Below are 72,089 nucleotides of genomic sequence, written 5' to 3'. Positions count from 1 at the left end.
TTCTTAAGTTTAACATTCCATGCAACAAAATTATTTAGTTCTTTACACTCATTGCATGGGGTATTACTGATGAAAATACCATTGTTTCAAAGAATCTATACCACGAACGGCATACTAGATCTTACACACTTAACTCTTTGATCGATTTCCATGATTTTTAGTTAAGTCAACTCTCCACTATAAAATTAAACATATAAACATGGGAACAAGTAGATAAAAAAAAGAAGTTAAAAACACTAAAAGCAAATGATCATGTAGAATTGCATATGCACAACAAATATTAATCGTTTTCATCAAGTCATCTCACAAACACCTATTCAAAATCGCAATCAATCGTAACATGCACGAATCTTCTCTAAGAAGAAAATACAGCATGACAAAAATGACTGAAAATGGTAAAAGAACCAGATGCGTCAATAAACTATACAAAAACAAAAAAAATCGTAAAATCTACTATTCATACAAAAACAACAATGAAGCAACCAAAGATAAAATTTCAAGATAAATACAAAGAAAATAAGATCATGAGAAAACTTACAAGTGCCCAATCAATGATCCAGTGATCCCAAACTCAGAATATGAAAGATGTCAATAAATGCCCCAAAAATCCTAGGGAGAGAAAATAAAAACTCGGAATGCTCTTCCATCAATGGCTGTCGATTTGTAAAATCCAAAGAAAAAAAAGTGTGAGAGGTTTTAAAAAATGAGAGTTGAGAGAAGAAGAAACAGCCATTGAGAGAAGAAGAAATGGCAAACCATTTAGCAGAGTGGCAAACCTGAGCAAGAAGAAGAAAGGCGTTGAGGGAAGAAGAAACAACAAACCTAGCAAGGAAAAAGAAACGACAATCACGAGGATGAGAATAATATTTTAATGTTTAGGGTAGCATTTTCATTCCCTAAATTTAGAGAGGTACTGTTCATAGAATCTAAATTTAGGGAACTAGTAGGGTATCAGATACAAGGGATTTTTTAAGGTAAAATGTAAATTTTAAGGTAAAATGTATATTTAGGGTATCTAATATGGATGCTCTAAGTTGGGGCTTTGGCACATTTGAAGGAGATAGGACCTTCTATGTCAAACTATAATCTTGCCAAAGTGATTAGTTATTGAAACTTAGATGGTAAATATAGGCATTTTTATTTACACTATAACTACCATCTTTGTGTGTTTTATCACATGTCATGATATCATATTTTACATTTATATTGTTATGAAAATGCTATATATCATGTCTGTAAGTACCCTGGGTTGATTTTGATACTGTCAACCAAGTCAAGTTAGGTCCTGTTTATATTTGATGTCATGTGTCTAATTATATAGGAACTTAGGAACACAAAAAGTTGAGCGGAAGACGTGGCTAGAGAGAATGATGACATAGAAAGCGAGTTGATAGGCTCGATACATCTGATAGATGAGAAGCTACGGAAGAGTAAATCGGTGAACGAGAATGACGTGCACAATGTTTAAGGGATGAGAAGCCAAGGAGGAAACCTGCTCGAGGAGAAGACTAGAATTGAGTTTGGGCGAGCTCAATTCTGGACGACCACAGCATCACCCACATGAAGAAAGTCAACTTTGAAGCTGACTGAAAAGCATCCAGAGGCATGATAGAGAACCTGCTGACTTCAGGATTCGAGGAGCCTCCAAAAGGATTGGAGGCGCCCTCGTGCTTTTCTGGTTGAGGCGCCCTCAAGGCAACTGGAGGCGCCCTCATGCCTTTCTGGTGAAGGACTGCATCCGAATGCTCCTCGTGCCTCAAACGTGTTGGTGCAATATCCCTCAGGTCAAGGTTGACCTGGTTGACCAAGCTTGAGTCTTGGTTTGGATTTTGATGTTTGACAATACAAGACTTCGATGATATGGACAAGTGCAGGTGCAGTTGTTCATGTGGGGAGATTGTTGGTGCAATTCTCCACTGATCAGGGCTTGATCAGTTTGGTTGTAGAAGAGTCAAGTAGGTCAAGGTTGACCGGATACTTGACTGGGAAAGTCCTAACTGGAATGTTAGGCAGAAGGAAAATCCTGGTGAGTGAAGCCAGGTGAAAGTTCTAGTGAGTGAAGCTAGGAAGAAGGAAGTCCTGGTGAGTGAAGCCAGGCAGATGGGAAGTCCTGGTGAGTGAACCTAGGCAGAAGGAAGTCCTGGTGAGTGAAGCCAGGCAGATGAGAAGTCCTAGTGAGTGAAGCTAGGTAGAAGGAAATCCTGGTGAGTGAAGCCAGGTGAAAGTCCTAGTGAGTGAAGCTATGTAGAAGGAAGTCCTGGTGAGTGAAGCTAGGCAGATGAGAAGTCCTAGTGAGTGAAGCTAGGCAGTTGGAAGTCCTGATGAGAAGGTTGACTAGACATCTGGTGAAAGTCCAAGTAGGTCAAGGGATTGACCGGATACTTGGCATGAGAAGAAAAGTCCAAGTGGGCCAAATGGATTGACCAGACACTTGGTGAGGGAGTCTTAGCAGGTCAAGGGTGACCGGATGCTAGGTATGATGAACCAACAGGTCATGGATTGACCGGATGTTGGTTTGGGGGCTTGGGACTTGGTTTTGGGCAAAAACCAATGTCTGGATCGATCAGCCGATCGATTGGCTGATGCCCAATCGATCGGCCGATCGATTGGGAAGGTCCCCGCGACAAGCCTCGAGTGGGCAAGTCGCAGAGCGCACAGAACATCTCTAGATCGATCGACCGATCGATCCAGAGACCCCAATCGATCAATGGATCGATTGGGGTGGCGTGTTTTCACGCGATAAAGGCTGGATCGATCAGCCGATCGATCCAAGCATTTACCGCAGAGCACAGAGGCACTCTGGATCGATTGAATGATCAATCCAAAGCCTCCCCGATCGATTGGGAGCAATCCAATCGATCGGGATCTGACCGTTGGCGTCGTATTTAGCTGCAGCGTTCAATTCCTGCGCAAGAGCTTCACCGATTCATCTCAGATCTTCACTGTGCTCCCAAAGCTTCTCCACAAAGTTCAGATTGTCAGTTCTTAAAGGTTCTTGGAGGTCTTCCAAGTCAAGAGGCGGATCTACAACTGAAGAAGAAAGCTAGGGTTAGGGTTTCCTTGTAAGCTTGTGCTGTATTTTGTTTCCCTTTCCTGTCTTCTTGTAGTGTGAACTTGTAGGGCTTCTCCGCCTTCGGTAGTTACCGAAAAGGAGTGTTTATTAGTGGAGGTGTGTGTGAGTGTGTGGATCCTTGGACTAGTCACCTCCTTTGGAGGTGGATACCAAGTAAATCTACTTGTTAGCGTTGTGTGTGTTGTTTCTTGTATATTTCCACTGCACATCTTTGAAGAAACAAGCAACGCCGACCACGAGCATGTGACGAGCTATTCACCCCCCCCCCCCCTTTAGCTACATTTTGGTCCCAACAAGTGGTATCAGAGCCATGTTGCTCTTCACCGGAATCATCGTCGGAAGGGGCAAACAAAACAAGCAAAGCTAGAGGGTGAAGAAGTTGGAGAAAATTCATCAAAGTCAAATAATTCAAGAAGCTCAACTTCAATATGCAATTCCGAGATGGACTTGGATTTGACACAAGGGTGGCTCCACCATACGCTTCAACAAGCTTCGATCTTTGGAAATCAAGGATCGAGAATTTCTTAATGGTGGAGATAGAGCAATAGTTTGCTCTCATGGAAGGTTTCGAAGCTCCAAAGAACTCCAAGGGAAAAGTCCTCAAGAAAAGCAAATGGAGCAAAGAGCAGATTCAAAGGAGCGAGGCAAATGATAAAGTGACCAAGCTTTTGGTCAACTTATTGCCTAGCCACATTTTGGCTCAAATTGGAGAATTCAAGGATGCCAAGGAGCTTTGGAGCAAGTTGGCAACTATTCATGAGATCCCCTCCACTATACCAATCCAAGAAGAATCCAAAGAGGGTGACTCATTGGAGCAAGACCAAGAGGAGGAGAATTCCAAAGTTGAGAGATGCTCAACTTCCATAGAAGAGGTCCAAGAATCCTCATCCTCAAAGGAGTGCAATCAAAAGAGCAAGGAAGGAGCATATTCCTTGTTTCATACACAAGAGGATGAAGAAGAAGGTGAATCCTCCACCTCTAGGATTGAGGGGGAGCGACCTTCGATGGCACCGGATCAAGAAGAATGAGAAGCTTCTACATCCGGGTCAAATGGAGAAGAACCTTCCACCTCCACAAGTCAAGCAAAATCAAATGGAGGAGTATCATCTTCGGATCAAGAGGAAGCCTCTACTTCCAAGTCAAATGGAGGAGCAAGTGTCACCCCTACACAAGAAGGTATAAATAGTTCATTTAAAAATAAAAATCATATCATATGCTTTGAATGTAGGGAACATGGGCATTACAAGAGAAAATGCCCTAAATTGGCCAAGAAGAAGGGCCAAGTGGAACAAAAGGGCAAGGAGAAGCCCAAGGAGACCATCCCCAATACAAAGAAGAGCAAGGAGCACATTGTGTGCTTCTCTTGCAATCAAAAGGGGCATTACCGAAGTCAATGCCCTAAGGAGAAGAAGGCGGTCAAGGCTCAAGGAGGAAGCTCAACTCAAGGGGGAGCCTCCAAGGTAAAAAGGAATGTATCATTCATTGAGCCTATCCCCTTAAATAATGGTAAAAAGCATGATAGTTCTAATTTATATCATTTCAATGCTATTTACCATGAAAATAGGAGGCATGATAAAGTTAAGGAAAATCATATAACTTTTCATGCTAAAACCTCTCAACCTAGGTTTAGAAAGGTAGATAGGAATTTAGGCAAGAACCCTAAGGATTCTAGGTATTTGCTTAAGAAAAAGAAAAGTCATGATTTTAGTGAAAAATCTATGGTTGAGAGATTATGGAAGGAAAATCAAGTCTTAAGGTCAAGACTTGATAAATTAGAGAAGACCCTTAGAAAAAACAAAAATGAAACACAAGGGTCTAAGGGTAAAAATCTAGGGCTAGGAGTATCAAAGACATCAAATGACCATAGAGGTTTGGGATACAAACAAAAGGTCAAGAAGGATGTAATTTCCTATCACAGGGTTCCATATAACTATGGAACTAACTCTAAGTCTAAGGGTCAAGTCAAGGATACAAGGGAAGTTATCCCTAGAAGTATCTTTGCAACAACAAATGTGACTAAGACTTCTAAGAAGTCCAAGAAAGTCACAAAGAAGGTCACAAGGGAAGCAATCCCTAGGGTTGACCTAGAAAATGTGACAAAGGCTTCTAAGAAGTCAAACAAAGTCACTAGGAAGGTATCTAGAGAGGTTATCCCTAGTGAGTACCTAGAGCATCCAAGGAGCACCAATAGGTTTTGGGTTCCTAGGAGCATCTTCTCTACTCCATAGATGGGTTAGAGAGTGTCAACTCTAAGTGGAAGGGTAGTTAACCCAATCATGATGAAATTGACACTCAAGGAGCATTTTCAAGGTTATTATTAACTTTTGAAAATGAAAAGGGTAAAGGGTTTACTCTTGGAAAGAGTAAAATGTGTCATATTTTGAGAAATTGGATGAAATTTTAAATGACACAATTTGAGAAAATCATAAGAACTACCAAGTTGGGATTTTGGTATTTTCTTAGTGTTACTCTTGTGGAAGAACAAAATATGCCAACATTTGAGGAATAAGCTTAATTTCAATTGGCATAAGTTAATCAAGAGAACTAGAAATGCTAATTTAGGTTTGGCATTTTCTTGGAGCGTTTAGAGGGTAATCTAGGTTTAATTTTTAACTTAGCTAAGGTTTACGGATACTTAGATAGGTAATCTAGGTATTTTATTCATATTAATTTACCATGCTTTGTTTGCCCATTATATGCCATGGCATCATGATTATTTTTGCATTCATACCTTATGATGAAAAATACCATGTCATGACATACATACATCATGTAGTTATAGAAAATTTTCTTTTGAAAATTATTTCTTTTTGATGTATGCCATAACATTATCATGCATTATGTTTATTTCCTTAAAATTAAGAACAAATGGCATTTATCAACAAGTATTAACAAGTGACATCCTAGGTGGATGTTCAATATCCTCAAAATGCCTAGGTAGATATGCATGATTCCTAGATTAGGGAAAAACCAAACTTTTCATCTCACAAAAGAACTATAAGGTGACTTGTAAGTGGTTTAGTACACATTAGATACAAGTGAGATGTTAGAATGATGAACAAAACTCAACATGCTGATTTAGTGCATTTCCTTGAGTTTTAAGTTTATCAAAACACATAGTTATGTGTTTTCCCATCATTGGGAAAGCTAATGTACAAGTCATGTGCATTAAGCCCAAGGAATATAGTGGGATATCGGTTTTTGAAAATTTTTTATAATGCTTTTGAAAAACCTTGATGAAGACTATCTTTTGATAGTAATCATCATTGAATATTTGAGCACAAACTTGGAAGAAAACACTAAACTTTTTACAAGTTTTCAAGTTTATGTCCATCTTTGAAAATATGATGTATTTTCTTAGAAAACTATTTTTCCATGATAATATATGCCCTAAATAATGTCTACAATGATTTTCATGATTTTTAAAATTTTGTAGAATTTTCTAGGGGTTTCTAAAGTTGACTGAAATGAAATTTCAGTAACTATCAGACTTCAATAGTTCACCCGATCGATTGAAGGGTCTCAATCGATAGAGCGATCGATTGAGAGCAGGCTTCTCGCGAACAGAAGCCTTCTGGATCGATCCACCGATCGATCCAGCCCTTCTGAATCGATCAGTGGATCGATTCAAGCTGTTTCAATCGATTGGAACCCAACTCCAATCGATCGAATATGCTGATTTTGGCTGGGAAAGATTATTTTCAGTATTTTGAACCTATTTTAGTCTAGGTAACCATTCCTAACCCCTCAAAATATATTTGTATACTTGAAAATGGTGTTTTCAGGTTGAAAACAAGGATGGATTGGTTAAGGGAGACTAGGTAGAAGTTTAGGTTGAGGTTTGGTTTTAATATTGAATTGTTGAATCTCAAAACTTCTAATTTTGGGTTTCCTAAAGGTTTAGGGATTCCAAGTCATTGTTGGTGCAATGACGAAAGTTACGTGCATGTCTTTAGGGGGAGTTACTCTTTAAGGACATGAAAACTAAATTTTCATACACCGTGGAAGGTGGTTAACCTTCCTTAGTGAAAGATGCTCAAGGTTGAGCATTGGTTTACATTGGAGAGTGGATATCTTCATTGTTTAAGTTATAAATGCTCAAGGTTGGGCATTTATCTACATTGAGGGAGAATGTAGGGTTAAGGATAAATGAAAGGTATGGGACTTTCATTATCGTGTTGATCACAACGAGTGAAGTTGTGAACAACGATGAGCAACTCTTCAGGGGGAGAGTCTCAAAGGGGAGAGTTGTCAACAAGTGAATTTGTTGATGTGTGCCAATAGGGGGAGAATATAGGGTTTAAGTTAGGCCTTCATTATCTAAGAGGGAGTTTGCCTTCTTAGTGGAAGAATGTAGGATTTAACTTACGCCTTCATTAACTAGTGGCATGAAGGAAGTTGAGGCTATGGGAATTAGCATAACTTAAATGAGGTATTGTCAAATATCAAAAAAGGGGAGATTGTTGGTGCAATATCCCTCAGGTCAAGGTTAACGTGGTTGACCAAGCTTGAGTCTTAGTTTGGATTTCGATGTTTGAAAATACAAGACTTCGATGATATGGACAAGTGCAGGTACAGTTGTTCATGTGGGGAGATTGTTGGTGCAATTCTCCACTGATCAGGGCTTGATCAGTTTGGTTGTAGAAGAGTCAAGTAGGTCAAGGTTGACCGGATACTTGACTAGGAAAGTCCTAATTAGAATGTTAGGCAGAAGGAAAATCCTGGTGAGTGAAGCCAGGTGAAAGTCCTAGTGAGTGAAGCTAGGCAGAAGGAAATCCTGGTGAGTGAAGCTAGGTGAAAGTCCTAGTGAGTGAAGCTAGGCAGAAGGAAGTCCTGGTGAGTGAAGCCAGGTGAAAGTCCTAGTGAGTGAAGCTAGGCAGAAGGAAGTCCTGGTGAGTGAAGCCAGGCAGATGGGAAGTCCTAGTGAGTGAAGCTAGGCAGAAGGAAGTCCTGGTGAGTGAAGTCAGGCAGATGAGAAGTCCTAGTGAGTGAAGCTAGGCAGAAGAAATCCTGGTGAGTGAAGCCAGGTGAAAATCCTAGTGAGTGAAGCTAGGCAGAAGGAAGTCCTGGTGAGTGAAGCCAGGCAGATGAGAAGTCCTAGTGAGTGAAGCTAGGCAGTTGGAAGTCCTGATGAGAAGGTTGACCAAACATCTGGTGAAAGTCCAAGTAGGTCAAGGGATTGACCGGATACTTGGCACGAGGAGAAAAGTCCAAGTGGGCCAAATGGATTGACCATACACTTGGTGAGGGAGTCCTAGCAGGTCAAGGGTGACCGGATGCTAGGTATGATGAACCAACAGGTCATGGATTGACCGGATGTTGGTTTGGGGGCTTGGGACTTGGTTTTGGGCAAAAACCAATGTCTGGATCGATCAGCCGATCAATCGGCCGATCGATTGGGAAGGTCCCCGCGACAAGCCTCGAGTGGGCAAGTCGCAGAGCGCACAGAACGTCTCTGGATCGATCGACCGATCGATCCAGAGACCCCAATCGATCAGTGGATCGATTGGGGTGGCGCGTTTTCACGCGATAAAGGTTGGATCGATCAGCCGATTGATCCAAGCATTTACCGCAGAGCACAGAGGCGCTCTAGATCGATCGATTGATCGATCCAAAGCCTCCCCGATCGATTGGGAGTAATCCAATCGATCGAGATCTGACCGTTGGCGTCGTATTTAGCTGCAGGCGTTCGATTCCTGCGCAAGAGCTTCATCGATTCATCTCAGATCTTCACTGTGCTCCCAGAGCTTCTCCACAAAGTTCAGATCGCCAGTTCTTGAAGGTTCTTAGAGGTCTTCCAAGTCAAGAGGCGGATCTACAGCTGAAGAAGAAAGCTAGGGTTAGGGTTTCCTTGTAAGCTTGTGCTGTATTTTGTTTCCCTTTCCTGTCTTCTTGTAGTGTAAACTTGTAGGGCTTCTCCGCCTTTGGTAGTTACCGAAAAGGAGTGTTTATTAGTGGAGGTGTGTGTGAGTGTGTGGATCCTTGGACTAGTCACCTCCTTTGGAGGTGGATACCAAGTAAATCTACTTGTTAGCGTTGTATGTGTTGTTTCTTGTATATTTCCGCTGCACATCTTTGAAGAAACAAGCAACGCCGACCACGAGCACGCGACGAGCTATTCCCCCCCCCCCCCCCCCTCTAGCTATATTTTGGTCCCAACAAAACGGAGAAGACCGTTGCCACTGTAATCCTTACGAAGAGGATAAAGTTTTATCCATTTAGAGGAGGCTTGGATCCCTTTGGAGGTGCCCTCAAGCAATGTAAACCAACGGTTACATCATCCCAGGAGGCTATAAAAAGCCCCCTGGTGCTAGAAATAAATCAAGAACCTTTGTATGCATTTTTTGTAGCTTTTTCTAAGCATTCAAAGTCTATAAGAGCCTATTTCGCCTACAAAAAGGAGATTTTTTTTGTAAAGTTTTCAACTATCTTGGATTAATAATCATTTAGATTGTAACTAGGTAAATCCTTTTGTCCTCTTACTTTATTTTTGTTATTACTTTTATGTTAATTATTTGTACTTAATTAATTTGACTATCCTTAATAAGAAAAAGCAAGAGATTTGATAACTTATTTTTCAAGGCTATTCACCCCCTCTTTAACTGGCCTACGCAAACCTACCATTGCATGCATGCATGCATCATTAAGCTATGATAGTTTTCTTTTAAAAAAAAATACCCATTTGATGTATGTTATATTCATTTACATGTATAAATTCCTAATTTCTTGAAATTAAGGACAATGACATAAATTGACATCCTAGGTAAGATGATCAAAGTTCAAGTGTCTAGATACAAATGCATGATCTCTTAGTTTAGGGAAAACAAATTTTTACATGTCACAAAGACCATAGAGTTGATTTATATGTGTATTGAGATACATTAAATACAAGTAAGATGTTAGGAGGATAAACAAAACTCAAGATATTGATTTAGTATATATATTTGAGCTTTGGTTTCATCAAAATACATAGATTATATGAAGTCCAATCATGAGGAAAGTCAATATGCAAGTTATGTGCATTTAGCCCATAGATCATGATTGAAAATTATCTTTGAAAATCATTTCAAAATTATTTTAGAAAACCTTGGTAAAGTCTATCTGTTGATAGAATCACCATAATTGACTAGTTACATATAAAGTTAGAGTGAAACATTAAAATTTTCAATGGTTTCTAATTTTATATCATTCTTTGAAAATGGAATATAGTTTTCACAAAAGACTATTTTTTTCCTAATTGTATATGACATAAGTAATGTCTACATGAAATTTCATAATTTTTTGAATATCATAGAATTATTAATGAGTTTCTGAAATTTGGTCTAAATTTGAATTCAAAATCAGAAACCTCAATCAATTAGTAATTGTTATCAATCGATTGGCACATACAGTATCTATTATAGCTTATGCCAATCAATTAGCACAAGTCAGAATTGATTGGTAACTGAAACCAATCTATTGACAGTGTTATGTTTGGCTAAAATGATTTGATTTTAGTTCAATAAATTCGTTTAGTCAATTTAACTATTTCTAACCTTATACAATGCTTTAATAAGTATTTAAGGATAATTTTCTTAACGAAAATGAGAAAAGAATTGTTAAATTGGACTAATTTAGAGTTAAGAAGGAGGTTTAGATTCTAGATTGAATTTTTAACCTCATGATTTTGGGATTTTCTAAAGGTTTAGGATCTTCAAATCATTGTTAGTTCAATAATAGAAGTTGTAACATGCCTTCAGGGGGAGTTTTAGCTTAAAGTCATGATTTGGATAAGAAAGGAGATCTATAGAAGGATGATAGATGTATGTTCAAGGATGACCATTGAAAATAATGGAAGGTTGGGAACCTCATTGTGATAAGAGGAATTTTGAGAAATGCTCAAGGTTGAGCATTTAGAAATAATGGAAGGTAGGAAACCTTCATTGTCATGGTTAGATGAATCTTAGGAGAAGAATTTTGATATATATCAAAGCGGGAGAATGCAGGTTTTAAGTTAGGAAACCCTCATTCATGTTTTGGCATAGGATGAAGTTGGGTTAATGAATTAGCCTAACTTAAACATATTGTCAAACATCAAAAAAAGGAAGATTATTGGTGCAATCGTCCTCAGATCAAGGTTGACCAAATTGACTAAACTTGAATTGACTCAATCTTGAGTTTTGATGTTTGGCAATATATGAGTAAAAAGTCAATTAAGTCAAGGGAGGACCGGATACTTGACTCGGAAAGTCCTAGCTGGAGGTGCAAGGGTGAGAAGTCTACCGAGTGACTAATCTTAACTAGAGGTTAGCTAAGGATGAGAAGTATACCGAGTGACTAGTCCTAACTGGAAGTTAGGTAAGGGAAGTTTAACGAGAAGGTTGACAAAAAAAATCTAAGTAGATTAAGGAGGACCAGATACTTTGTGAGAAAGTCCAAGTGGATCAAAGGTTGACCAGACACTTGGTGATTAGAAGTCCAACAGAAAATTGGTAAGGAAAGTCTAAGTGGTTCAAGGAGGATTGGACACTTAGTGAAGAAGCCCTGGTAGGTGAAGTATAACCAGATGCTAGGCAATGGAAAGTCATAACAGGTCATGAATGACTAAATGTTGGGCAGAGAAAGTCCTAGTAAGTTAAGGTCAATCCGATATCAAACAAGATGTAATTTCAGTTGTGGAAAGCTAAAATTAGTGTTAGCAATCGATTGGTGATTGATTAGAAAACTCCAAATCCGCACTTACGGGTTTGTTGCTTGAATCGATTCTTGCAATCGATTAAAGGTTTCTCACGAGCAAATAGAAGTTTGTTAAATTGATTGGGGCAATCGATTGGTTGTGTTTTCGTAAAGAGAATAAGATATTGCTGAATCGATTGACTTAATTGATTCAGCATCTTCAATCGATTGAAGTGTTTTTCGTGAGAACAAAAAGTTTCTGAATTGATTTGGTTAATCAATTAGAAGATATCAATCGATTGGTATAGCTTACCAATCGATTGGACGGGCAAAAAAGAGTCATTTTGCATGTTTTGAACAGTAGATCTAACGTAGTAATCGATTGAGAGGAAAGTCAAACGATTGGAAGGCATTTTCCAGCCCGAGAGAAATCCTAGAAAAGGGGGTTTTGTGAAAAGAACAATAAGCAAGTTCTTGTGAAGTTAGAAGCGAATTGTTGCTGCATTTTCAACCAATCAAGAGGTATTTGCAAGCAACAAGAAAGTGTTCAAAGCAAGATTCAGATAAAGTTGTTTGTATTCATTGTGTTTGCTTTTATTTCTTACTGTATTTTTGTGATCAAGTTTGTACGAGATTTTTTCGCCTCTGGAAAGGAGATTTTCATAATGGAGCTATGAGAGAGGAGTGGACCCTTGGATTAGTCACCTCAAGGAGGTGAAGACCAGGTAAAATCAAAGATGCTAGTGATTGATAGTTTTACTTCAAGTTTTTCGTTGTCATTCAAATTCAAATAAGCGAAGCAAAGCGAACTATTCATCCTAGCTCATCATATCCTAACATTAACTATAATTAAAATGAAATTATAATGGAAGTCATATATTTAAGAAAATATGTAAAGGTTAAATAAATTTATTTATTGAGTTAATCCTAAAATTTATGGGCTATTTTTTTTATTGAATGAAAAAATAAATTAAATTGCCAAGTATAGTTAAATTATTTTGTAGACACACTTTTGTTTTTTTTTGGTAACAAAAGAAAATACTAAGATTCTCCAATAAGTTAAAGTTATGAGTGAATTTCATAGTGCCATAAAGTTGAAATTTTAACAAAATAGTTTAATTAAAATTTATATTTTATAACTTGTTATGCAAATTTATTAAAAATGAGAACTTCATGACTATAGATTTTATTTTATAACTCACATTAATCAAAATCGAATCAAACATAAGAAAATTCTTACTAAAGAGTAAAATTATAACATTAACCGCTACTGACACTTGAAGCATAAGAAATGATTTTGGACCGATGGGTATGGTATGATGATAAGAGACCAGACTCATTCCCTTACAACCAAGGTTCAAATTTATATATATATAATCCAAAATGTACAAGTTGGTCATGGCAAGACATCTAAGGTGCATTTGGTTCAAGTTATCATGTATAATTTTGGTTATATGATTACCAGATAATCACATAACCAAGGTTATGGGGAATAAAACATAACCAAATGTTGTTTGGTTCAACGTAGGTAATACAATAAAAACTTGTTTGTTTGAAGGTTTAACTATACATAATATTATTATTATTATTATCATTTATTTTTTTATGTTTTTTTTACTTTTCTTTTTCTTGTATATTTTTTTTACTTTTTTATGTGTTTTTTTTTATTTTTTAATGTTTTTATATTTTTTATATTATTCATATTTATATTTTTTTTATTTTTTTTTACATTTTTTAAATTTAAATTTTTATTTATTTATTTTATTTTTAAATTTTAAATTTTTAAATATTTTATTTTTAAAATTTTTAAATTTTTATAAATTTTTTATTTTTTTTATTTTTAAAATTTTTTAAAATTTTTTTTAAAAATTTTAAATTTTTATTTTTTAAAATTTAATTTTTTTATTTTTAAAATTTATATATTTTTTAAAAAAATTATTTTAAAAATTATTTATTTTTAAAAATTTTAAAATTTTGTAAACATTTTTTTATTTTTTTTTTATTTTTTTTATATTTTTTAATATATTTTTTTACATTTTTTTTCTCTTTTTTCCATGTTTTTTCTTATCGGAGGGTATTTTTGGTATAAAAAATTCGTTAACCTCGGAATCAAGAAAAACCTTAGTTTTCTGAGATTTTTCGATTCCGGGCTGCATGACCCTTTTGCTGACGTGTCGGGCATGGAACATTATTCGGGAATTATCGAATACCTAAACCAAACAAGGTTTTTGTTGATAACCTTGGATGGATAACTAAGGTTATCAAGAATAATCCCGAACCAAACGCACCCCTAGTGTCATTAGTGATTCAAACTCTACGGCCGTTTGGAAATGCCCAATATAAAATTTGAACCATTTTTACTACACTTTTATTTAAGACATGCACTAAGTCATGAATGAGAGTTGCTAACGTTGCAGTTTTCTAAAAGGAATTCTAAGAGCAAAGGTGAGAACAAGGATTTAAATAGTTTTATATATAATTACATATTGTGGATAATATCAATCGAGCAAAACTAATCTAACGCTAGCTTAGGAAATAGCAATATGATCATTAAGTTATGGATGTCAAACAGTAGGTTGTGCTAATCATGACTCGTTCTAAGGCTTGGATCTGTTTTATTTGCAAGCTTTTGAGTCATGAGACAATAAGACAATGATGCCTAGCATGGTCGAGGTAGACCCTCCGAGAGAGGTTGGTAGAGATCTTAAAATTTTCTAATTTATTTAGCTTTTAATTATCTAAATTCATTCGTAATGTTATTGTTTCAATTACCAAATTATATATTCATATTATATTCTAGTTTTTGTTTAGGCAGATAACATTCATGTATGTATATGTACATTATGAATTTTTAATTAGGTAAATAATCATGTGTTTTTTATTTTTAACATTTTTACACTTTACCTTATCTATTTTGGTTGGCCTTGAGACTATTTTGCTTGACTCAAAGTTGTGCTTATAATATTAATTTGACTATCAAGCTAAAATTATTATTCTAAAATTGTGTGAGCATGTATTACGAAGTTTGGTAGTTGAATCAAACAACTATGACCATCGTTCAATCATCAATGGGAGTCGATGATTGTATCGTTGTCTCAATAGCAACCATGATCAACAATGGTCCTATAGCAATCAACGAAGATGATGACGATGCGACAATGGTCCGACATATGAAAGTGATCTTCAAATTTGTAATGAAATTTTTTCTCTTCCCATCTTTTTATAGCATAACAATTTTAGAGGAAAAGAGACAAGGTTTCTCAATTATCCTCTCGTTATAAATTCATCCAAGTTAGTGGGGGAGGAGAGTGGGGAAAAACAAATAGATTGTTGAAATCAAAAAATTGACTTCTCTAGTATTCTTTCTGTTTTTTTTTTTTTTTGCCACAAAAAGAAAGAAATGAAAGAAATTAGCCTTCCACTTCGTATATCAACACAAGCATTCTCCTTCCATTTTTCAGCTTCCCTCTTCTTCTCCCAAACGATGACCTCGTTTATCATGTAAAATGGTGTGATGCTACAAGAGTGCTGAACTAATAGTTGCCTTTCACAACAAGCTCAATCGAAGAAGGAAAAAGTAAAAAAACAAAATGCTGAGAAGGTTTATATATGTGATAGGTAAAGATTGTAACGGATGTTCTTTCCTCACTGTCAATTTATCTTCACTTCTGCGTGGAAACAATTTGATAAGATTTTGACCTCGTACCTTTGCTCCACATTCTATTCCCTAATGAAGCCATCTAAGTTAGGAGTGAGCAAAAGATTTATTAAATCAAATTAATCAATTGAATTTAAAAGTTTGTTTTTATTTTTTAATAAAATATTAATTTTTTCAATTCAATTCAGTTTTCATAAATGGATTAAACTGATTAACTAAAACTGGTTTGATTTTTTTAAAATAAAATATCAATTTTTTCAATTCAATTCAGTTTTAAAATTCATAAATGAATTAAGGATGTCATTAATCAATTGATGACGTCATCAATTAATTTGATAACCAATCGAATTAACTGATCTTTATAAATTTCAGAGTGTTCAATTTTGAGCGTTCAGCTTATTCCTCCCCTCTGCCACTATAATTTTTCCCTCCATCAAATTAGACAACATAAAATAACTCAATTAAGGAGAACATAAATTATTCTGACGGCCAAAGTTTTAAATGACTGAATACTTCACACATTGAAAGATCAGCCATGTGGTAGATTTTGGCCTCTTGGGTATTGGAATCAAACAAATTTGCCCAAGATGATACAAGAACACTTTCTGAAAAGCAGGAAACACAAACCTTCCATGACCATAGAACCAATAGGGTATCTTGCATTTTCTCTGTTTGACTAGAACAAGATAAAGGTGGTAAAACATTGGATCAAAAAATGTCAATTTGTCAGAATGGAAGGTGAAGAACATTCATAAAAGGAACTATTGCATGCCCTGATCAGCTATGCCCTTTACAGTGTAATTGTAGAGTTAAGCGAATAACAACTCTGGAGACTAAAACTACCCACACCCATCCCTAGATTAGTCATAAGAGAGCTAATAGTTAACAGGGATTCTGATGCTCAACAAGGTAGATAGATGTGCAATCTCTACCCAAAATAAAAGAATATGAATACAGATTCCCCATACTTAGAGCCTGACAAAGTAAACAACAATTTAGTTGCCTTGTGGATTTCATAGTCTCTTGGTGCTCCCAAGTCAATATCGTGTGAGATTAATCCACTGCCCCTTGTTGGTTGCAGCTGAAAGGCCCCCCAGGCTTTCACAAGTAGCAACCCGAAATATAGGTGCCGCTGTAAGGTACTTTAAATAAAACCTTCAGGCATAGTACATGTACAAGCTGTTTGCAGCAGCACAAGCTATCAAGTTTTCCGTTGGGTGCCAAGCTAAATGAAGTGATTTGGTTGTGGAGTCAAATGTGTTTCCATTGGCATCAACATTTGGGTTTTCTGCTCCTGTGGAAAATGGATCCCAATGGGATGTTATAAATCAAAGGGTCTCTTTAAATGACATTAGAAACTACTTGGATGCCAAGCAACAGAAAACTAGATTTTTGCATGACTAACCTCGTCTCATGCCACGTGTGAAGCTACCAAGAGATCTGGAAGTTCTTGTAGGGTTTTGCACTTGTTTCCTATATATACGCAAATGCAAAGGTAAGCTAAACCATCAGAAGGAAGTTAGTAATGGCCAGGATAGGAGTAAGTCTTAAGAAATATGCATCAGTATTGATTGAAATGAGAGAGAATTTGCAGATCCCCTCTCCCCGGAAAAAAGTAGCCCTTTTTCTTTAAAAAACAAACAAAAAAAAATGCAGGCTTATGATACATAGGGCGAGGCAATAAGTCAGAGAAGCAGTAATGCCATAACCATAGATATCTGCTTTCAGAGATTCGAACAGCAACTTCTTAGATTCAGAAGCAGCAATATGTGACAGTAATGACATATCAAATAATATTAGTTGCAGATTGTAACAATAACTCACTAAGCACCACTTGGTGTACTAGATTAAATGTCTACAGCATGATTCAACGTCAAGAATGACTTTCTGCATGATCCATTACAACAGTTTGTTTGTGAAGTTAATAGCAGTTTTTGTTTAGCCTGATGCAGTCTGTAAAAAGGAAAAGGTAAAAGAGTCATTGGGCTAGAGGTTCAAACTAAAGTAGAAACTTGGTTGACCTTACTATAGGTTTCCTATAAAGGAAGGAAAAATTAGGTAAAGAAAAGGGTAGAAGAAGAAAATTCATAAAAAAAGGACTATAAAATATTTTCTATCACACTGTTGAAGGAGATGAGGGAGGAAAATCAAAATTTTAAAAATTTATTAATTAAAACCATTAATTAAAACCATTAATCAAAAATGAATTTGAAAATAAAAAATAATTTTATTTTGTAAAAGTTCAGATTTGAGGGCTATTGCATGCAAAAGTGAGTTTCCTCCTAAATCGGATAGAAGAAATAAAGGGAAAAAAAACTAGAAAAAGATTTTCCTTGCTGTTGCTTCCCTACCTCCTATCCACCAAAGGAAAGAGAAGAAAAAGTATCACTAGAGAAATTTTTGTCACCTTATTTCCTTCCTACATTCTTTCCATAAAAAACACATTATTAGATTTTTTTCCTGCCATTAATCTTTCTGGTCATTTTAAACATATTGACTTGTACACACTGTTTTAAGTAACTTTCTAAGGGATTAATGAATGAAATACTCCCATTCTCCATACTATTTTAGCTGAATGCATGTAAAAGTTTACTGACATTTAAAATCACTTGTTCTTTCCCTCAAAAGACCAATTCAAAAAAGATGACTAAAATGTGTATCAGAACCTCAATCATGATCGATTATGCATTTGATAAACGTAATAAGGATAATGAGAAGATTGAGATGTCACCTCATTGGATTTTTACTGGCTTCCAAAATTGTAGCTTCATCACTTCCAGGAACACAGCCAAATACACGAAAAAGATTACTGCAAATGAAGGATGCAACATTATTATTGAATCCTAGACAAATCAGTCATCAGAAGGACCAATTAGAGCAATACCTGTAAGAACCAGTTGCCACACGAAACCCATCTCCACTAAGACAACACTCAAATTTGTCAAAAATTGAGTCATTCTCATACAAATCACATAACTGCATGTCAATATATATAGTTGAAACAAAATTTCATCCATAAATATTACAATGCACATGATGCAATTATTCCTATGTGTATTTAAAAGAGACAATTCACCTTTGGCCTCAAGTACTCATGAACCTGAAAGGTAGCAACTGGAGTTGAATCCATATTTATATCCCAAAGCTGTAAGAAAACAAATTCAAGGAAAGAGACTTAAAAGGTTAGAGACACAAATGTTGTATCTCTATTATAGCATTTTACTTGAACCAAATATTAGAGATGGATAATTGAAATAACTGTACTAATCTAATAGATGGAATAGAGAACAAAAGATAAGCAACTATATATAAAGGAAAATAACCAGAAAATTAAATCTCTGGACATGTTACAATAGATAGAAATATTTAACTTAGTGCCTCTACTATTCTTCGCTGGGTCTTCTACTTATCATAATAGAGCAAAGGAACTGACAGTAGTTAGTCTTTTGATAGAAGGAACTTCAAGTTCCATAAAGGTTATTATATATTTGACAATGTATTACATCCTTTTTCACTTATGACTTATGGATGAATAATATCTTCATTACAAAATATTACCTTCACAAACATAGGGGAAAAGAATCATATAGTTGATCCCAATAATCAGGGATTTGATTATTTGATCATTAAAAAAAATCAATCTACACTTGTACTGACATCTTGACTTAACAGGGAGGAGAGTTTCTCTTTTATCCTTTATAAGATTTGTACACAGGAACTCTGCACTAGTGCTATGTCAAATTAGTTAGGATGATCAATTCTCTTATAGGCTTAAGAAATAAAAAAATGCATCCAATTTATTTGTAATATTCTCAGTGGACACCTTTTAAGTCATGATTGTCGTTGTTTATGTTTCTATGCAACCGTGGGTTTATCTCATTGCAACAGAAGATAAAGATTGGTGCTTCTTTTACAAGCACCACATTGATAAAGAAATTGTTCTGTTGTCCTTAGTAAAAATGGCTTAATCATGTTAAACATCAGCTACAGAAGAATATGTAATGTGGAGATTGTATACTTCAAGTTTCCTACTAGATGCCCCTCTCATGTATGATTTATCAATGCATTATGCTAATATAAAACTGGATAGACATGGTGCTCAACTAAGGCAATCTTTTAGAAATATTTTTCTTGCAGTAGAAGATTCCCCAGAAAAATGAAAAGTGAAGAAGCAGTGATCAGCATGGATGAACCTTAAGAGTCATGTAATCCCGAGATAAGATATGTCTTCCATCCTTGGCAAATTTGACATCTGAAATTGAGGCAATAATCTCAGTGAAAAAAGACCTTGAAGCAGGTGCCTCATGATTCTCAAACCTGTGTAGAAGAATGTCTCATCAGTTATATACAAAATGCATGAAACTTGAGAACAATCTTGACTCATGTTATCTTATTTTCTATCAAGAAATGTTAAACTTGAAAGGAGAGGTCATGCTTCCTTACAACTTAGAATGACTATCACATAGGGCCGATTGACGCAAGTCTATAAGACGAATTGATCCCTTTGAGCTACTATACGCCAGCATGTTACACTGGATCGGATGAAATTCAGCAGAAGTTATAACCTCTGAAATATAATATAAAGTAGTTATTTAAGGTCACAACATAATGGGGCATCGAACAAATAGAATATAAAAGAAGACAGAATAATGCAAGAAAGGCTGCTAGAACCTATAAATGTGAGAGCTGTCGAAAAGACCATAAGTTCACTGAAACATAAAAAAGGACAGTCCGGTGCACGAAACTCCCGCCATGCGAGGTCCCGGGAAAGGATTTATTGTATGCAGTCTTACCCTGCTTTTTATAAGAGGTTGTTTCCAGGATTCGAACTCATGACCTTTTGGTCACATGATCAGAGAAAAAAAAGATCAACAAACGTTGACACTAATGGGAAAATGGAGTAAAGAATTGTCAGACAAATTTATGAACTGACATGGCAATCAACTTGAATATTTAAAAAATGGTAAGAATTTTTCAGAACCATATACAGCCATCTTTATACTATTTAAAACATTCTAACAGCTATCAGATGACATTTTCAAAAGTGAATCATCTATGCAAGTAACCAGGTTATTAAAATCATAGTAGTAAAAAGCTACTTTTGTTCAAACTGGTGATCAGATAGATGAAGTGAAATGAGGTAACATCCTGCTCAAAATGAGATATTGAATTCCACCAACGAACAGAAACATTCGTGGCTGAGTCGATTGGACAGTCGACTGATCTAGGATCGATCTAGTGATGGAAATGACACAGCACAATGGACAAACAAAGGCACAATCCTCACCTAAAAGAGTAAACTCTCCTGCAGAAAAGAAAAGTGGAACTTCTATTACAAGACTCTAGACTCCTTTTATACGTTTAACTCAACATTATATATGGAAATAAATATTCTAAATAAGAAAATAAAATAATTTTAATAGGGGTTATAACTAAAATGACAAAACAATCCAAATCTTTGTAGCTTCCTTATTATCAAATAGACTTCAGTTTATTTTCTTTTATTGCTAAAACGTCACTCTAGAAATATCTTCAATTTATGTTTTTCAATTATAGTCTTTTTATGTTAATTTATTTCCTTCTTTGCATTATTAAAAAGCAATAAATTAGCATCAAAAGGTAATAATTGATCATAAATTGATGATAATTCCAGATTGGTGTTTCGGTAATAAAAGAAATAAATTGAAGAATATTCAAGAATAAAATGACTATAATAAATTAAAATTTTGATTTGTTTGTTATTTGGTAATTCATATTTTCTATTTGGTAACAAATAGACAATTAATCTCAATTAAAATTGGGATATTTTCTTATTTAAAATATTTATTCTCGAGTCAAATCTATAAAAGGAGTCCAAAGTCTTGAAATTTTTGAGGATCGTGTCTTCTTTCTCTATTGTGTTGCATCAATTGGTATAAGAGTTGAATCCTAAATTAAGTATTATACCTCCATCTCTGACTAACCTCCAACTCTCATGATTTCCTTCTCACTACTAACTGGATCCACTCAAGCTCAATTTGCCTCCACAGGTCTCCTCACGTTCACTACACAACAGTGATTTGCTTGAGTCAACCAGCATCTTCTCTTCCTCAGGCAGCATCAACAACCAACTTATTATTTATTTTTTTATTATTTAGAGTTTGAAGGGGAGCCTTGCGCATCAGTAAAGTTGTTATCATGTGATCTAATGGTCATGGGTTAGAGTCGTGAAAATAGCTTCTTGCAATACAAGATAAGGCTGTATCCAATAGACTCTTCCCCGGAATCCTATATTGGCGGGAGCTTCATGCACCAAGTTGCCCGTTATTTATCCTTTAAAAAAATGTTACTATAGAAATAGGTAAAAAAAAAAAGAGAGAGAAGGAAAAAAAAGAAGTTGAGAGTAAAAAACAAGGAGAGGTATGTAGTAGTAGTAGTAGTATAAAAGAAGAAAAAGCAGGAGACATTGCACAAATACAAAAGAAAAAGGGAGAGCATTAAAAAGCGAGAAATAGTTTTGCAAAAAAAAAAAAAAAGATAGTGCAGTAACTTCCACGTTGTTGTTTTTGCAACATCACCACCACGAGCATCAATGCCCTGCCGCCATGAAGACCTTCGTCGCCTCTGTTCTTGCCCTTTCACCTTACTACTCCACATGAGTTTCACCCTGTCATACAACTCATATCACCTATCCAATGTCATCTGCTATCTCCACCTAACGCCTCTTGCTTTGGCAAGATCATTAACAATTGCTTGCTTCCACCTTGATCATCAGTGCCATCAACTGAGTCGAGACATCATTGTTTTCACAAATGTCACACCATAATCTTTGTTTGGCTACTTCATTTCTGATCCACTAACCTTACCTTCGGCTTGTCAAAGCAAGTCTTGATCACATCCACCTCAGATCACACACCTCTGTCGAGCCTTGCCAACAGATGACTACTCATCGTGTTGCTAACTACTGCCACTAGGACTATGCTGTCAACACTTCACCATAAGCACCTCTTTCCAACATCAATCAGTAGCACAATTGCATTGTCATCTCTATGCCTTGCTTCGTTCTGCATCAAAATCATTGTTGCCTCCATCTTGATGCATTAATCTGTATGTTCCCTCTAAGGCATCACAAAAACTAACTAATCATGTCGCCTGTAACCATAGCTCTACCTGATCTAAAACAACATACATTGACACAACTAAGAGTCAATAGAATCACTAAACGATTTAATTGAGCTTTGAATTTCAGTCTATAAGAAAATGGCTATTATTTCTTTTAAATCCAATAAAGAGCGGATTGAGCAAACTTCATCCATTGCTCCAACTCAGAATTCAAGCAACTTCAATATCAGCGAAGCTTGCATCATCTGGATATAAATACATTTCCTCTTCCTAAAAAATGACTTTTGTTTATTTAGTTGGTAATTTTAAATTGCTCGCATTTAATTAATTTTTTTCACAATTTTATTTATATTATCACCTTATTTGTAAAAATAAAAAAATAACATCATTTAGTCACCAATTTAGTTTAGTTATCATTCATAAAAACTCATTTAGTTTAGTAACTATCCATTAAAAAAAGATTTCCTATTTAGTTTAGTCATCATCCATCAAATAAATTTTCATATTTAGTTTAGTCATCATCCATCAAAATCATCACTTTAATTATTCTCTTATGTTAACCATTTATTATATTTTTCAACATCATTTAAATTTTATCATATTATTTTATTTTATAATTATCATTATTAACTTGATAATAGAACTACTATAACCATAGAACTACTATAACTATTAAACATATACAAGATATAAATTATAGGAGCTAGAGATATCAACCACATTATATTTGTAGAAACTAATAGATAGAAAAAAATAGAATAGAGAATAAATCTTTTTTCATATTATTATTAAAGTCAATAGACTTATTTATACAAGTTGTCCAAACAATAATGGAAAGATTAAATATGACATATAATCGTAATAATTATAAGCATAGTAATATAATAGATTTGAAAATATTATTTTTACTATTTGATTCATGTCAATCTTGATTGTGATGTCAAATATAATAAATCTCAATTGATTGAAATCAATTAGAGATTATTTTCAATTATTGTCATGACCCCGACAACCTCAACGGGAGTCGTTCCACCGGTTATCCTTCCCTCGACATTTATTACATTCCTGTTTCTTAAGGGAATGGATCAGTCTGAGTTGTTGTAAGGCATTGATGGCTCGGGCGGCTGTCCTTTGTTCAATAGTGTGTAAATCTTCTGAGATTTGGTTGAATTCGTCAAGTAGGACTGGTTTCCCATGCCTTGTGTCAAGCTTGTACTAGTATTGCTCAGCGAAACTAAGAGGGTTTGCATCATCTTGTTCAATAGCTCCTGAGCATGAGGATGTGGCTGGCTCCTGACTTCTTTGATGGCTGGTGCCAATAAGGCTAGTTGGCCTAAATGCTGCTCCGACCATTCTGAAAATATTAACACAGAAATTAAACGAGATAAAGAGTCAGCTACCTGATTATTTTTCCCTTCTATATGCTCGAATTGTATTGTTGGTCCGGCCCCAGTAATATAATCCGTAAAAGAGATCCATCGTACTCTAGAAGGTTTATGATTTGCCGTCTTTCCGAAAAAACTAATAATTGCCTGGCAATCTGTTCTGATAAGAAGCTCAGTTTTATCCAAGAAATAGATTTTTAAGGCTTCCATGGTATTCATGACTGCATAGATCTCTGCATCAATTGTTGATTTGGGTGGATTAAATTTGCCGCTGGAATAAGCACATATTTTTTCTGAAGAAATGGGATCAAACTTTCTTTTCTTCCATTTGCAAATGCCTCCCCATCCGTCCATGCATCCGTCTACTTCTAAAATTATATAACACTCGGGTGGGAGTAGCTCAAGATCAGGCAACTGTTTTACTCTGGTCTTGATCTGATGAATTAGATCCCAATCCTGTTGGTTTAACCTCTTTTCTCCATTAGGGGATGTTTTAGCATATAAGGGCCCAAGTAATTTTCCCAGATTCGGGATATAATTTCTTGCATAATTTAATAGCCCTAGCCAAGATCTCATTCCCTTGGTTGTTTTCAGCTCATTATCATTAAAATCAGTGATTTTTGTAATCACATGGGGCTGAAGCTTGATTCTACAGTTTCCAATAATAGCTCCCAAAAATTCAATTTCAGGTACCGCAATTTTCATTTTTGTGGGACTCAGAATTAACCCATTCTTCTGGCATATACTTAACATCTTTTGGAGGTGCTGCTCATGGCTTTTCTCATCCGGAGAGAATACCAAAATGTCATCTATATATATTGCAATAAAATCTTCCGTTCCCTTAAAACATAAGTCCATTTTCTTTTGGAAAATTGCAGGTGTATTTTTGAGACCAAATGGCATAACCAGCCATTCATATAGGTCGTCGAGAACTAGTGGGAACAACTATTTTCTCAAGTATTAGCTGTGCAATCTTTTGCTGTTGAGAAATATAAACTGGGAGGTTAGTTCTATTAAATAAGAGAATTTGTACTTCACCTCGGTAGTCGGAGTCAATAACACCGACTCCTACTTCTACACCAGTTTTCCATGTCATGCCTGAACGAGATGCTAGCCTTCCATAATATCCATAGGGAATTTCAATTCTTAGTCCAGTATGAATTAAGCCTCGACCATATGGTTCGATGACTGTTGCATGGCTGGCTGATATATTTAGGCCAGCAGATCCTTCGGTTTGCCTTGTGGGCGTAACTGCATATGGAGAGATTTTGTTAACTAGAATATGAGGTTCTGTTGTTGAGGAATACCTTTCACTTGGCGTATCTTCTATTTGTTTTGGATTATTGTCTTCCTCATCACCCCAACCAGATGGAGGGGGGAGTTCTAAATCAAAAGGAATCTTCGGGATATCATAATTAACATAATAATCAAACTTTCCGCTTGGTTGCCCCAGAGTATCCCATCTTCCCGTTTTATATTTTGAATTCTGCTTTCCCTTATAGACCTCATTATTCTCTTCATAATATTCTTCTGACGTTCCATCATAGTTCATAAAGACTCCAGGTTGAGTTTCTATAAGAACCGCCAAAGTCTCATATACTTCTTCATCTTTATTATTGTAATTTGGCACTTCTGATGGCTGTGCAGCAGTATAATTGCTGAAACTTAATGAGATTTGTCCGTCCATCATTGTCTGGCTATTCACTTCTGCAGGTTGCATTGGTATAGAGATCTGGGTTGGATTTATGACCCAATTTAGTCCCTGCAGGTTTCTTGTGGAAAATCTTCTTCCAGGAAGAGCATTTACCCCATGAGAGGTCAAATAATCCACCACTCCCTGCACTTCATAAATAAACCCAACATTAGGTGTATTATAAAGTCTACCAACCATTCCCCTGGTGACTAGTAGGTTTGCTTCACTATTCTGCCAGGCCTCATATCCTCGTGCAAGGATAGAGATCTGAATATTGCTGTAAAAGTCTCCAATAGTCATCATGACTTCTGGAATAACATAAATCATCTGGCTTCCACGCGTGAGGTCAACTTCCATTGTTGCCAGAATAGCTTGGTCTCCTTGCCATCGGTTATCTCTGAAGACAGTTAGTGTCATTGTGCCTTCATATTGCCTATGCAGTATTTAAATTCGTACCTGAAGAACTCCCAGGTGGATGTACTGCATGCGGCTTCTTTGAAGCTGGGCAAAGCTTTCTTCTTGAATAAAATTTCTATCAACTTGGAGATTATCAGTCACCAATATTGCTTCTTCATATCTGTGCACATAAACTCTGTGATGTGTATCATCCCTTCTGGAGTGATATAGTACTTCTGCTGGTACTATAGCGGCCCGTTCTTGCATTGAAAGTTGTAACTGAACTTCTGGTTCCAGTTGTTGCTCAAGAGTATATCTTGATGGTGTTCCACCAGTGAGTTGACGTCCAATCCTTCTTGCTGCTTGTTGAGTGTTATAAAGACGTCGTTGATTTCTCCTTTAGCTTCTTATTTGATCTTCAAATAAAGGAGTTGTTGCTACTTGTTGTTCTGTTCTGGTGGTGGTGGTGGTGGTGGCCATACTCCCTTTAATTTTTCTTGTTCTTGTTTTAGGATTTTGTATGGATCTTTAAAAACTCTTAACTTTCTAGGCTTCTCTTTAGGTTTAGGGGGGCCAAGCGATAGGTTTTCAAATTTAGAAATTAGGTCTGGTGGTAAAGAAGGGGTATTTTGCTTTCGAAGGTCTTGCTGAATTTCCTTTAGGGTTTCAGCTATTTGGACAAGTAAATGGATCTGGGTATTGTTTTGTTTAATTATAGAAGTGATTCCAGGTGTTATGCCCTAATAATCACTTGGTTTAGCAAAACCAATGGATGGATTTTCTTTGGTATCAGAGTTTGTCATACTCTTGTTACTTAAGCCTGTTGGTATTATGCAACCTTGAGAAGCAAAAGGACAAATCCTAACTTAGTATAAACGGCAAGGAAGGCCTAAGAAGCTTGAACGTTGAGTTTGAGTACTAACTTGGTGAAACGTAGTTTATATCAGCGATTTGATCTTCTGTAGAGATGTAAGAAACCGAAAGTTGTCGAGTCGTCACACGCTAGTGAACAAAATGAAAATCAATTTCTATATACTTGGTACGAGCATGAAAAATATGATTGTCGCAAGATAAGTTGTACCAATATTATCACACCAGACTTTGGGCGTAACAATTGAAAAAAAAAAGTAATTCCAAAAGAAGAGATTATAGTCAAATAATTTCTGACGTCGCATTAGCTATAACTTTATATTCAACTTCAGTACTTGAGCGAGAGACTGTAGGTTGCTTCTTTAAAAGCTAAGAAACAAGACTTTGCCAAAGAAATATGGCATATATACTAGTACAACGTCTATCTTTGAGAGATCTAGCTTAATCTGCATCACTGTAGACAATCAACTCTCGTGAGGACTAACAATATAAAAGAAGACCAGGTAGAATAGTGTCTTTGAGATATCGAAGAATTCTCTTAACACATTCCCAATGATATTTAGTAAGAGCATGCATAAATTGACAGGCACAATTGATAGCGAAAGCAATATCAGGTCATGTAATGGTGACATACTATAGGACACCAACAATGCTTCGGTAGATATGGGGGGCAGCCATTGGAGAGGAGGATGGAGGTGCAGTGAAACCACCTTCAATGATTGGTGTGGATACAGGACATGCATCATCCATAATATATTTATTCTGAGAGAGAAGACAACCTTCAGAATGTGAAAGAAACTCAATGTCAAGAAAAAAACAAGCGTTGCCAAGATCCTGAATAGGAAACTCTTGATGAAGAAGATGGAGTAAAGTAGTAATGTCGTTTTGATCACTACCAGTTATTAAGATATCATCTACATAAATCAGAACAAATATTAAAAATTCCTCATTACATTTGTAAAATAGGGAAGAGTCGGTTTTTGAGCTAGAAAATCTCTAAGTATAAAGCCAAGTAGATAGACGATGAAATTATGCATGAGGTGATTGCCGAAGACTATATATAGATTTCTAAAGTTGACACACATGTGTTAGAAGTTGCGGGTGGATGAATCCGTGGTTGCTTCATAATAACAGTTTCTTCAAGGTGCCCATAAAGGAAAGTATTAGAAACATCTAATTGTCGTATCGACCAATTGGAGCTAACAGCTATAAACAGTAACAATCTGATAGTCATAATTTTGACGACTAGACTAAAAGTATCATTGAAGTCAATACCTGGTTGTTGATTAAAGCCTTTAGCAACAAGGCGAGCTTTATAACGTTCAATAGATCCATATACGCGATAATTAATTCGGTAAACCCATTTAGAGCCCACAATATCATAGATAGAATGAGGAACTAAGCTCCAGGTTGCATTGCGAAGAATAGCATCAAACTTTGTAGTCATCGCAGCACGCCAATTTGGATCTTTAACTGCAAGCTAGTAGGTTCAACAAAATTTGAAGAAACAATAAGAGCACGTGGAAAAGGATAACGAGTGGAAACTGATTAACATCGTGCATAAATATCACTTAGAAGAAGCATTCGCCGAGGAGTATCATCATCAGAACTACTCGGAGATGAGTGGTCAGACAGATGGGACTCAGAACTAGAGAGTGGATCACCACTAGTCGCTGAATCTATAAGAATTTGTGGAGATAGAGCAAGACCCAAGATACCATCCCCCCTTGTACTTTCAATATATTCTGATGAAGCAATCTGTGGGGATTCTAGCATATTACTCGGTGATTAGAAAAGTGCCTTGATTATCTGAGGAGGATCTGAGATACCAACTGCAAACGGAAACAGAGATTCATCAAAAGTAACATGTCGAGAAATATATATCCGCTCGATCAAAATATGGAGGCAACGGTACCCATAATGCAAATTACTATAACTAAGGAAAACACATTGTTGAGAGCGAGGGTTTAACATGTGTTTAGAGTAAGGTCGTAGACAAGGATAACATGCGCAACTAAAGATATGGAAGAAAGAGCAATCTAGAGGACGATTATAAAATCTTTCCAAGGGACACTAGTTTTGAAGTAGTGAAGTGGGTAAATGATTAATAAAGTAGACTGCAGTTTTGACGACATCATCCAAAATTTAAGTGAAATTGAGGCATGATTAAGAAGAGTTACGGCAATTTCAATCACATGACGATATTTTCTCTCGGCGGATCCATTTTGTCCAGGAGTATGGGACAGGAGACTTGATGGAGGATGTCAGAAGAAGTAAGATGACGATGAAGCGCTTGATACTCTTCTCCCCAATCAAAATGAAGGGAGAGTATTTTACAATCAAAATAATGCTCAACATACTTTTGAAAATGATAAAAAAATATCGAAGAGATCAGATTTTCTTTTCAAATGAAAAATCTAAGTGAACTTGCTAAAATTATTAATAAAAATAACATAATAATAAAGAAAACCTTAATTAGAAATAATAGGAGCAGGACCCCATACATCAGAGTGAATAATTTCCAAAAGAAAACTAGAGTTGCGAGTAGAGAATACAAAAGGTAGTTTATGATATTTTGCATTCATACAAGCTTCACATAGATGAGATGATGATGCTAAAGAAATTAGTAAACTAAAATGATTAATAATATCCTGAACAAGACATAGAGATGGATGACCAAGACGTGCATGCCAAAAGAATTTGTCTGTGCATTCTCCAACAAAGGTTTTGAGAGAGGTGGGTTGAAGATGATAAAGACCGTATCCCCTTGGAGTATAATAGGTTCTGTCGTGAGATCCTTCACAAGACAATGATTACGATGAAATTCAAAAAACACATTATTATCAAGCAGGATCTTTCACAAGACAATAATTAGGATGAAATTCAAAAAACATATTATTATCACGAGCAAATTGACGCACAGAAAGTAAATTTTTAGTGATAAAAGAAATATAAAAAGTGTTGTGTATGCGAAAAGTACGACCAGAATGAAAGGATGGGTTTCCAATGTGAGCAATTTGCAAACCTGAGACATTGTCTATTTGTACCATGTCGGGTCTATGATAAGACGAATCTTCTGTAAGAATATTATATTCCAACGTAACATGATAAATTGCTCCAGAATCCGAATGTCATCCTGGGATTTCAGGAACTGATGACGTTGCATTAGAAGGGATGGAGAGTGAGAATACTCCAGAATGAGATGATTGAGTACTAGATTACCAAGATGAGGGAGGGGGTCGATTTGATGATACAAGTCCTCCTCGAAAATTTGAATCATATCTTTTATAACAATTTTGAGCATGATAACCATAATTAAAGCAAATCTGACAACGTCCTCTACCTCGACCAAGACCCTGGCTCCGGCCTCCAAAACCTCCAATTTGATTTTAATGACCATGTTGGGGAGGAGGCTGATTATGTTGATCAGGTTATGGAGCTTTGCTAATCATATGTGCCGATAAAGACAGAGAATCTAACATTCTTTAAGATTGTATTTGTAAAAATCTTTCCTGAAAGAATAACATACCATGAAGAATTTCTAATAACACTTAATCCATGCGAGTCGTCACACTGGAACAAAGTTATCATATTGAGGACCTAAACCTGCAAGAACATGCATTAATAATTCTGGATCAGAGACCAGATGTCCAATTGTCGCTAGGTTGTTGGTGACTGATTGTATATAGTCATTGATAAAGGTATCTCCTTGTTGCACAGACTATAATGGTAAACAAAGTTGGAGAACTCGCATTTGAGAGTGGGATGCAAAAGAATAATCAAGAACTTCCCAAACCTAACGCGAGGTGTTAAGCCCAACGAGCATGGGAAGTATAGACTCAGTAATTGATGAGATTAACCAAGTCAAGGCTAATTAATCCTTCTTAAACCAAATAGTATAGGATGAATCATCTTTACGAGGTGGGGATGAAGTCCCATCAACATGACCAAGTAAATCATAAACACAAAGTAAAGGAAGAAATTGTAATTTCCATAGTAAATAATTATCATGGTTAAGTTTAACGGAAAAAAAGGAACCATAAGAATAGGGAAAGAGGTATTTTGTGATGGCAAAGGAATCTCTCAGCAGAATCGAAAGAAGACATTTTTTTTCTTTTTTTTCTCTTTGTTTTTTTTTCTTTCTCGTTTTTTTCCTCTATTTTTTTCCTTTCTCATTTTAATTGTTTTTTCTCTCTTGAACAAAACGAATGTAAAAAAAAACAAAACAGACAAAAAAATAAAACAAAACGAACAAATAACAACTCTGCCTTGCTATGATTAACGTTGTTGAAGCTGTTGTCGTCGACACAAAAAGTTATTAATGAAAGATGAAGAAAAGCTGTTGTTGTAATCGTCGAAGTTGCCGAGGTTGCTGCACTATAGCTGATGATATCAAATCAACGTGTAGAAACTTCTGTAGCCGCTTAACAAAAATTTGAAAGAGGAAAATTGGGAGGAAGAGAACATGGCTCTGATACCATGTAGAAACTAATAGATAGAGAAAATAAATAGAATAGAGAATAAATCTTTTTCATATTATTACTAAAGTCAATAGGCTTATTTATACAAGTTGTCCAAACAATAATAGAAAGATTAAATATGACATACAATCGTAATAATTATAAGCATAGTAATATAATAGATTTGGAAATATTATTTTTGTTATTTGATTTATGTTGATCTTGATTGTGATGTCAAATATAATAAATCTCAATTAATTGAAATCAATTAGAGATTATTTTCCATTATTGTCATTAATAATGATCTTAATGACTCATGATTATTCTGCATACCCGGCTAAATTTATGGACAACTTACATGTCATCTCATGTTTAGAGAAGAATTTAATTATTTTTTAAAAAAAATAGTAGTTGTCCACATGTTAGGAAAGATGCTCCTATTTTATGGAAGCATGGACCCTAATATATTTATTTATTGGTTGACAATATTAAAAATCATTTTGACTAATATAATTTAACCTCCATTAAACAACTACAATTTGTCAAACTTACACTTAGTGCACCCACTAAAAATTATTAGCAACGTGTCTAGAGGATTAGAGGCCAAGATGAACAAGAACTCATCACACATTGACATAGAATGACAAGACAATTTAAGAAAACATGTCTCACTAGACTTTAAGAGAGGATTATGTAACATAAAATTTGGCAAGATCGTCCAATAGCCAATGACGAAGCTCTCCTCTTGACTGTGCTTGGCCATTTACCAATTTGATATTGGAATTTGGGGCCCTTTCCAGAAAGAAAAGACAGACAGACTCTGGTTGTGGAAGTTAATCATTTTCCTAAGTGGGTACAAGTAAACGTGGTCAAACATATCCCAGAAATATATATAAATTTCTTATCGAAAGACATACCAACCTGCTGCGGGCTACTCAGAATTCTAGTTAATTGATAATAGGAATCAACTTTTAAGTGTCAAGTTGTCAAGTACAAGAAATCTTGCTCAAAGTTCAAACCATGGCAATCAATTGCAGTTCACCTCTATAGTGCATCCCCAGACTATCAGTTTAATAGAGGTCACCATAGGATATTGTTAGTTTTTTTTCTCTTGATAATAAGGGAATACGACTTTCTAATTCAGATTTGTCTTTTATGGTCCACAGGCTCACCTCTTTCCTCCTGATAGGTAAGGAAATTCTTAATTCAGGTTTCCCTTTTATGCCCATTAGGAGAAAGAAGACTAAGAGGTTGGGTGGTAAAGCAAATGCCTTACCCATCCTATATTCGGCATGAAGTAAATAAGACTTTAACACAGTACCCAGTCCTTATCTTCCCAAGCTTGGCCTCAACTATAATTGAAGGTTTGGGTAAAGCTCTTCCCAATTGAATTCCTCCTCTTCAGACTTGATCATATGGAAACATGAATATGAATATGAATATGAATATGAATGGGTCATGATCGTTCCATCAAAAGAAAGAACCTCGACCACAACAAGTGGAAGTTTGGTCAACTAAACTTAATTCAGCTGAGGTAAGGTTCAAGGCAAGACAAAGGGTAACTCAAACCAGGATTTCAATAAATCAATCATGGCAAAGGCACTGTAAAGTCACATAGGTTAACTTAAAGTTCTCAGGGTTGCACATGCAAATAATTCTCAGTTTAGAGTAGAACTAATAAGAGCAGGCATATATTACCAATGTGATTTACCAGTCAGTTACCAAACAAGAAAGAAGTGAAAATTGTCAGAAATTTTCCCTGTTACAAACCTTCTGTTACTCGCCTTCATAGAAGATGGTTCTTGGAGTTTAAGAGTCCAATGGAAACATTCTAATTATTCTATCCAAACATTCACACTATAAATAATTGTCTCTAGCATATTTGTATTATTCCACAACTCAGAAAGGGTACAAGTGCTATCATCCTCCATCAAAAAAGCATTGTGTCAGCAGACATTACTTAATGAACAAACATCCTACTTCACCATACCTTATCTTCAAGGGGAGAATTCCATACTAAAAGAAAAGGATGGGGATTTCTTGCTCCTGTCATCACTTCCAATGTTTAAGAGTTATCTTTTCTATTTTAAGTGAGCTCCGAAAGGGAATTGTGTTAAAGTTCTTGAGTTGAGATGAGGTGATCAGTGGTTGGAGAAAAAATTTCATACTATTTTGTGTGTGTGTGTGTGTGTGTTTTTACCTCTTTTTTTTACACACAAATCAGAAAGATTATATATATATATAGGGGAGTTGATATGATGTGGCGTCGTCCGCGACCCTCACAGGTCAGGGCATTCGAAAGTCATCGGGGGAGGCTCGCCCCCTCAGTGGCGTAGACGGCGCCGCCACTGATATAGGGGGTTGCACCAAATCAACCCCCTATATTTTCTTTTAATAAAACCCTCCCTATATATATATGGGATAGCAAGTGATCCAAGAAAGAGAGAGAGGACAGACAAAATAAGGAAATCATAATAGAAAATATAGACAAAACAGAGTAGAAGGACTAGAGTAGAGGAACATAAGATTAAGAGCACATGAAGATAAAGAGAGGATACTATTTAGGAATAACATATACAATATGAAAGAATTAACTTCTTTTATGTAAGGGAAAAATAACGAGAGAAGGAACCAAGCTAGGTATCGAAATACGAATGATTAGTGGATGATGGCCGTGTTAAGGATAATGGTGAATTAAAGAATAACTAGTATTAAGACCTAAACCCTAATACCATGTTGAAATTGAAAATTATATTAACTGAAAACTTGTCTAATAAATGGGATACCAACTCCTTTTTATAAAATTATATCACAACTTATTCTCATAAAATAGCAAACTTTTTTAATAAAAATACTAAAAACTCTATCCGACATTTTAAGACTTTAGTACAGCCTTATCTAAAAAACTAAAAAAAAAAAATTATGGAAACTAGCTATGCTATCATTGCGCATAATTTATGGAAATCATGCTTCCTCACAAAAATTAATAAACAAAGGTACTCAAAGTGGAGAAACAAAAGTAATTATGAACAGAGATTGCCTGAGCTAGAGGGAACGCAGGCAACTGATTTCCATAGTAGTAAATGAGTAAAATGTAACTTGTCTCTATTTACAAAGGGAGGTTGTTGCTAAAAAAAGGGAGAGAGAGAATAAGTGGATGAGTATCCTAAGATTTAAAATCTCAATGCATGCTAGAGTTTCAAGTTTTAACCAGAATGAAACGATTTTGGTAACTCACCATGTTGATCCGGTTTCTATATTTATTTATTTTTAGATACATGTATAGATCAATTAAAGGATCATTTGCATTAATATTTGACAGTAATATGTTACAAATTGTTCCAACGGTTAAGGTTAAGATAGCATGCATATCTCCAAGATGGATCATAGGTTTATTTTTTTGGTGTCATTTGTCTATTAACACATTATTAGAACATCAGAAAATTAATAATAATATTTTGAAGAGAAAAAAAAATCCTTTCAAACAAGGGGACAAAACCTTACTAGTTTAAACTCCAAATCACACTATTAATTTTGATATCAAAATGTAAATTTAACTTTCAATATATTAAAAACTGATACAAATTTTGGTATACTTACATGGGTTATAGGTATTATTAATACACCAACAGACAATTTTCCTTGGGAACTTTGGATGGGTTGTTAAGTAAAAGAAGGAAAAGAGAATCAGCATCATTCTAAATGACAAAACTACATAATCAGCAGAAAAATCCTTAGATAAGAACAAAGACAGGCTATGCAGAATAGGCAACACCGAGCATGCTAAAGTGCTAACAGCATTCTCTAGGAGATAGTTCAGTCAAGCAAGGAAAAATTGTTTTTTTAACATGGTAAAGCATGGGTACTTTCAAGTTCCAACTATACTGTTAAAACAAGACCCACATGAATAGACTAAATACCAGTCAAATCTTCCATATTTGTTGGTTTCACATCAACAATATTAAAGCTCTGGGTGCTAATTTCCAAATTCCATAAATTGATTCGAAGATCATCCGCTGATATAAATGTCTCACCATCACTGTGGAGCAAAATAGTCCATAAGTTCAGAAAAAAAATAATATCAAAACTAACATAGACAATAGGCAATAACAATAAAGCCTAATCTGACCAAGAACCTCAAGCATCAGGATGCATATGTGGTAAAATTGTAAATAAGTAGAAGTGCACATAACAACCATAAGCAGAGAACAATGATGGCGAGGTCAAATCTTCTGTCCAGCCTTTGTGATGCATTACGTGGATTTTATCCTACTAATGAGTCTAGAGTTAAGTGGTAAGTTTAGCAATATCATGATTGATCTCTTTTATTTATGTTAATTAATTTTTTGTCGCCCTACTGCTACTTACACTTCTTTGACATAACACTCAATTTATCTAATTATGAGTTCCAAAAATGGAGCTTATGCCAGTATACCAATTGTGACAATGCACACATGAAATGACATATATGAAATATTAAAGATAAAGATATATTAGGTTGCAACATATATTGAAATTACAATATAAAGCACAAAAGGAACAGCAAAAATAACCAGGACACTAAGAGCTGGAGATGGATAAACCTGTTATTTGAAATGGAGTTTATGTGGTAATCATGAGCATGAGCGTATATCCTTCCACATCTAGCAACAAGGCTCTTCTCTTGGCTAGTTACCTATAAATAAGAAATAAGCATTTGCAGGGCATGAGTTAACCCCATCAAATACAGCAACTCATTCAATTTGCCTGGCTTCAAAATTGCACCAGTGAAATAAGATCATCATAAAACAGACCACAATGAATAAACAGCAATATCAAAGAATGTAACATATGTATGTGTTTACCTAGATACGAACTACATAGATACATATACATACATACAAGTATGTATGTATGTATATACCTACATGCCTGAGTACATGCATACATTCACATATACATATATACCTACATACCTACAAGTACCTAAACACATGTACATAATATTGTATCCAAAGAGATACTTATTGAGGGAACATCTATTTTATATATTATAATTCTGATCCATGTGAAAAGATATAATCAATGTCTTTAGTACAACTACCACTGGTAAACGTAGTGATGGAAATCCTCCTGGAGGGAAGGACAAATCATTGCTCAAATAGTTAAAATTGCTTCTAGCACATCCATTAGAAAGACCCAATCTAGGACCACTTGTGGTTGAGGTACCATTGCAACCATTTCCCACAATCATGGAAGCATCTAAATTCATCTCAGAAACTTGTTTCACCTTCTTTTCTTGTACCTGTTGGAATTCAACCCAAAAAACAACATAAGGTACCAGCCTAAGGTGAAACTTCTGTATTGGTAATTGTTGAAAAAAAAAACACATATAACCTAAATTAACAATTTTGAAGAATAGGAATGAGAAATTAAGGAAGCACCAATAACAAGAGATTATGAGTAAGCATTTAAAATAATTCGTTTCATCTTCCTGCCATGAACTCCATAAGCTATACGAATGACAAAGAACTCTGATCAAAACTATAGTAAAATATTTACCATAACATAACAACATATGAAAATTTATCATATGCAAGTAACAAAAGTCCCACACATGATTTACTAATGATATACATGGTGCAATGATGCTCCTAAGTAGTCAAATCCGATCAAGTTGTTTTGATGTATTTGGCAAAGTGTTAAATTTATCAAGTGTATAGAAGTTTGGCAAAGTGAATATGGAGCTTGGAAAAGTCATAATTCAACATGGTCAAGTTATGATGCTTGAAGTTAGCTTGAAGTTAGGTGGTCTGTGTTTGATGGTCAGAAATCCATAATAAAGTGGACTTAGAGGTGAGTAGAGAAGGACGGCTTGATGTATCCAAGGAACTAGAAACTTTTGGTAAGGTGGACTCTAAAATAAGGGCATAGAGTAGTTAAAGACTTGTAAGTTATCAAGGTTGTGAGAGATTAAGAGTGATTATAATCTTAAGATTCTCATTTTTGGGCTACATCATCAGAGATGGTTTGTATGACTAGATAGGGGGTTAGACTACCTAGTAGCTTGTAGGAAAGTCATCAGTTCAACCAATACCGAGATTTCACTTAGGCTTCCGAGGGTGTAGGTTGAGTGAAGGATTTCTGAGCAAATTAAATCGATTGGAGTTGAGCCTTAATCAATTGGGCAATTTAGTCAACTCCTGAGTTAACTAAATGTTGGGGTTAGGAGAACAAAATAATTTTGTTTGAGCTATGGCTGCCTAGAACTAGATTTGATTGTGACATGATGATTCCATTTACAAGGGAATAGTTGCATGCTCATTGACTACAATTGCCCAAGTAATCAACTGGGTTATTTCTAGTTGAGTGTGTTAATACCTCGAGATGGTTTTGATGTGATCAACCAAGTCAAGTTAAGGTTTGCGTTATTTGATGCCTTGCGTCTGAGTGTGCAGGGCTTAGAAACGCAAGAAATCGAGCGGAAGACGCGGCGGACGAGAAGGATAGCACAGGAAACGAGTTGAAGGGCTCGGTGCATTCGAGGGATGAGAAGCTGCGGAAGAGGACGCGCGCGGCGTTTCCGAGGGATGACAAGTCGGAGTAGAAGCCTGTTCGAAGAGAAGGAAGATCAACTAAGGAGTTGATCTACCTTAGGGAAGGCACCTTCAAAGGCTTGGAAGGCGCCTTCCATAAACAGTGTTGCAGGAGCCTTCCAGCCTGTTGAAGGCGCCTTCGGATGACCGTTGGCCGAAGATAAGGTTTTATCTTCGGTGATAAAACTTGGTTGACTGAAGGTGCCTTGAACCCAATGAAAGGCGCCTTCAAGTTTCTGATAGAATTTTCCAAGGGCTACAAAAAAAACCCCTGGAGCTAGGAAATAGACAACAACTTGAGTATTAACTTTCCTAGTCATTTATGAGCTATCAACATGTGTAAAAGGCTTCTCCGCCTTCAACGAATGAATTCTTTAGTGAACTTTTCAAACGATTAACAACCACCTATGTTATAACTAAGTAAAACTCTAGCATTTTACCTACTCTTTTAAGTTGTTATTTCTTTTATGTTAATTATTTTTGCTTAATTTAATTGTGCTAATCTAATCAAGTCAAAGATCGAGAAAGGATTGAATTTTATTGTGTAGGCAATTCATCCCCTCTTACCCGCGGCAGCGGTCCCAACAAGTGGTATCAGAGCAAGGTTGCTTCAGAAGAATTAACCGTCGACCAAAGCACAGAAGACGATGGCGGTAACAAGTATCCACCCGCCTAAGTTCGAGGAAGACTTCGCCCACTCGAAGAAGAAAATGGAGTTATACTTCAAAATAGATTTCGATATTTTTCTAATTTTGAAAATGGTTTTGTAGTAGTACCGAACGACAACTAATGGCGATCTAAAGAAAGAGGACAACTGGACAAAGAAGGAACAAGCAGAAAAGCAGAATTCTATCTGCACTACCACGACAAGAGGTCAACAGGATCGGAGTCTACAAGTCTGCAAAAGATATTTGGGAAAAATTCCTGAAGTTTCACAAAAGATCCTCCGAAGTCAAGCTCACAAGAAGAGATCTACTTCGGAACCAACTGACAAATCTTCGATTGAATGAAGGTGAAACAATCCCTTAACTGCAAACTAAAGGAGCTAATTACCAAACTCACGAATCTCAAAGAAAAGTAATCAACCCAGATTCGCTAAGGTATGCGTTTAATGTTTTTCCAAGAACATCAGAATGATCAACCTCAGTAGATGCATACTATATCTCTAGGGACTTAGAGGTAAGTAATTAATTTCTACCTTTGAAATTCATGAATCTAGATGTGCAGAACAGGAGCCGAATCAAAACATTGCCTTAAAGGCAAAAATAGACACCAAATTCAGAAACTTCCATCGATGAAAATGAAGTAGCACTAATGGTAAGAAACCTTAGTAAATTTCTTAAAACTAACAAATTTCACAAATCGTAGACAAAGAAACACCTTCGAAGTAAAAGAAAGGTTCGATACTACAACTGCCAAGAAGAAAGGCACATTAAGGACGACTGCCCTAAACTAAAAAGGAAGGAAAAATAAAAAGACAAAAAATCAAGACGAACGAAACATAAGAACTTAAAAGCTACGTGGGATGAATCATCGTCCTCCAAATCTGAGATCGAGGCCTATGCCGGACTGGCACTAGTGGTGAATCATCATAGGGATGAAAAAAGTACATTAGAGATTAGCATCGACGAAGGGGGAGCATCGTTAGAAAAAAAACATCGACGAAGGGGGAGCGTCATCAGAAGAAAGCATCGATGAAGAAGCATCAGAGCACGAGGTAAGTGAGGTACGTGCTTTATCTTCTGAACAATCATACCAGATTATTAAAATGCTTACTCGAAATATGGTTAAATTAGAAAAAGAAAATGCAAAGTTAAAGTTAACAATAGCAAATGCATGCAGACCGGAAGATTTTGATAATTTGAAAATTAAAAATAAAAAGCTAAAAGAACAATTAGAAAAATTAAACAAGGATGACGCATGCTCACATGTTCAACAAGATAGAAATTATCAAGAACTAAATTGATATTTTAAATATCATATAGGCCAAATTAGAAAATTGTCAAAAAAATATGTTCCTAAAAAATTTCTAATTAATCCAGGTAGGAACCTATATTGGGTTCTAAAATCATGCTTAGGTTAAATTTCCATTCATGTTCTAATTTTTATTTGCGTTAATATTTTAATTGCATGCTTAAAATTATTTTTTTTAAATTAATTGTTTTGTAACCTTTCAGTTCGAAATTAATTAGATCGTGATTTTTCAAAGAAAAAGGATTTCATTACTTATCTGTAGGAAAATTTTCCTTTTTGACCGCCTTATTATTTTTTATGAATTTTTTAACAAAAAAAATCATATTTGTGAAATTAAAATTATTTTGCAAGGTTGAAATTTTTATTTTTATGTGATAAAACATCATGTTCTTTGTCAAAAGAAATTTTGTCGAAATTTTTCAACCATTATTTAATTTTCTACGAATTTTTTTTTATCAAAATACTAATTTTTAATATTAAAAATTCTCAAAAAGTCAATCTTCGAAAAGTTAATTTTTCTAAAGATATAATTTCTGTTTTACATGAGCTCAAAATCTATTTATGCACCGGGCTGCCCTTTTTTTTTTTACATGAGCTCAAAATCTATTTGTTAAGAATTTTTTTAAAATTTATCTTTCCGTTGAAAATAATTTGTTGTTGTTGATATTATTTTCTTTTATTCATGAAAATTTTATCACTATTTTAGATAAGCTTGTTTAATCACTGCAAAAAATTTCAGAATTTTTCAACGATTAAAAATAATTTTAAATTATTTCTTCTAAAACTGGTTCTTAAATTACAAAAATTCAATTTTTCGAAAAATAATTTCCAAAATTTTTCTAAGTGTTAGTCATCATTTGTGTAACCCTTAAAATTTTTACCCCTATTCTTAACGTGATCAAAGAGAAAAATATTAGATTAAGTCTAGGGGGAGGTACATTTTTTTGCATATTAACTGTTTTAATATTGCCTATTTATTTCATGTTTGTAAATTGTAATTATTTTAACTGTTATGTTATTTTTTTTTAACCCTAACTTAACTTAAGTTGATCACATCAAAAAAGAGGAGAATTGTTAGTACCCCGGAATAGTTTTGATATGATCAACCAAGTTAAGTTAGGCTTTGCGTTATTTGATGTCGTGTGTCTGAGAATGCAGGGGACTTAAGAACGCAAGAAGTCGAGCAGAAGACGCGGCGGATGAGAAGGATAGCACGGGAAACGAGTTGATAGGCTCGGTGCATCCGAGGGACGAGAAGCTGCGTAAGAGTACCCTAGTGGAGTGAGAAAGACGCGCGCGGCATTTCTGAAGGATGAGAAGCCGAAGTGGAAGCCTGCTCGAAGAGAAGGAAAATCAACTAAGGAGTTGATCTGCCTCAAGGAAGGCGCCTTCCATGAACAGTGTCAAAGGCGTATTCTGATGACGGTTGGCTGAAGATAAGGTTTTATCTTCGACGATAAAACTTGGCTAACTGAAGGCGCCATGAACCTAATGGAAGGCGCTTTCAAGCTTTGGATAGAATTTTCCAAAGCCATAAAAAGACCCCTGGAACTAGAAAATAGACAACAACTTGAGTATTAACTTTCCTAATCATTTCTGAGCTGTCAACGTGTGTAAAAGGTTTCTCTATCTTCAACAAAGGAGTTCTTTAGTGAGTTTTTCAAATGCCTTGGATTAACAACCACCTAAGTTATAACCAAGTAAAACTCTGACTTTTTACCTACTCTTTTAAATTGTTATTTCTTTTATGTTAATTGGTTTTGCTTACTTTAATTGTGCTAATCTAATCAAGTCAAAGATCGAGAAATGGTTGAATTTCATTGTGTAAGCAATTCACCCCCCCCCCCTCTTGCTGGTCCAAATTTTAATATGCATGTTTGCTTAGTATCGTGTCGTGCCGATATATATATATATATATATATATATAATTTAAAAATAAGTTGTATATTAATTTTATATAACTTGATAACATATCTTTATCAAAACTTCCAAAATAAAGGAAGTTAATTTAAAGTATTTCCTAGACGTAAAAAATATGTTAATATTCATGATTTCAAATCTCAAATTGATTCTAAGATTAAAAATAAATAAATTATTAACTATAATAATTATTTAAATTAACACAAAAATCCTAATTTATATATAATAATTATATAAATTATTTATTTATTAATTTATATAATTATATTTTATAATATTCTAAATTATATATATATATAGCCTATATTGCATTTTAAAATCAAATTTATTTTAAAAATTATATATTTTAAAAAAATTTAATAATTAATTTTTTAGAATTATTCATAAAATTTTAGAATTACTTATCATTTTTAAAAATTATTTTAAATATGTTTATAAAATTTTAATCTATTTTTAATCTATAAAAATAATTTAAAGTTTGATTTTAAAATTATTTTAAATTATATAACTATATATTATATAGATTATCTTTTTTTACTTTATTTTTTTATAGTTTTAATAAAAATAATAAAATTATATATTATAATTATATTAATTAATTAACAATTTATTTAAATAATTTAAATTTATATAATAATTAATTAGAAATTATACATATAATATAATGATTTTAATTAAAACTTTTAATAAAATCTAACTTTTCCACGTCGATCGCAACCGCCTCTCTTCCTGTTCATGATTTTTTCTCTCCGCCACCTCACCGTCGCCTCGCCACCTCGCCTCACCGCCACCTCCACCTCGCCACCGCTAATCTCTCATCGGATGCTTCCAAGTCTTGATCCCTTCTCCCTTCTCCCTTCTATTGCGCGCACATAACGCATGCAATAATGACACACCCAAAATTGTTGCCCTTACTCGGTCCCGCGTTGGAATTGTAAAAATCATCCGTCTCGAGCGGCACGGCTCGAGATTTCAGTCCTTGTTCTAATCCATGGTTTACAAAAACAAGTTTGTCAATGATACAAGGGTTTAGGACCGAGTGGGCAATTGATGAGATCATTCAGATGGTATATAAAGAACATTCAATAGGTGTGTGTATAAATATGTACATCGGTGTGAATTTTCTCGTCTATAAAGATATGGAGTAACTAAGTTGGAACAGGTAAAAGATGTCTAAATTCAATGGCATGATAGATTCTCTCCACAGCTAGATCCTATTTAACAAGTATATAAGATAGCATGTGAAAAATAAATTTATGATAACAAAAAAAAAACACTTTTATAAAGATAACAGAAGCATAAAGTTTACCTTCCAGTATTTTATTGTTTTATCATTAGTTGAGAGAAGGAATAGAGCACCATTAGCTGCTTGACACCATCTAACCTTATTGATCTTCTCCTCTATTTCCAAACTTTTAAGATAGTCAAACTGAAACATACAATTAAAGAAGTTAGCACCAGGTAGCCTATCAAATTCTGGTTGGTGATTGAGATCAACACCTCTGGTTCATGGCTCTGAAATTCCGTTTTGTACCGAAACTCAGCATGCCTGCTAAATTGATAATCTTGCCTCTCCAGATCTTTCCGAGAGCCATGCTATAAAACAAATAGTCACATCACATGGAGATCACACTGAAAGGCATTTCAGCCAAAAAGAAAAAAGGAGTAGCAAGCAACATACAGTTCTAGCATCTGTCCTCTCAAATAAAACAACGCGACCTCCTCTATCTCCAGTTGCAAGATGATCTCCAGATTTATCAAATTCTATTGCTGAGATGATATCAACTTCAAGAAAAAAAAATTAAAAAGTTCATGCCAACTGACAATTTTATTAATAATACAGAAAAAACCTTGTTAAGCAAAAAATTAGTATCTGTATCTACATAATTAGAAGATAACTTTGGCATGGAAAAAAAGTCAAAATCAATATAAAATTAAATGGTTCAATATGAATGACAAATTAATTAATGAGTTTTTACAAACCTGAGTCCTCAAAACTTCTAATCTTCCTAGTAAGATCCATGTTTGCCATGAACCTTAATTTAGTTGCCACAAAGGATAGTCTCCAAGGTTTAATTACAAACCAAAATGAGTACTGAACCTAATCTAACCATTTAACAAAGAACAAAAAACCAACATAGAAATTAAAAAAGAGATCATGAAGGAAACTAAAATGTTCATTATTTTGGCTATCAGCTACCAACTTAGACCTCATACTGAACTATGACTAAGAAGATGGTAGTATTTCATTTGTTTCATCTGTATATTCCATAATGTCAAAATCAGTAACTAAGGCTTCATCACCATCCACAATATGCCACTAGAATAAAAATATGGAGATTTGTGCTCAGATATCGTCAAAGAACCAAGGTTTGATGACTTAATTGAACAATGAAGTAAATGTCTTTAAATCAGTTCACAAATGTAAAATCCATTGGCAAAGTATGCCTACTCTCATATAAATTGGCAAGGGGAAAGGTTATGAATGAGAACTCAAAGTAACCATCATATTATCAATAAACATCAATAGTGAGCTTTAAAATTAACATAAGGTTCCGAATTTGAGGTAAAAGTGTTACTATGAACTAAAAGAATCTCAAATGAATGATTAAAGGAATTTGTTTAGCATTTCATACATCATGACAAACTAGATTATTGTAAGAGATTACAAGAACTTGGAGAAAATCACATGTAAGAAAAAGTTAAAATGAAACTGATATGATGTGATGAGGCTTAACCCTGGGTGGGGCAAGAGAAGAAGCACCAGAAAGGGAGTGTGGAATTGATCGATTAGCAAGGAAACAACCAGCAAGAATTACATTTGAGTAAAATGCAACCTATTAGACTTGTAATCAACCCTATAAAAGAGTGGGTGAGGCTCAAACAATGTTCATTGAAGAATATACAATCTATCCTCCATTTCTTCTCAATTTATCACCCTCCCGTCTGTCCCCATCTCGGTTTTTAATTGTCTCCCCTATCAGCACACTGCCAACGGCATCCATGTTGCACATCTTTATCCAAGAGCTCTAGTATCACATTTCCATGCAGTTGCATTGCAAGCCCTTCACCTAGCTGCTCCAACTGTGGTGCAATTTGCAGCAACACTATGCGCTTCCCTCCTAGCCATCCTTATTTATTGCTTTAGATGTTGAGGATCCATGATTCATCTCAAAGAAAATCTCGTGAAGGAACCCCTTTTCAAATATGACACTAGTCACCTTTTGACCCAGTCCAGTTCATAGCACCACACTCCCCCCTCTCAGTCCACTAAGGGACATCTCTCAAGACATCAACTTGCAAAGTATCACCATAGAGAACAAAAAGGTGTATGCAATACTATATTTCTCAAACATTTTCTAATTGGTGCCAAAAGTTCATCATTCTTAAACCAACACCTCTAAAATTTAATTATTCATTTATTCTTAAACCCTATCCTACACCAAGACACGTAACAAATTGATATCAACGTTGTTGATAAATAATCATCTCGAACAATAAATGTTGGGGTTTCAAAGCAGATGGAAAAGATATACCAAAGTCACATTGAACAATACTGAAACCACAGTGAAAGAGACAAGACACTAAGATCACTACCCTGATTAAAGAGGTAGAAATCATGTGTACCCCCATCAAGGTTGAGGATGAAGGTAATATAGTACTCTCAAGGAACCCAACACATCCATGTCTCTTTTCTAAGCTCCCCTATAGGGTACAAAACCAAATGGAAGGGTTCCACATTGACCTCCGCAATTCAACTTCACAAGGTATGACCACATTGATGAGCTACTCACATGATTATTAAATTGTGAACATTAGTTTAAATATCAATGAATCAGCAAAGGAGAAAACGTTGAGATCATCTCCAACCACAAAAATTGGGCTTTCAAGTGCAGTTCATAAACTTGAGTGGGCTGAGATCAAGAAAGAAATTTAAAGGAATCGGCCAAACTCCATCAAACATGATTGTTTAATGAGTATCTATGCAAGTTCAAGAGACTCTGAACCCGTGCAAGAAATCTGACAACATCCAAATAAGTAGATCTCTTCATCCTTGAACTGCTTTGACACTTGCAAACAGAAGAAAATACACATTTACCTAAAGATATCTCGTGGGAGATACAATTAGGATGACTATATAAGCAAAAGACGAGGTGGTCTTAGACACCATAACCACAATACTAGTCCAATGCAAGACCCTCACAATTACTCGTGCAATAACTATCCAATGCCAAGATGGCTAAACAACTATCAAAGAGTCTATACTTTAAATTAATTCAATTCTTGATTGACTAGCATTGTAAATAGTTATTGATACCACACAGAGTCAAAAAAAGAGACATATAAACAGCATCAAGAATCTCCTAAGTTCTAAGGTCTCATTGATGATCATCATAGGGTCCACTAGTCTTAAATCATGGAAATACCAACCATAATTCATTCACTACCTATCAGTGTTCTTATTGAATCAAGAAAATAGGAAGTACACCCTCCTTCATCAACAAGAACGTAGTGGCTAAACTAAACTTGAAACAAGAAATGGTTGCTTAAGTAGAATGAGTCCAAGGCTCTACATCTGCTCAAACTTCCACTTGCTGCAGGGCATAGAAGCTTTCATGAAAGAATTCTTTATTAGTCCAGTAACAAAATTCACTGTTATACTAAAAATTTAAGTGGTTGTGCAAGTTGAATCCCATCCTTGGAGGTTTCCATACCATGAGCATAGAATTCATTAAAAAAGAAGAAGACAAGTAAAGTTGCTAGGAACTAATGGGGAATGGCTGAAAACATAGTTAAGACCCTTAAAAGAAAAATAAGGCTCATCTCACCAAATGACAGTATCACTAGAAGAGTTGGATTACCTAATTTGAGAGACAGCAAGATTGTTTCAAACAAAAGAGTCATGGTAACTTAAAACTAAAGGCATCCCTCTTGTGGAGTCACCAGCACTCCTTAACCAACAACGGACTAGAGACAAATTTTCATCGTTTTAGAGCCAGTCCTGCACCCAGGCACGTGACAGAAACTCATACAGCATCGAACCTGGAGTAACCACAAGTGTGTTTGTGGAGGAACTAATGAAACGATTAGCAAGGAACCAGAAATTTGCAAATCAAATGAGCACATACTTCCTAGATTGATCACTAAGCTGTCAAAAATGTAGGGCAAGGTAACATTTAAACAAGGAAAATCACGTATTCGTGGTTCCAATCGCCAAATCTGATCTTTCTATCGGGAAACCATAACAATACATGCGTTAGCTATCAGATATTTGCTTGCATTTCTAAGATTCCTAAGAATGACAAGCGAGATCAATCTAGCGGAAAAAACACACAATTCTCAACTCGCATCAAAACCCGAAATCTCAGATAAGCAAATCGATCACAAAAAACCAAAGGATCTTATCAAAGTGGCGTAACAAAGATCGCACCTTCCTGGACTTCCTCTCCGACCATGCGCTCCCCGAATACCTGCGAGAACTTCCAATCCAGTGGCGGCGAAATGGTAGACGACGCCACCGCCCGCCCTTCATCCTCGTCACTGTCCCCGCTCATCTCGATACAAGAGTTCCAAGGATATCGGGATCGGGTTCCAGCGGCATCAAATGCCCTGCGCGGGGATCAGCGGGCGGCGCAGCTCGATTGGGAGCGGATTCCCGATTCGGCCATGAGGGTTTTCGGACAAATGGGACGCTGGCGATGGAGACCAAGCGAGACGACAACGACCAGGGGGAAAGGGAAATAATAATAATAATAATAATAATTTTGCTCACTCGTTTTCTCTCCGTGTGGAAACCTCCTCCCCCTCCTTTGTCTCTGTCCAACGAGATAGTCAATTGATTATAGATGACAGACCGACTGTAATAAAACAAAAAATTAATTTTTATTGGACATATATCGAAAAAAAAAATTTCACCTCTTAGCCAACTTGATCATCAAATTCATAATTTATCTCTCTTTATATAATATAAAAAATATTTAAAGATGGATTGTGAAGGACATTTGATGTGAGTGTAATTATCTTTTACTACAATAGTATATATCTAGTGGGGGTCGACGATACTGGACTGCTTGGGAGGATCATTATCACTTTTTACTCCAATAACATGTAGTATTCCCATGGCTGCCACAGTTAATATTGTGTGTTACCACATATACATCGTAGTCGATTTCAATGGGTGTGGAAGTCCCGCGGGATATCTCATCCTATGCTATTATTACTAAGCGAATTCATCCTATGATTTATCCGCATGTATCTAGTTGAGGGGTCAACGATATTAGGCTGCTTGAGGTGAGTGTTATCACATTTTGTCACATAATAGCATGTAGTGGCCCGAGGGAAAGGCATAGTGGTTAGACCCTCTAACAAGAGATTAGACATATGAAGTTTGAGACTGAGCTACAGCATAGGAGAGCAATTCCCTTTGAATCCAATGAAGGATCCAATATCTGGCCCAAATAGAGGAAGGTATGAAAGGATTTTTTGGGCCCGAATAAATAATCGGATAATTATGTATGAGTATTCAAACAATCGGGTATAGAAGCAGAAATGATAGAATCCTACTCATACCCGACCCGAGAGAGAGAGAGAAAGAGAAATGATATATTGTCGAGCGCTTCCTATGCTACCGTGAGCAACATCCAACGTGGGTAATCTAACACGACCAAAACTCAATTTTTTTAAATCCCTCTCATTTACATGCAATAATTTTTCTCTCTAATAAAATTTTGTCTTCTTTCTCCTATTATTACATGCAATAATTTCTATAGTACTGATGCTACAACATTATAGCAGCTATTATATAATAGTTATTATAATTGTGTAGTAATTGTTATAACTATACAATAATTGCTACAACAGTGCAATATCTGCTACAACAGTATAGTAGATACTACAATGGTGTAGTAGCTGTTAAACGGTACAGTAGTTGTTATAACGGTACTAGTAACAATAGCTGCTACAACGGTGTAGTAACAGTAACTGTTGCAATGATGTAGTAGCTGCTACAATGGTGCAATAGCTACTACAATAATGCAATAACTGTTATAACAGTACAGTAGCTACTACAACAATATAGTAGCTACTACAACAGTGTAGTAGCTACTACAACAGTGCAATAGCTGCTATAACAATGCAGTAGCTGTTACAACGGTGTTATAGTTGTTACAATATTGTACCAGCTATAACTGCTACAACTGTGCAATAGCTGCTATAACTGTGTAGTAGCTACTATAACGGTGTAGTAACTGCTACAACTGTATAGTAGCTACTACAATGGTACAGTAACTGTTATAACGTAGTAGCTACATAATAACTACTATATGTTGTTGTAGCTATTACACATTACCATAACGATAATTGCATGCAATCATGGGAGAGAGAAATGAAAATTTTATTTTAAGTTGTTGCATACAGATGAGAGAAGGATTAAAAAAATATATTTTGGCTACGTTAGATAGCTCATGTCGGATTTTGTGGTATATATATATATATACAACAAAAGGGATTGCTTCTTGAAACTAAAAGATTTTTCCTCTGATCTACTTACTGGATTAAACTGGCATTTAACTTTAGAATTAAGTACAAAATCCTAGAGTTTACAACCCATGAAATCTATTATTTATCAAAATAGACATGGCAACTCTCTAGTTTGATTTCATAATTACAAACTCTCTATCTCACAAGAAGAGAATAGTGATGAAAGTCATACTACTATGAACTTAATGTACATCGAATACATCCCCCTACGACCCTACCACAATCAATAAATACAAGTCAAATTAAAAATACTTAGCACAATTTTTATAATGACTTAAACGAATATGTTTATCTCCAAGTTGAGATAGTTATATATTTCATCATTGAGGATTTACAAGAATTAGAGACTTTTGATCTAACACATCATAAACTAGAAGCAGAATGAATGTTATATTTTGATGAAGAACATAACATAATTGCTAAAAAGAAAGAGTATTTCTCACATATTAATTTACTGAATTTAGCTTAATCAAGTAGCACCAGTAATTTTAGACCACAACCTCTTTAAGTAAGATATCCTGAAAGTTCTATGAAAACTATGGATTATGGAGAGGGGCATCCTCTAAGAATAAGGATTACTCCTTACACGAATAATAATCCTTTATTAAGAACAATAAGAAAGTGCCGACCCCCAGAAATTACTTACTTTGGTAAAAATTCAGTATTATTAAATATTGGAGAATGTGATGATCCTCAAATGTACAATCATAATTAGGTCAATGGATAGTCTATATAAAGAGAGATTATCAAGTTAACACATGAATTAAATAGAGAATCTAGCAAAGCTATGATAAGAGTAGGTGAAAACTACTTAGGCGATGTAGCTAGAACAACATAGAAAGCTTATAAAATTATTTATCTTGAAGAAATAGCTCGTAGAGCTTCTCAAGGAAACAATATCTTAAAATTTTGCTATACCATCCATAGGCTATTCATAGCAAGAGATGTCAATACAGGCTTAGACATACAATAACAAGAAGTTATGAGGGATTTAGAATAATTACAACTGTTTAGCTAGAACTAGATTAAGCCTTTTTTAATGATTTTTTAGCCCTAACGGTTGTATCAAGAAACTACTACAACCTAGAATTAGGAGAAAGACTATTTAGTAAACTCCCTGGAGATCTAGGAAAAGAAATACATAAGGCTTGGACAGATGTGAAAGTAGCACCACAATATGATAATATTGGTATATGAATTCAACATATTATTTTAATTCTAAAAGAAAATTGTACCTACATCCATATATAGAAACAATTCAAAAATCAATAATATGAGTTTTGTAGTCAAATATATACACCTCAATAATATGGACTCTATTAGAATAAATAACAAAATAAATATAAAAGCCTTCCAACAAGACCTCCTAGACAATCTATGCTAAAGCCAAAGGCAGTCAAACCAAAAAAGACATATTATGTTAGAAAAAGTAGAGAAAAAAATCACATCTAAATAAAGAGAAACATACAAGAAAATTTAAACCAGAGAAGACTTATGCTAATATAATTACTTATTTTGCTTGTAATAAACCTGGTCATTTATCTTCAGCATGTCCAAATAAGAAAAATCTATACACGAGAGAAGCAAAATTAGTTAATTGTACCAATCTTGACTTAGTAGAAATACAATCAGATGTTTCTGATACCTTCTCTATTTACTGTATCATCTCGGGATATAATATTGAGGAAATACCATCTTCACCTGACTATAACTTAATCAATTCTTTCCTACATCCGTCTGATCCTCCTATATATCCTGAAATGCCTCACAATAGAGAATATGCTTCATTAGATTATCTAGATGAATAATGGGAGAACTTGAAACAGACATCAATTTGATGTTTACACAACTTAGTACTAAATTAATACCAGAAACTAAAATGTATGTCAGCATTACTGGATGCTAAAAACAGAAACTGATAATCTTCCATAGTTTTTTATAGTTATTATCCTTTTATAGACAAACAAGGTAAATGCAAGATTTGTAGGAAACAAGCTTGTAATATGTCTTCAGAAATTATTCTCTATCGCTATACCTAGCACGACATACCATAAGGAAGTACTCATAATATGTTACTAGAAACAAAAGTCTATATATTAGAAACCCGTATAAATCCCTTAGAAATAGATCGAAGTAATCAATCTTATTACATCATCTCCTCTAGATAAAGGAAAAGAAACACAATTATCTAATTCACTGGTAACACAGAGTTAGGTGACATAGACTTAGTCTTTATTAAAACTTCCAATATTGTAATACAAGAAAAACTTTGGACATTAGAGTAAAATGTCTAGTTAATATTCATGGTTATGAAATTATATTTCATGCTTTTTTTTGACAGTAGAGCCACAAACTCCACTATTGATGAAACTACTCTTCTTTCTATTATACCTACCTCCCTTATCAAAATTGCATCACAACTATTAGTGAGTATACAATTTGATGAACAACACCTATTATGTACAAAATTTGTAACTAATACTCATCTAAGATTTTTTTTGTAATTATGGGAAATACAACACACCACTACCACTTTCCAAAATATGGGTAAAACCTTTACTACACTCAAACATTTACTTAATTCTTGGCTTAAATTTTTTACTCACACCAGATAGAGTCTTTCTATTAACTAAAGACTATGCCAATTTTTTTACCACACCTATTGTATCTCCTATAGTATTTGATTATCCATCTATTGTTCCAACTGTAAAAACCTTAACACGCCTCTAAGCCCTGAGACCCAAAAAGATTGTCAATGTCCTCAAAAGAATAGTTGTAAACTAGCAACTCTGACATGTGAACTTGCTTTTCATGAATATCAGGAAAACTAGAAGAACTTGACTGATCAAGCCCTTTATTCGATCCATTTCTTCCTAACTGGACTACCCCATGTGTTTACTTTTTCCACAATAATTACTTCACTTAGTCAACACTCATCAACCAAAATTAGATACTCTTATTTCCATATTAGAAAAATTAGAAATTATAGGAGAAAATCCTATAAAATATTGGGAGCGTGATAAAATCTACTGTTAGTTATCTATCATAAATCTAGACTTAACCATCAAAACCCAAGATTTAAAATATACTAACTGGGAAACTGAAGAATGCAAAATGAATATTCATCAACTACTTACTTTGGGAGTTATTCAAAGATCAACCTTCAGACATAGAAGCCCAACCTTTATAGTAAACTAAGGAGCTGAACAAAAATGAGGCCAATCTAGGATGATTTTTAATTATAAAAGACTTAATGACATTTGTCAAGAAGACATATATAAAATACCAAATAAAGACCAATTACGAAATAAAATTCAACACTCAAAATGACACTCTAAATTTGACATGAAATCTGATTTTTAACAAATCAAAATGCACCCCGATTCAATAGAATGAACAACTTTTTTTTGTTCTGAAAGACATTTTGAATGGCTAATTGTGCCTTTTGGTTTAAAAGTAACCCCCTCAAATTTTCCAATGAGAAATCGATAATATTTTTAGATATGTCTCTCCTTTTACAAGTGTTTACATTGATGATGTGTTAGTATTCTCCAAAACTAAATAGGAGTATTATGCCCATTTACATATCATTTTAAAACTTTTTGAAACTCATGGTCTTATTATTCCTCGTAAAAAAATACAATTAGCAACTACCCACATCTCTTTCCTTGGTACCGAAATTGGTTAGGGAACAATAACACTTCAACCACATATTTCAACTAAGCTCCTTAATTTTCCTAATAAAATGGAAGATACCAAAACTCTACGCTCTTTTTTAGGCATTCTCAATTATGCACACCCTTAACTAAAAGACATAGGTAAAATCAGTGACTCTTTATATAATAAAACTTCCTTAATAGGACAAAATACTTTAATCAACAAGATGTAGCTCTTGTCCAATAAATAAAACAATTAGTTAAAATAATTCTCATATTGGCTTTACCATTAGATTTAGATTACTTAGTTATTGAAACAGACGACTATAAATTCGGATGGGATGACATTTTATTCTGTAAAACTTCTAAATGTGAACCCAAAAGCTCTAAAATCATATGTCATTATGCCTCTGGGAAATATCAAGAAAAAAGACACCTTACTTCTCTAGATTATGAAATATTAGTTGTCATCTACTATCTATAAGAATTTAGACTATTTATATGTAATAAGCAAGAAATTACTCTCAAAATTGACTGTGAAGTTATTATTGCATGTAGTCAACAAACAAAAGACTTATGAAAAAACTTAGGACATAAAAGATAGCTTAAATTTATGGACACTATTTTCAATAAAGGTTTACGCATCCACTGGGAATACATCAAAGGAATTAATAACTCTCTAGAAGATACTTTATCTCATTTATTACACTAATACTCTTTTTTTTCTAGACTATGGATCGACCAAGGAAGGTACGCACTTTTGCTACTAAAATAATAAGGTTTGGAAACCAAGAATTACAGCAGTTTACACAACATGAAGATCAATTCCTTTCTACATTTAGAGACAAGTTAGATTATATTCAACATTGCCTTATTGACAATATCTAGCACATCCCAACTATTCCTGGTAGCTCTGGACATAAAGTTACAAAAACCACCTGACAAGAAATTTTCTTGTTATGTAGTTTTCGCTAGAACCTAAGCTGGCGTATATACTACTTGGGAAGAAACAAATGTGACAATCCAAGATTTAGAACATCCTTTCTTTAAAGGGTATTATTCTCTTGAAGAGGATTTCAATGCCGCTAGGAACCCAGACTGGGCTTTTTATTAGTACCTTATTAAAGACAACAACTTTGGTTACAAGCCTGGCAATTTTACAAACTCATAATTTTCTAGTTCCTTTCCAAACATATGCACAAATTATAAGTACTGAAGGTGCCCATGGGCCTCTTCCTCTCATACATCCTTAATAGATAAATAGCCTCATCAACCCACTTACTTAACACAAGCTTAATTAAAAGAACAAGCCGCAACAACCTTAGCCCAAAGAACTTTGAAAGCCCATTTATTGGGCCTTTCTAACACAATATCAGATGACATTAATTCTTATGTCCAAAGTTTAGTAGAAATGACATTACAAACCTTCATTGAACTATGTGAAGCTTTGAAAGTTTGGAAACCAAGAATTACAACAGTTTACACAACATGAAGATCAATTCCTTTCTACATTTAGAGACAAGTTAGACTATATTCAACATTGCCTTATTGACAATATCTAGCACATCCCAACTATTCCTGGTATAGCTCTGGACATAAAGTTACAAAAACCACCTGACAAGAAATTTTCTTGTTATGTAGTTTTCGCTAGAACCCAGGCTGGTGTATATACTACTTGGGAAGAAACAAATGTGACAATCCAAGATTTAGAACATCCTTTCTTTAAAGGGTATTATTCTCTTGAAGAGGATTTCAATGCCGCTAGGAACCCAGGCTGGGCTTTTTATTAGTACCTTATTAAAGACAATAACTTTGGTTACAAGCCCGACAATTTTACAAACTCATAATTTTCTAGTTCATTTCCAAACATATGCACAAATTATAAGTACTGAAGGTGCCCATGGGCCTCTTCCTCTCCTACATCCTTAACAGATAAATAGCCTCATCAGCTCACTTACTTAACACAAGCTTAATTAAAAGAATAAGTTGCAACAACCTCAGCCCAAAGAACTTTGAAAGGCCATTTATTGGGCCTTTCTAACACAATATCGGATGACATTAATTCTTATGTCCAAAGTTTAGTAGAAAGGTTGACATTACAAACCTTCATCGAACTATGTGAAGCTTTGAAAGTTTTTCATAAAAATCCTCCTCCTGGGATAACTATTGTCTATAAAGCAGAATTCAACCCAAAACTCAAACGATAAAAGCTTGGCTCATCTTGTGAAGACTCTGCTAAATATGGATGTCCCTACCAACTTCTATACTCTTTTCGCAAAGTGAATCTAGATTATGAAACCTATACAGCAACCTCTTGTAAATGAAGGTTAATTACCCCTTTCACTTTGATGGACTATGGGCTTCATTATAAAGTTTGGATACATAACCCTTATCCTGTTAAAGATTTTTCTAAGAAACTTGGAACTATTTGTAGGATTAAAACGCATGCGAGAGGAGGGGTGAATCAAGTGGTTTTTTTTAAAAAAAATCTTTTTCGATTTTGAAATCAAAGTATATGCAGTGGAAGATTTAAACACAAATAGAAAACATGAAAACACAACTCGGTCGATTTACTTAGTTTGAAACCTTCGACAATTCCTATTCTAAAAGAGGCTACGATAGGAACCGAGAGGAGGAATTGATTTTGGTCTCCCGATGAACTTGAGCTTCCCGTGTTCACCCCGAACACCCAACTCGACTTCATCAATAATAACTCATACCACTAAAGAGTTATTATTAAACTACCGCACCAATCCCATATTACTATATAAGCTCTTTCTTATCATGAGTGTGTTAATCTCCCTGTGTTTAAGATATCGAATGTCCACTAATTAAATGAGTTACTGACAACTCACTTAATTAATATCTAACTCCAAGAGTAGTACCACTCAACCTTATTGTCATGTCAGACTAAGTTCACCTACAGGGTTTACATAACAATCCTTATGAGCTCCTCTTGGGGGCATTATCAATCTAGATTACTAGGACACAATTTCCTTCTATAACCAACAACATACCATATAAATAATATTATTTCCCAACCTATCAGGCCTTTTAATTTAACGAGCTAAATCTCACCCATTGATAAGTCAAAGAAATAAATACCAAGTATACATGCTTGTTGTTATATCAGAATTAAGAGTACACAAGTCCATAATAACTGAGGTATTGTTCTTTTATATAGTCAATATAAAAAGATACTACCTCAAATGGTCCTGCTTAATACACTCATAGTGTACTAGTGTAATTTATTAGTCAAGATAAACTAATACCTAATTATACTATAACCACTCCAATGGTTTGTCTCATTCCATTTTGATTGTGAGCAACTGTTTATAATTTATAAGGAACTGATAACATGAACTTCTATGTGTCTCCTCACACCATGTTATCTATAATATAAATTAAGCGAACAACTACACTTAGCATAAATGTAGACATTTGATCAATGTGATTCTTATTTCTAAAAAAATATTTATACAAAAAGCTAGACTTTTAGTATACATTCTAACACTTTTTGGTGTCGTAGTAGTAGAGTTTGCATGTGTAGCGACGGAATGAATCACAGTTACAAATGACTTGAATAGAAAAGCGATAATCAGCTTAGATCATGAGTCCTTCTTTTATAACTCTTGTTCAGTCGACAAATAAATTATTCCGTCAACTGATCCTTTTCAATGACTGAATGATCTATCAATCAATGGATCTCTGATATTTTCTTATATGCTATGATCCGATCTGTGTAATCCTAAAAATTAAGTTGTTTCATCAACTGATCCGGCTGATCTATCAACAAGACCTTTATCCTTCCTTGTTTGTTTCGATCTAATCCATCAGATCACGTAAATTAAGTGTCTCGTCAACTGAACCCCTTGATTCATCGACTGAACCTTGCTTTCTTGGTATTCTTTGATCTGATCTATTGGATGAGCTTTATTCGTCGATTGAACACTCTATTCTGTCGATGGAACAATCTGTGGATCCATCGACTAAACCTTACTTTTCGTCGATGGAATACCAATTTCTATAAAATAGTGTTAGTTCAATAGCACAATATTTTCCCTTAAAAATAGAGTTTAGAACAGATATAATATGCAATATGAAGATAGTAAAGACTGTCTTAATCTCAATTTAAAAAATCTCTGTCAGTTTCTTTAGTTAGATTAGTACTTAAGGTTTGTCCCTAATGGGACATGACGTCACTCCACTACCTCTAGTAGTTTATCTCAACTCACCTGCTAAATGTCGAGACCTATTTGTACTTTCTCTACTCGGTGTTTGACTGCCTGATCCTTTGAGACTTTTCTTGCAATACTAAATTAGCACAATAGTAATAAAATTAATGTAAAATAGTGTTGATAAAACTATATATAGGTTTACCATATACATAGGTTTACCAAAATTCGTTGGTCTAGTCAGCCAAGCACGGTCGACTGGAAACCATCTGATTATACATGCTTGGAGTTCACCCCTCTAAGAGTTCTCACTACTTAGGGTTACCTTCCCCTAGGTACCTACGGTTACCTCCCCCTAGGGTTCTATTGTATGATTTCACTCACTAGGACTTTCACCATCTAGCTTCACTCATTAAGGCCTAGTTTCACTCACTAGGTCTTTCACCACCTAACTTCACTCACTAGAACTTTTACTTGGAGTTCACTCCTCCAAGACCTAGGGTTACCTCCCCGTAGGATTTTTCCTCTTGCCAAGCATTAGGTCACCCTGACCTGCTTGGACTTAACCAAGCTCTATGAAATATATTGTCAACTTTGTCGGTCATCTAGTCAACCACTTGCTAGTTATCTAGTCAACCATGACCTGACCAGACTTTCACTTGATTAGGTCAACCTTAACCAAACTTCATTAAACATATTATTAGACATCAAAATCTTAGAGGTCGATTGTACCTACTGTTATGTCCTATGATGTCTATATAATGTTGTAGAGAAGGATAATAATCCTTGGTTGTATAACCTTCTTGAGCTAAGAGTGTTTAATTGTTCATTATAAAAAGTATCTAAGTTTTATTCAATGTCTATAAGTTATTCTAATTGATATGTAGCAATAGTATTTGAGGATCTCTTAGGAACCATCGATAAAGTCCTATTTGGTTATCTTAAAGTTTATGAGGGTCTTGTAAACACTTCAGTTTGTGTCCTTGTGAGTGGATGTGGATTCATTAGTACTGGGTTCCTACCTACAGTTAAGGATGTCAATTCGGGTGGATCGATTTAGGTCAGGTTAGATTTTTTTAAAAAAAAATCAAACCCGAATCCGAATTTAACCCGAAATCCCTAAACCCGAACCCGACCAACTTGACCAACTCGACCAACCCGAATCTGACCCGAATAACTCGAAAGCCCTATTCAAAATGACTTTTTTTTTGATATTTTTTCCTATAATTTTTTACTTTTATCTCAATACTCCCTCATTATTATACTAACATTGATATTAATATACATAAAAATATTTTAATTTTTAAAATAAAATTTTTATTTAACCTCAAAAAATCAAGTAGACCCTAAATTTAGGTCAACCCGGGTCAACCTGAACCCGACCCAAAAACCCTCCAACTCGAACCCAACCTAAATCTAAAAATGCCTGACCCAAATCTATTTTTTTTTTTGGATCGACTCAGGTTGGGTCATCGAGTGGGGTTCATTTTTGACACTCTATTTATAGTATATGTGAGAAATTATACATAGTATGTGACGGCCTAGGAACTATCTTTCCCAGAGAAAGTTTACTCAGGTCCTTTGTTTGAGTATTTTTGTAAAGATGGTTTTCTGTTGTTAGTAGCTGAGTTTCTACTACCATGAATCTATAATGTAAATAAGTAAGTAAAGCTAATATGGTATTATTCTGTTGTACTAGTATTTAATCACCTTGTCCTACCAATGCAGAATTACAATAACTAGTGTCTTTGGTTTTAGAAAATTATTGAGAGAAGTCAAGAGCTTCCTCGTAATGAGTATTTTTTATTGTATTTTGTTCATACAAATTGTAGATGTTAGAGTAGGTGCTCTGTAAGACAACTGTTGGCTAGGATTTTATTGACTGATGTTATATGCATACTCATGCTACATGCATAGATAAAGTCCTTGAATATACTATAGTGAGATGGGGTGGTGCATATGATGACCATCATAAATACATCAATATTCATTGGATATTCTAAATATGTTCCTAATCAATTGGGATTCTTAATAAACAAGGATAAAAGGTCGCTTGAGTTAGAGACTAGCATCTGCAATGTAGTATATCATGTTTCATTGATAAGTACATAAAGATGTTTAAGTATACAGATAGATACTTATACGATAAGTTCATCGAACAACCCTCACACAAACTTTCCAAGTGGTTGTATACTAGTAGTCCTTATGACCTAAGACAATACTGAGACTTATGTTAGGGTTATACTTTAACTCATTTACCGACTCCATTAGAGTCATCAAGTGGTGAGATTGGGAGTAGTAATAAAACATATAGGAGTCAGTGTATTGTACTCGGTGATTCACCACACACTCGTGGGTGTGGATATCTGATGTAATGTATTGTTCTATAGTGTATGAAGTCTAATCAGAGTTGTAAAATGTGCTTTAGAAAATGAGTTTCCTAGTTGCACATGTGATGTCACTATAAGATATATCACATGGTTGTCGAATCAATATAAAACCCTCAATGCACCAATGGTTATAGATACGATCGAGATATATGAGATGAAGGGATCAAACTGTACATTAATCATAATTGACTAGTTCTTGCAGGAACTATTTAGTAACACTCGGGGAGTCATGGAGCGGTCCTGCTTGACGCTCTTACCATGATTCATTGGGTGCTAATCGGAATTAATTCTGACATCCTATAATCAAGTAGTTGAGCATAGATTGGGGCTATTAAGGGTATGCATGTATAAAGGACAAGTATAGTCTTAAATTACAAAGAGTTGTGAACTCACGGTCAGCTGTATCCTTGGACCATTAAGGGTCATACAAGTATTGATTTTTCTTATTTCCTATTGAGAAAGTTAAATTTTCTAATATCCAATGGGCCAAGATGGAAAGAAGAAAAAGACTAGGTTTAATTTGTTAGCCACACATGTCTCTTTATATTCTTTAGAGAGGTGAAAAGACACATGTCTATTCATCTTCCTTGGATAGATGAAGAGACACTCATCTCTTCATATTCCTTGGAGAGGTGAAAAGACACATGTCTCTTTATCTTTCTTGGATAGATTAAGAGGCACTCATCTCTTCATCTTTCATAGAGAGTTGATGAACTATATAAAGGGATGTGGTCATCCTTGGAAAATGAGGCCAAGAGTGTAGAAGTGATAGAGAAGTGAGGTGGGTGAAGAGAAGTATTTTCTTTCAAGTTGACGCCCCTCTCAAGAAGATATAGATCTTCCCATTTCTTCATCAAGAGAAATCTATCTCTTTGTCAATTGTTTGTTATGACCATCTCGATGAAAAAATAACACTTAATCTCTAGTGCGATCAAACTTTGAAAAGGAGACTCTGATCGTGGACTGGATTAGATGGAAGAAGCACAAGTTCAAGACAAATAAAGAAGAACTATTTTGCTAAACCCAAAATAGTTGGAGACATCCCCAAACAAAGGTTGTTTGAAAGGTATGTTTTCACTTATGTTTTGATTCATTGGTATAATAATACATGTGTTAATAATTTTATTTAGATTTTGCTAAAAGATCTAGTATATTTTAAATTAGATAGTTTTGCATGTCTAAATAAAAGGATTAAAATGATATTAGATGAATTATTTAAATGATAGTTTATCTTTGTTAAATTTTAAGGATTTTACTTGAATGATTAGATTGTAATGCATATTTAGATTATAGATCATGCTCATGTTTATTTTTGAAAATCCATATGAACATTCCTTTAATTTAATTTTTAAATGATAAAATAAATTTTAAACTTCCATTTCATATAGGAGTATAGAAACATAATATACGAATTTTGAATTCCGTTCCAACCATAGGCCCCTATAAATCTTAAGGCTATGATACCAAAGTTTTACGCTTCTTATCGAAGTTCCATGCTTAAAAATAATTTTGTATTTCTTATAGAAGTTATATTTTTTAGATCTTATAGATGCTATATTTTTCAGAAATTTTGGGTTTGGGAATCATAAAAAGTGAATAATAATTGTGATATATAAGGCATGGTAATGGTGTTGATTTTTTTTAAAAGAGCACGGCTAAGATTGTATTTGAACTGGAATTTGTTTATTTACAATATATGATGTGTTAAGTTAAGCATCCCAATTGGAATTTGTTTATTTACAATATATGATGTGTTAAGTTAAGCATCCATGGCTGAATGGTTAAAGCGCCCAACTCATAATTGGTAAATTCGTAGGTTCAATTCATGCTAGATGCACGTCAATGGGAACATTTAATAAGTCTATTGGAATTGGCTCTGTATCAATGGAATCTAATCATCCATCCATAAGGAATTGGTATGGTATATTCATACCATAACATATGAACATAGTAGTATTGATTTTTGAGAATAACATAAAGTGTTATCGAATTATCTAAAATAACCTACCAAATTCTTAAATTCTATCAGTTTTGTTAGTTAATTTGGTTTAATATAACTTTTGCTTATCTTAAACCTTTTGCTTATCCCTAATATAGGATATTCGATCCTTTGATGGGCATGAAATGAATATTTGATCCTCCGATGGATATAAGGATGAGAATGAAAGTTGAATTCATGATAGAGATGGGAATACTTGATCCAAATCTGATCCATTGGTCATTGTCATCTATACTATGATGTATTATAGGAGATTTTCTTTTCAATAAGTAATGACCTCAATTCTGGCAAAAGGCGAATACGCTCGCCCCAGCGCCTCCATCAACCCGTCCCAAGGCCGACCGAAGGAGATAAATCACGAGCGACTACTAGCCTTTGGAATAATGACTAGCACATAAGGGAGACATTTACCTCGACTTTACCGAGATTCGAACCCCAGACTTCATTATGATAATACCTCATGCGCTAATCATTAGATTCATCCGAGGGGACAATAAATAATGATCTCAAGAACATTGACTATCAAGTTAGATATTTATGATTTATCCTAATTGTTTGATAAATTTTTGTATTGAACTAAACCGGTCACTCACCCGATTAATCCGGCCGAAAGGTTGAATACGTCATGCCAACTAGAAAAAATAGCATGCAGCGATTTTATTTTTGACGAGTTTTTACTTCTTACTTTAAAATAATAGAAAGCATGAATTTTATTACGTAAGAAATCAAAAGGCGCTTGTTTTTTATACAATAAATCAACATTTTTTAATTTGATATTCATTAAAGGGTGTCTAAATTTATTTTATAAACTTAGTTAAATTATTGAACCTTTATTCACTCATTTAAAAAATTAGACCAATAACTCCATTACCTAACTTTTAATCAAAACGGTTATATTAATTATTAATTATAAATAAAAAAATAAAAAATAATAGCAATGGAGATCATAATTTTCAAACGCCTCACACGATCAACCCATGCATAACCATCTTTAAAGAAAAATAAAAATAAAAAGCACATGAGATATGTTAGATAACAATCCCTTAATATTGTAGGATCGATGTAAATACCTCTTAGAATATATGGATTTTGGCTTTTTTTTTTTTTTTTTTGGGATGAAAAAGAGGCCAAAATCCATATAGAGATTTGCCCAAATAGAATTTATCACTCCTCGTAATTGAGGGGTTATATCCCAAGACTAATTTATTTGGTGATCGATCATTGGATTAAACTTAATTATATATGCATAGGGAATATCAATTGCGTACGTACACTATTCTATAACTTAAGGATTCATCATGATATATGAATGTTAAATTAAAGAGTTGTATTTGCAAGGTGATTACTTTGTGAAAAAAATACTTTATATAACTTAAGAACTACAAACACTTTCACTATATCTAAGAGTCTATGGAGCCATATATATAAACTGTGATTCTTTCAACACTATGAATGTAGTGAAGGAAGAATAATATATCATTAAGTGTTAATTATTTAGGGTCCACATGTAATTATTAATTAATTTGATTAATGAGAATTTTAATTGAGATAAATTAATGATGATGGGATAGAACTATTCAAACAAAATTTAGAACACATCTTCTAAATGAAAGACCTCAAACCAACTTCTGGTTTTCCTGTATGAAGATATATAAATCTTTTCAAGACATTTTCTTTCACAATAAAAATATACTCAAGACCTTATTACTTGTCTCGTTGGTTTTTATAGATAATAAATTGGTCAACATATTTTTTGAACTAAATGTGAAATATGGTCATACCATGAATGATCCTAGCTAGCTCGATCCCATTTCATATTGTCTTGGGGCTAAGAAGTACTCTAGTTTATTTTAAAAGTGGGAGTATAGTGGCAGCACTTAGGATCATTAAAGGAGGGCACACATGTAAACAAAACACTTCTTTCTCTTGCCACGATTTTAACAAGGACACACGCATTAGCAAGAAATAAACAAACACAAAACAACAAATATATCAAGAAACTCAAAAATTTAGTTGGTTCACAACTCTCAGGTTGTTATGTTCGAGGTCTATGCATACAAAGTCTATTATCTTTTTCCTTTTTATATAGGGTCGGAGGTAAAGAACCCTCTTAATATAATGAGTAATACAATATAATAAAGAATGAGATAATTGAGATTAAAGAGGAGAGCAGTGTAGTCATATTTGAGTGTGGTGTGGTGTTTTGTTCCTCGAGCCTCTGGTCTCATTTTATATCCTCTACCTCTAATCGTTGAGATTGTTAACGTGACATGTTTAGCCAACCACATAATGTCGAGTCAACTATCAGCGTCATCCATGAATAGGTCTTCAATTATCGCCTCTAGTAATACGACAGTCTTCTGATTGACTGAATCCCTTTTCGATCAACCGATTCACCTGGTCAATTGGATCTCTAATTACCTCATTTCATCGACTCTAGATCATGCTCCACATGTGATTTAGGTTGAGCGATCCATTTTATGATCGCCCAAACCACTTAAATTAGACGATTCTAAACTTGTTCAAAGATAAAATTAAGGAAAAACATGTGCATCGATCGATCGGATTTATTTTTTCAATCGATTGGAGTTTTGGTCTCTTGAAGCCCTATTCTGGTTGCCTTGAACTCTGACTCAAGTTTACTTATGTTGAGTTCTAGCATTCATCTATGTGGATGTTCACTCAACTCATCTCATAGAGTTTACCTGAATAAATTTCATTCTGGCTTCTCGTCCTTCAGATCCGTTGAACCCTTTTAACTCACTCCCCATGCTTCCTTCTCGCTCCATCGGTGTAGTCATGCCTCTCATCTTTTGGATACGCCGAGCCTACCATCTTATGTTGAAGATGTCTCATATTTGAGCCGGCATGGGGTACAACTGTGCTGAGAGGCACCACTAGGCCATGTCAGCTACTGTGGGTTTTGGACGACTGTGTTGAAGGCTCTGTCACACCGTTGTGCTATAAAGAACGGCCATGTTGTGCCACCAAACATGGCCTGAGAGGCACCACTAGGCCATGTCAGCTACTGTGGGTTTTGGACGACTGTGTTGAAGGCTCTGTCACACCGTTGTGCTATAAAGAACGGCCATGTTGTGTCACCAAACATGGCCTAGCCATGTTCGGGTCTGAGAGAACGGGCATGCTCGTGGCATGGGCATGCCCAAAAGAATAGCCTAGCCTTGCTTTATTCGGAGGCGCTAAGTTAATTGTGAAATTCCTATTATTACTCGGTATTTTGGTCCAAAATATCATGTATAATTTGGGTTATATAAATAGGATAATTGTAATCTTAAAACATATAGAGAATTCTAATTAAGCCTTCTTTGGTCGTTTCATGGAGTAGACACATTTCCGAATCATAGTAAACCTTTGTCTTCTCTCTTCTCTCATTTTTCTTTAGTTTCTCTTTTGCAATTTCTTCACAATTGTTGTAATGCTATCACAACAATTGGTGTTAGAATTAGGGCACAATATGGTATATGGATACTTAATTCACATACCATATACCATACAAAAAAAAATTGGTATACAAAAATTTATACTGATATCATATCGAAAATTCAATATACCAAAGTTTTGGTATACCGAATTTTCGATATGGAATGAGTTTCATATCGAAAATTTCAATATACCAAAATTTGATATGGTATGTTGTTGTAGGAAAAACTATGTTGTAGTAGTTACTAGTTAGTAGGTGCTATAATAAAGAAAATTGTATTATAGTAGCTATTGGTTAGTAGCTGCTATAATGTATTTACTGAGTGAACTTAGAGAGGTCATAACTTTTGACTCAGATTGAAACATGAGACACAATATATCAAATTGAAGCTCATTTAGAGATCTTCGATTTAATATATTATACATTATATGGTTCATCCAGAATAAAAAATTATGGTATCTCAAAGTTCACTCGATAAACACATTGTAGCAATTACTAACCAGTAGCTACTACAATATAGTTTTTCCTATGTTGTTGCAGCATCTACGAACCAATAGCTGCTACAACGGAGAAAATTATGTTGTAATAGCTATTGGTTAGTAGTTGCTATAATATATTTGCTGAGTGAACTTTTAGAAGTCATAACTTTTGACTCATATTGAACCATAAGACACACAATATATTAAATCGAAGCAAGCTCAGATATCTTCAATTTGATATATTATGCATTATATGGTTCATCCAAAATTAAAAATTATGATCTCTTAAAATCTACTCGACAAATACATTGTAGCAGTTACTAACCAGTAGTTGCTACAATACAATTTTCTTTATTGTAACAACTACTAACCAATAGTAACTATAACATAGTTTTTCCTAGGATGTTGTTGCATCTACTACAAACCAATAGTTGCTACTTGTGGCATCTACAAAGAAAATTGTGTTATAGCAAAGAAAATTGTGTTATAGCAATTACTGGTTAGTAGCTACTACAACGTGTTTGTTGAGTGAACTTTGAAATGCCATAAATTTTGTCTCGGATTGAACCAAAAGATGCACAATACCATAAGACATAAAATATAATATTTTTATATTTTTTAAATAATCATTGTATCCTAGCCATATCATGCTTTATATTTTCAAAACTTTTTATATCGTCGTATCCGTGTTGTGTCGTGTCCAATACGATACTTATACTCATATTCATGTAACATAGGTATTGATTATAAAAGAAAGTGTTAGAAATATAAATCCATCACTTAAGATATTTGCATTAGATCAGATCAAGTCAACTTTTAAAAGAATAATCCATACAATTGGCAATATAAATATAATTTTTCTTTTTAAATTAAACCAAAATAAAGGTAGAAGTAGAACAAGTAACTTGGGCTTGAGTAGCATTTGCGGTGGTAAAAAGATGCATTATATTCATGTTAGATTAATGATGGTAAATATTATTTAAATTTAAACTTAATTAACTAAAAACTCTTACTCTTTTCAATTTCTTCAATTTCCTTATATAATTCAAGGTCATCATCCGTTGGATCTTTTCAAAAAACTGAAGTCCTCTGCTCTTAGCTAATTACTAGTGCACACCAATGTCTCTACCATTTTAGGACTCAAACTGTTCATAAAAGGATCCACAACCCTTTTACTCAAGCTAAAATTAAAACAGACTCACTAGCAACAGTTGATGATGAAATTACAAAAATATCCTTGGCAATAATTGAAAGGATTGGGTACTTAGTTTCATTTTCTTTCCACCATTCTTAAAGATTAAAAGATTGATTAGATAGTTTTCAATCTCATCGGCTAGGTTCTTATTCATTTCATTGGATATCTCTTGAAGTTGTTCTTCTTCATTTAGTGCTTCCACATCATTAAACAATTCATCACAAAAATCACTAGTACTATCATCTCCACTATCACACTCTATTTGCATAATTTGACTGTCAATATCCATTGTATCACTTATTCTTTTGTACTTTGTCCATAAACTTACCAAGTTTTGTTTGATCTTATCAATGAGCTCTTGGATTTTTGTAGGAGTACCTCCAAATTTTTTGACACTCACTTTGATCATCTGAAGTTTGTTTCTTATATCCAAAATATTTTCAATAAATATCAAAGGATTAATATTACCCCAATTCCCCCAATACTTGTCAAACTTTGACTTTATTGCACATGATACCTTTTGAAGAGTTGGATGAGAATCATCAATTCTCATTCTCTCAATTGAAATTTGTAGTGTAATCATTGATTGATAAATCAATTGGGATGTAAGAGTTTTTGATGCACTTAGCTCCAAAGTCACATCATAATTTTTTTTTAGAAAGTGTACAAAAGCCTTTGCATTCTCCCAATCATCAATAGTTGGAGGCCCCATCCTTAATTTACCCTTTTCATCTTTTTCATGAAAGTAATTCATAAAAGCCATCCATTCTTCGGCCATCCTTTTGAACACTCTTCTATACTTTAATACAACTTCAAGCATTTTATAAGTTGCATTCCATCTTGTTTTAACATCCATAGGTATTGTTGACGTACTAGAAAACTTGGCTAGCACGACAAACTTCCTAAATTTATTCAACCTTGATGGAGAAGAATGAATAAAAATAACTGCATTCCTTATATCTTTAATTGAAACATTAAGCTCCTTCAAGCGATCCTTAATAATTAAGTTAAGTATGTGACATGCATGGGGCTATAAACGAGCTAAGCCGAGCTCGATATTTAATTATGGGCTCTAGCTCAAATTTTTTCTATTATTTCTTAGTATTGTTAATAAATAAATTAATATATTATATGATGCGGTGATAACGGAGAGTCTATCTGTCATGGGTCAATTGACACGGTGCCAGTCAAAGTCAAGGCGATCAAAGCCTAGGCTTACAGTTATCTCGGTCGGCAAAAGAGTGGCTGAGCGAACATCACCAAGCCGGTCAGATGAATAGGCATCATGGGTTGGTCGAACGAATAACTAGTCACTCGAACCGCCCATTCGACGCAAGGAATGACACTACACAAGAGGAAAGAAAACAAAATAGAACACTCCGTCTATCATTAATACACAGAAGTCAAGACAAGGAAAAACACTCCATCTATCATTAATGCACGGAATTTAGGACAACGAAGCCTTCCTCCGACAATTAATATAATTAAATAAAGGCAGACGAATGATCACAAAGAAAGGTATAAAAGGGTACACCATGTATGAGGAAAGGCAAGATTTATCATTTTCTTGATTACTCATTCTCTTCCTGATTTTGACTTGAGCGTCAGAGAGCCAACACCAGAGACCCCTTCCCTGGTTTGGTTTTGTTTTGTAGGATCGAAGTCTTCATCCCGTCAGTGGTCATCCCATCCCCGGCTTTCCAGCTTCCTTCATTCAGATAGGATCAATTTGGCGTCGTCTGTGGGAACGTAGCTTGCATCCAAATAAGAAGATGGAAGATGCTGGATGACTCACAATAGTGACACTGATGCAAGATGATCTTGATGCACTAATACAAGCTTGGGTAACGAAGATATTGGAGCAACAGCAACAGGTGTTGGCCGATTGGCCAATGCACGAGCCTGTTGCCTCTGTAGCAGGTCGACAGACTGAAAGAGGAGATCGAGCAGATCAACTTTCCGCTCGGGAGCTAAATAGAAGACCGATCGGTTCCTATGGGAATGCCCGTAATACGCCCGTCCGCTTTGACTGGGCGTTCAAAAAGCTCAAAGATTATCTCAACTCCTTGCCTATATTAGCTAAGCTAAGCATAGGAGAGCCACTCTGGATCTAGATATATGATAAGCAATTTGAACCGTTGTACCATTTTTTTTTTAATTAGGAGTAGGTATTCAGCTCTTCAAATTTACTAATCCTGGATGATCTGTCTTATCCCATAGAAGTTTTTCATCAACTATCCGGATAAATTAAAAAAACACTCATAAAGACCCATCCCGATGACTTGTGTTTTTTGGTCCATTTCTTATTAAAAGATCTTCTATAAACTAAAATTTTAAATCATTTAATTATTAATTAGGAGGCCTAATCATTATATTACTGTCTGAAACTATTGTACTGTCTCATTTATGGTAAAAGATGATTTGTTTGTCTAAGCGCTTCTGTCAACCTATCCCTAGGCCAATATAAAGAAAGTAATTTTAACTATAATATCTCATATGATAATATCTTGTATCTTAAGCATCATAGCTCCTAGGGCGTAGCGTAGATGGTGGGCGCATGACATCTCTGGCGTAATAGCCAGGAGTCGATTCTCAGGAACTGACGACCTGAGATTTATCCCACCATACGCTTATGATCTGTGCACCTATATATCTCTCTCTCCATATCTATAGGATCAATACTAGGGAGACCGCTGACCTCACGGGTCATCCGAGATGGTAAGTGGTGACATGCTTGCCACATAAGGTCGCGGGGTCGAACCGTAGGGTTGTCAGGGTGTAAATCCCCAGATCCTGTGCAACTCACCTCACCACCACTTGCTCTCTCGGCTGCTATGATTTACCTCCCTTAACGGTATGTTTGGGAGGAGGTGAGGGAAGGGGAAGGAAAGGAAAATAAGGGGAAGGGAAGCTTTGAACCTTGTTTGGGAAGGAGTGAGGAAAGGAAAGGAAAGGGAAGGAATGGTAAGTTTTAACCTTCGTTACCCATGGAAAAAGAGATTTTCTTACACCCCGAATTGGGGTGTAAGGAAGGGGAAGGGAAAACAAAAGATTTTTTATTCCAATTTTATTCCTGTTCTTAATAGTTTAAGAAATGTTCCAATTTCTAATTTTGCTATGTCGCAGGAGTCCAATTTCCTCGCCTTCTTCACAGTTTGCTGCCAAATTATTAGAGGAGGAGATCCGACATATCTTCTAATTGAATTGAAGGGAGAAACCATTTTTCTCGTCAAAATTTAAGAGGATATCTACTACTTTTTAATTTTCCATCAAATTTTAATAAATTTTTAAAGAATAGAAATTCTCGTTATCAGTGTTATCTTTCAAATTTTTTTATTTAAGGTTTCTAAAATCATTATTTTCATTATTTATCATTTAATTACTTGATTATCGGTAATTCATTGTTTTGTTATGAATAGTATAAAAAATTAATTTTTTATTAAAAAATAACTAATTTAAATGATAATATAAAAAATTAAATTTTTTTATTATTAAAAATATCTAATTTATATTTATAAAATAAATATTAATATTATGAAAAATGTCTAATTTAAAAAGTAAGGATATTTTTGTAATTTTATCTATTTAACCTTCATTCTCCTTCTTTCCTCCCAAATAAAGTAACACATGTTACGTTAATGAACTTTCCCTCTCTCCGAAACAAGGAGAAGTTAAATACTTTACTTCCCCTCACTTTCCCTTCCTTCCCCTCCCTTTCCTTTCCGTTAGTGAACCTTCCCTCACTCCATCCAAATAAAGGATAAGTTGGGTGTGACTGAGACACTAGGGACGAATGATTACGCTTTTTGCCATGTACTAGGGATACCCCTAATCTACCTTTGTATGCATCGTATTGAGGTGACCGTTGTACCGTCTCATTGAACTATGGCCAAATCACGTGCGCTTAATACATGCGCGTGCATCATCTTCTGTAGTCGCCTAGATATTTCGGCAATTTACCAAAAGGCGTACAAAGGTTAATGTATTTACCAAAAAGCGTATCACGGTTTTGTATTTACCAAAAGGCGGAGTTTACCAAAGTCAATTCCCAGATTACCCCTCTGGCTAACCTGGCAACCGCCTTTTTCAAACACATTTTTCCAAGCATCCAAGCCGAAAGTAGAATAGAAAAATAATTTGTGGTTCGGATACACGTCTTCTCACCGTCTCTCTCCCTTCATCCCTCTGTGTGGTGTTATAAACTTGAAAGAAAAAAAAATATATGAACCCTGCGCTTGCCATTACTGCTCGTGGCGGTTGGCGATTGCAATAGACCAGTTAGGTTTATGACATAATTGCGTAAGAGTTGCTAGAGGAGACGAAGGACAAATTAAGTTAAGAAGGTCAGCCGAGAAGGACAAACTTCTTGCAAGAGGGAAATTAGTAGAAGCACACATTTAAAGATTTAGACATGTATGTATGGATTTTTTTACTGTAAAATAGGGTAGTGAAGGTAAATAAAAAGTACACCATTTGTGTGTGAAGGGTGGCAGCAAAAAGTGGTTTTATGGTTAATTTTGGTTGTGTGGGGAATAATATTCAATAACACCTAAATTATGATGTAATAGAAGACTTAATCGATTTAATTCATGTTAGTTTTTGACGTAAATAGTTAAATTTGGCTAAAAATTGTTTATTTATAGTTTAGGGTTTAGTTAGTGGTGGGCCTAGTTTACAAGAAGTATCTGCTTCAAAAGTGGCCTGATATCATAGATATCAGGCCCAACGTGGGCCTGATATATATGATATCAGGCCCACCTTGGGCCTGATATCGATAATGTGTTATGTGGTTAAAACTTTGCTTTTACATCAGACCCTTCCTAGTTTGAGCAAAATTACAATTTAACTACAGAAAAAGATTATGGAGTTGCAAATTTACTAAAATAGTTTGTAATTTATTTATCAGGGATGATCATATAACTGACGAAATTCTATCTGAGATATGGAATACTCTTGATGCAACTTCTAGCATTGGACATGCAGATAATGTAGGAGAAGTATCCAGAACAAATATTCCATCATCTTCACAGTATAGTTGTGTGCATAACACAAATAGAAATACAAGCAGTAATTTCACATTTGATCTAAATGAAGAAGCTAGTATTCAAGAAGATGAGGTTCTGAACCCGTGTGCAACACTTGTTGATTACTATGAGCCTAGTTGGAGTGAGGAGGAAGGGTATTATAACCGAAATGGAGAGGAAATGCAATGCAATACAGATGTACAAGAATTCTTTGCTGATGATATGCAGATTGAACAATATGAAATATCTCAAGAGCAGTATAGTGACTTAGAGGAGGAGTTCCCAATAGCTGATGATCCATATATTCTAAATTCTCGATTGCTCCAAAGGCCAGTTGAAGAGGCAACAGATGAGCATGAATTTTTTGTTGGACAGATTTTTCCGTCTCGACAAGAGTTCAAGAATGCACTTATGAAACATGCCATGGTTA

General features: G+C 34.8%; 1 protein-coding gene across 2 annotated transcripts; it reads right to left on the bottom strand.

Annotated features, from left to right (window-relative positions):
- Positions 1 to 16,089: 16,089 nt before the first annotated feature.
- On the bottom strand, positions 16,090 to 47,562 carry LOC122006191 (serine/threonine protein phosphatase 2A 55 kDa regulatory subunit B beta isoform-like). 2 transcript variants are annotated; one of them, XM_042561598.1, is made up of 14 exons: positions 47,192 to 47,562; positions 43,442 to 43,545; positions 43,261 to 43,356; positions 43,070 to 43,189; positions 36,372 to 36,575; positions 35,875 to 35,966; positions 35,212 to 35,330; positions 19,830 to 19,953; positions 19,580 to 19,703; positions 18,463 to 18,531; positions 18,271 to 18,362; positions 18,118 to 18,195; positions 16,792 to 16,859; positions 16,090 to 16,680 (listed from the first exon to the last, which is right to left on the bottom strand). In XM_042561598.1, exons 1-14 carry the CDS (start codon positions 47,313 to 47,315, stop codon positions 16,544 to 16,546), a joined length of 1,551 nt encoding a protein of 516 aa, XP_042417532.1. In that variant the 5' UTR covers positions 47,316 to 47,562; the 3' UTR covers positions 16,090 to 16,543. The 2 variants fall into 2 exon arrangements, with proteins under 2 accessions (XP_042417532.1, XP_042417533.1); XM_042561599.1 differs by having other exon boundaries at positions 36,375 to 36,575; positions 47,192 to 47,561.
- Positions 47,563 to 72,089: the final 24,527 nt, after the last annotated feature.

This window comes from Zingiber officinale, chromosome 7B (genome assembly GCF_018446385.1).
Source record: "Zingiber officinale cultivar Zhangliang chromosome 7B, Zo_v1.1, whole genome shotgun sequence".
NCBI classification, from domain to species: Eukaryota; Viridiplantae; Streptophyta; class Magnoliopsida; order Zingiberales; family Zingiberaceae; genus Zingiber; species Zingiber officinale.
The sequence above is the reverse complement of the archived record's forward strand: the minus strand, read 5'-3'. Positions and strand labels throughout refer to the sequence as shown.

Excerpts from the sequence above, each read along its gene's own strand:
- LOC122006191 (XM_042561598.1), bottom strand. The coding sequence starts at position 47,315 with ATGAGCGGGGACAGTGACGAGGATGAAGGGCGGGCGGTGGCGTCGTCT. Across the intron at positions 43,357-43,441 it reads AGAGGACAGATGCTAGAACT|CATGGCTCTCGGAAAGATCT; the intron begins GTATGTTGCTTG and ends TTTGTTTTATAG. Across the intron at positions 16,860-18,117 it reads GCCAGTAAAAATCCAATGAG|GAAACAAGTGCAAAACCCTA; the intron begins GTGACATCTCAA and ends GCGTATATATAG.